Source organism: Mytilus californianus, unplaced genomic scaffold, assembly GCF_021869535.1.
Source record: "Mytilus californianus isolate M0D057914Y unplaced genomic scaffold, xbMytCali1.0.p SCAF_7, whole genome shotgun sequence".
Classification (NCBI taxonomy): Eukaryota; Metazoa; Mollusca; class Bivalvia; order Mytilida; family Mytilidae; genus Mytilus; species Mytilus californianus.
This window is the reverse complement of record NW_026262723.1, coordinates 36,674,018-36,746,106: the sequence shown is the minus strand read 5'-3', so window position 1 is coordinate 36,746,106 and position 72,089 is coordinate 36,674,018. Positions and strand designations below refer to the sequence as shown.

Here is a 72,089-nt window from a genome sequence, read left to right as displayed (position 1 = left end):
GTCATTATTTCGTACTTTAAGCCATCAAAAGTCTGAATATTTACATTTTGTCATTGTCATTGCGCAAGTCGTATGTGTCAATGTAACATTTGTGATGATTCATTATTATGAATTGTACCATTATCGGCATAACTAGACTTACTTTAATGTGTCTTTATAAATAATAATGGCGTCTGTTTAATAATATTCACAGGTTTGTATATTCAAAGTGTAAAGTCTGTCAAGGTTATTCCAGTTTTTGTCAGACGTCCTAAATCCTATTGCAGTATCGGCTTCTGAATCAGTTAAAGGATTTGCATGACAATGAATGACTTTATTTCAAGTGATGTTTTGTCTATCGTTATTAATTCTTGAAAATATAAAATAGTGGCATTTATACGATTTATACGATACGATTTATAAATACGAAACTATTGTCTGACAAAAAAAAGAAGATACTACAGAACGACTTAAACAGATTTGATTTGATTTGATTTTTGGTTTTTTAACGCCACTTTTAAGCAACGCTTTTGGGCTATTTCGTGGCGGCCAGTTTTTATTGGTGGAGGAAGCCGGAGTGCCCGGAGAAAACCACCGACCTTCGATAGGAAAACTGACAGTTCTAGTCAATTAAGACTGGAGTCGAGTGCACCTGCAGACTTAAACAGAAGTGAAATTAGTTTTAGATATAATATGCTAAACTATTGTGGACATTTCACTAAGGACGATTTAAATATATTTGGTATGAAGAATAACTTTTAGGTGCACATAAATTAAAATTGTTCTCTATTTTGTGGGCAATCCAGTAGAAAGTGGATTGTTTTAGAAAAATCTGCATTGAGCTTTGATGGTAAAATTATTAAAAGTGTCCATCAACTTTTACTAAAAGAGTCTACCAGGCAATTTCCTTTAATAAATCTAAGTAAACAGCAACCTCAATTGTTCTTTAATAGATTTGAATAGTTCAGTTTCATACGGAACACTCTATTATTAAAAAAAAACTTTATTGTTAATTTTCATTTTTTGTCGGTGATGATTCTTTGACCCCTTCTTACGGTGTGTATATATCACACTTCGTTAATTATGGCCGCCGTATATGTTGTGACGTTTAAGATTTCAATAAACGTTATCTATGTATAGCTAATGAAGAATAAAGTAAATATTTCGTTACTGCATGTTACTTAAAACCTTTACTAAATTTTCTTATAGATGCATCGATTTGGTTTGGTACAAACGGGATATCACAATTTTTTTAACGGTGTTGTTTGCGATCCAAGGTGACATATTGGTCCCTTTAATAAACTTACATATATCTAAAAAGGTTGACAATTTTACTCGGCAGTAAAATGTTTGAATATTGTCTTTATCGGTACTACGTGTTACATTGATTAACAAAACATATATATATTAAGCTATACTATAGTTATAAACACTTAAGGTCATACATCATGTCGATACTTATATTTTGGCATTGCACATGGCCATGATTTTCTCGGACTGTTTACATGTGTGACGTATTTCAACTAAATTCGTTGAATGTGTACTGATTGATATTTTAGTTTGGGGAAACACTATTTATTCATTAGATGTAATTGACTTTGAACTATATATTTCACTTACTGAGAGTTCTCTTAGATCGATACTTTGTGTATTTTGGTTTTTTTTAGTTTGTTTTTTTTTTTATGAGTCAAGCCCTTGCCAACTAATTTTACAGTTTGTGCTTATGTAATTTTGTTACACCACTGTCACAGGTTATGGTACAGGGTTTTTGAGAGCTCACCAATATGTTTAACCCAACTACATTCTTTGTCTGCCTATCCCAAGTCAGGAGCCTGTAATTCAGTGGTCGTCGTTGGTTGTTGTCTGCCATATTGGGTTTTCGTTTATTGTTTTAGCATAAATCAGGCTGTTGGTTTTCTCGTTTGATTTCTTTCGTATTTTGTCATGCTGGGGCCTTTTATAGCTAACTATATGCTATGTGTTTTGCTCACTGTTGAAGGACCTTCGATGGCCTATATTGACTATCATCGACATCCTTTGTTTTGTGAAGGATAGATGTCTCATTGACAAACATACACCGTCTCCTTATTCTATGCTAGTATGTTGTGATACTTTTTGAAGCTCAACTTTCTGTTGCTTAAAATATGCTAATTAGAGGTTTGAAAAACTATGCCAATACAGCCATATAGGTTTTTGAAGTTCTAGCAAAAGGTTTGGTGATTATTATTTTTAGTGGTTACAATGAACAAGAAATTGTCTTAAAACCTTGTCATTTTATCTCTTACCAATTTACTCCTAAAACTTATTTTGATATGGACTGGTCCTTGTTATTGAATCTTACGCAATTCGATGGGATGAAGTTATTATTCAAGTAGCTTCCCCTTTATCTGTTTACCTGTTGGAATATGTCCTTCGTGTTATAGGTTAGAACTTGATTTTTTTTTTATGTAACAATAATTATTTACAATGTATAAAGACAGAGACGGCAACTCTAGTTCTGAAGTTAAAAATTTCTGTAAGAAATTATAAAATTTCTGTTTAGTGTGCATTGAAAATAGATATGATTTGTCATCAGTTTTCTGTCCTCTTTGTATACAAAGAGTACAAGTCAAACAAATGTGTTATTGATTTTCTATATAAATCTGATAAAAAAAAATGTCCTTATACTTGATAAGTCATAATTTAACTTTCTTGAAAGTTCCTTATCTGGATAATTTAGCTTTAAAAGTATGATTAAATCCTGTATATGTAAAACAGGTTAATTTGCATTTCTTTTTACTCACAGTGTACAATAATTTAATTGACTATCAAACTGGACACTGGACACGTTGCTGGGTCTTCCAAGTGCTCCACGAAACCGCTTTCTAAATCATTAACATCAGTTTTATCAGCATTCAAAGCCGGGCTTCAAACTTATTGTGAAACTATCTACTTCGGGGGCGGCGTAAATTATAGATGTCGATACTTAAAATTTGTAATATCTGTTAGAACACGTATATACAATTTTAGTCTCTTTTCTCGTACAATATTATTCAAACATTTGACTTTTCTATCCTTTAGAGGAGTATATCCCCATTCCAACCTAAAGATAAATTGAAAGAATTGGTCCTGCTTTGTTTCACAAAAGAGACTGGTCAAGTATCTTGTCTATGGAGGGGAAATCTTATATTGTAAAAAAAAAAAAAAAAAAAAATCGCTTTGATTCAAACAAAAAATTATCGGAAACTGATATTATCAAGATGCTTGATTTCTTGATTGAAAACATATTTGTTACGTTTGGACAACTTTTTCAACAAACAATTGGCAATCCCATGGGAACCAACAGTGCTTCTCTTCTCGCAAACCTTTTCCTTTATTTATATGAGGCTGACTTCATGCAGGAGCTTCTTAGGAAGAATGAAAAGAAGCTAACATTACCCTTCCGGAGCACCTGAGATCACCCCTGGTTTTTTGTGGGGTTCGTGTTTCTCAGTCTAGTTTTTTATATGTCGTGTATTGTGTTCTGTTGTTTGTCTTTTCGTCGTTTGTCGTTTTATGACATGTCATTGTCAGTTTGTTTTCGACATATCGGGTTGAAAATCCCTTTGGAATCTTTCGCCTCTCTTTTTCATGTTTTTTTTATATCTCATGAAACAAAAGGTTTGAATGGTTCGATTTGCCAGTTCTTACTTTTTCACAAAATTGTCGCAATACAGAGAATTTTAACAATTTTTAAAAAGCCGCATTCTTTAGAAATTTGAGAAACTTCACAGACCATAACTTTCTATTCCTTGAAAAAAATATTGTCTTGAAGAGAAACATTGAAATCATTTTACGCACATCTATGCAAGGTAAAGGGCTTACATTTGTAGGTGCCTTTACGGAAAATAGCATTTTTGAGTCTTATCAAGCTATGTTCTTGGCAATTTAACCCTAACAAAAGCAGTGATTTATTCAAGTCAAAATATGACTAATCTGCCTATGTTTGAACATAAAATGTCAATTTGAATATTTTAAGGCCGAGTTCGAATATCTCATAAAATCTTGTTAGACGCTATAGTCAAACTCTTTTAAAGTGGAAAATTAGTCAAAATCCCAACCAGTGGTAACTTAGTCTCTGCTCCGCCATGATGACTTAGCGTAGCGACGACGCCACTGCTTCGTAGTTTGGGAAGTTAATCAGAAAAATCTTTTTAAATGTTAACAGCAGTGAATGAGTCTTGCAGACACTGTCATCCGGAATTAGTCTAGGGTGTCACAACCTTTTTTTAAATTGAAATTAGTCTTACGCTGTCATACTTTTTTAGTCAATGTCAAGTGAACCGATTTAGTATGGGAAATCATGATTTATTTCTTAGTTTTAATTGGCTTTGAATTAGCTTTCAGTAACTGTCAGTACTCCAATATTGGTGCTTTGTGTCTACTGTTGTTATGTTAGTTGATTTGTTTGTGCTTCGTACCGATTTTCTGAGGTAAGCCATCTGCAAATGGTTTTTACCGTTTGTTTTGTGCTGTAACACCACTGTACCAGGTTAGGGGAGGGTTGGGCGCACACAAACATGTTTAACCTCGTCAAAGTCCCAAATCGGGAGTCTATTATTCAGTGGTTGTAGTTAATTCATGTCTGCCATATATGTTTTTTGTGATTGTATTGTTTAAATTTAGCCATTAGTTTTCTCGTTTGAATTGTTTCACATTTTTCATGTCGGGGCGTTTTATAGGCCCGAGAACACAGTTATTTCGTAGTGCATTTCTTTTAGACAATAAATTCAAATTTAAAAAAATCGCACCTGCTCTATCTCAAAAAGATTTTTACAGTGTAGTGTACTACTATTGATACAAATAATATCAAAATTATAGAAACTTCTACCAGCTCTAACTCAAAATATTGACAATTCTGTGTTAAGGGGGGCTAAAATTCAGTTTTACAGCTTCAGACATTCTAATTTTTGACCTTTTTTAACTGGACCAAATCACTACTTAACATAAAGATTCAGCACCCAAATTTTTTTAACATGTAATTTCATCCCCTTACTTAATATTTCATGCATAAAATATCAAAAAATAAATTGGGAAAGTGTATAAAAAAAAATGCAAGTTATACACTGTTCACACTAGGGACTATATTCGTAGACAACAAAAACCAAAGGACGACAACTGTGTCCTTGGACCTAATAGGATAGAAAAACTTGACCAATTTTAATAAAACTTTGCATGACCTAAGCTTAGGAAATTATAAGATGGTTGGCTAAGTTTCATGGCCATAGAATATATATTATAGAAACTAGGGCCATTTTAATATTGAAAATTGGATGTTTATTTTTGACGTTTAAATCAAATATTTTCAACTATCAAGATTTTGGCCTAAAAAATTTAAATATTGCAAAAATTTGCTTTTTAAATACTCTTGAATATAATATAATAAGTATTAAAAGCAACGGAACACTCATTTGATTTATCAGATTTATTACAGTTATCAAAAAGTCAAATTTGTATAAGCCTGTGCCTGAAAATAGAGATTTTCGAATTAAGGGAAGCTTTACATAAACATGCATTTTTTTCAACCAATTTGAAGTTTTTGAAGTTTTTTAACCATACATTATTCTTTCATATATATTAAATGTACTTTAAGTGTAAAGAAAAGTTACAAAAAGCATACCACATGAGTATAAAATGGTCTTAGACTGAGAATTATTTAGAGTCGATTTAGGCCGTAGCCCATATTTACATATAAAAATGCACACAGAGGCTATAAGAAATGGAAATTTGTTATTTTTTGCTCATTTCTATGCTAAGATATCATGAAACAAGAAGTCTAATTGCAAAAGGACTCTTGAATTCAACTTTTTTTTGCAGACAGTATGGTCTGATGACCAGTTTTTCACTTTTCAATGGAAAACTTGCATGTAGTTTTAGTCCCAATTGGCATATATTTGAACCACTTACTAACCTAAAGAAGAAAATTATGGTAGCATATGAAATGAATAGGGTGTACTGATCATTGTAAAGTGTTTTTTTTTTTACAGAGTTAGTGAAATATTTGTGATGGACTAGAGATTTTATGTACAAAGCTCTTCACATTTCACATACATCAAACAGGCCGTTTAACCAGGGACATAAATACAAATATTCTGCACATTTTTTCTGTGATAATCTACTTTTCTCTAGATTCAGAGTTCACAAATGGTTAATTAAATTTGATTTAAGCATAGAAACACAAATATCAGGAACATAAAAAGCTGTCAGATAGAAATTCAGCATGGCTCTTAGGCATAAAATGGAAACTGCTTTAAAATGCTTATTTTAGCCGTATAATGCCAAAATGGGACATTTTAACAGAATTTCTGTCAAACAAAAATGTAAATCCTTTACATTCTTTGAGTTTGACAAATTGAAACCAGCAAACCATTCAGGAAAGTTGCCAAGTACAGAATCTACATTTACGGAGTTCATCTCATAGGATAGAAAGACTTGACCAATTTTAATAAAACTTTGCATGACCTAAGCTTAGGAAATTATAACATGGTTGGCTAAGTTTCATGGCCATAGAATATATATTATAGAAACTAGGGCCATTTTAATATTGAAATTTGGATGTTTATTTTTGACATTTAAATCAAATATTTTCAACTGTCAAGATTTTGGCCTAAAAAATTTAAATATTGCAAAAATTTGCTTTTTAAATACTCTTGAATATAATATAATAAGTATTAAAAGCAACGGAACACTCATTTGATTTATCAGATTTATTACAGTTATTCAAAAGTCAAATTTGTATAAGCCTGTGCCTGAAAATAGAGATTTTTCGAATTAAGGGAAGCTTTACATAAACATGCATTTTTTTCAACCAATTTGAAGTTTTTGAAGTTTTTTAACCATACATTATTCTTCCATATATATTAAATGTACTTTAAATGTAAAGAAAAGTTACAAAAAGCATACCACATGAGTATAAAATGGTCTTAGGCCATGTAAGACTGAGAATTATTTAGAGTCGATTTAGGCCGTAGCCCATATTTACATATAAAAATGCACACAGAGGCTATAAGAAATGGAAATTTGTTACTTTTTGCTCATTTCTATGCTAAGATGTCATGAAACAAGAAGTCTAATTGCAAAAGGACTCTTGAATTCAACTTTTTTTTGCAGACAGTATGGTCTGATGACCAGTTTTTCATTTTCAATGGAAAACTTGCATGTAGTTTTATTCTCAATTGGCATATATTTGAACCACAAATGGTTAATTAAATTTGATTTAAGCATAGAAACACAAATATCAGGAACATAAAAAGCTGTCAGATAGAAATTCAGCATAGTTCTTAGGCATAAAATGGAAACTGCTTTAAAATGCTTATTTTAGCCGTATGATGCCAAAATGGGACATTTTAACAGAATTTCTGTCAAACAAAGATGTAATTCCTTTACTTTTATTGAGTTTAACAAATTGAAACCAGCAAACCATTCAGGAAAGTTGCCAAAGTACAGAATCTACATTTACGGAATATATCTCTTAGGCCCGAGAACACAGATATTTCGTAGTGCATTTCTTTTAGACAATAAATTCAAATTAAAAAAATCGCACCTGCTCTATCTCAAAAAGATTTTTACAGTGTAGTGTACTACTATTGATACAAATAATATCAAAATTATAGAAACTTCTACCAGCTCTAACTCAAAATATTGACAATTCTGTGTTAAGGGGGGTTAAAATTCAGTTTTACAGCTTCAGACATTCTAATTTTTGACCTTTTTTAACTGGACCAAATCACTACTTAACATAAAGATTCAGCACCCAAATTTTTTTAACATGTAATTTCATCCCCTTACTTAATATTTCATGCATAAAATATCAAGAAATAAATTGGGAAAGTGTAGCAAACAAAAAATGCAAGTTATACACTGTTCACACTAGGGACTATATTCGTACGGTATGGGTTGTTCTCATTGTTAAATCCGTACGGTAACCTATACTTCCTGTTATCTTCGTCATTCGAACTCTGGTGGGTAGTTGTCTCGTTGGCAATCATACTACATCTCCTTATTTTTATATCGCTCAAGTGGAGATATTGGTTTTACTCATTGTTGAAGGCCGAACGGTGACTTATAGTTGCTAACATCTACGTCATCTGGTCTCTGATGGAGATATATCTCATTGGCAATCATACCATATCTTCATATCTTTATATATACCCGTTAAACTGTTAAAGAATAAGAGAGTTTGAAATTAATAAGGAAACCTAGCGCTTGTCAACTCTCTCAGGCAAATTTGACCTTAGATTGATTTGGCTATTTTAGGTCCTTTTTGGTCATATAGCTCTTCAACTGTTTCGGTTCTTAATCATCCATTGCTTTCAAATATTCCGGTTTTCAAGAGCGTTCCTGATGAAGGTAAACCCAGAAAAGCGCTAGGACGCATACAATTTTAATTGTAACGTGTTGTTTTCATATTTTTTTGGTCACTTCGCAAAGAAAATTAGGGCGTGATCAGGTGATTCTGTGAGACGGTCATATATCCACCTAACAACCATCACCAAATGTTGCCCTATTACTTATAATATTAGAGATCATACAAATCTAAATTATAAATCACGAAATGTTTATCATTTAGACATGAAAATAAGGTCAGTGTCAGTGGTATCTTGTCAAACGGAAACGTCCCACTATCAACCATACTAGTATACATGTACCAAATATCACTAATAAACATTCTTAATGCCACTTATCATAATTTACCTATTATTTATAGTAAATGAGATCCTGGCCTTATCTCTATAACTTAAAGTTGATAAATAAGCCATGAAAATGAGGTCAGTTAACCCTGCCAGACGAATGTGTATCCTTACAATAAACTATTCAACATACACGTGGCTGTGGCAGGTCATCTTGGTTACTTAAGGATTTTTTGTTACATGTACAATTTTCTCGTCCTGAGTATGTATGAACTATTTGGCACTGGACATGAAGTAAAAAAACAACAACCAGAGTCTGATAATCTTACTTTAAATGTATAACCATTGGTTTATTTTTTATTTTTTTTATTCCATGCTATTTGATTAGAATATGTTTCTAGACGTTAAGAAAAAAAATCCATTAATACATGCTCAGTGTCATTGTCCTTGGGATATGGTGACTTTTGTGTGCATCAGACGACTAATTTGTTGAATACTGATTGACGTAATCAGTTGGAAATTTTATTCACAATTTCAATTCTGTGAAGGACTCATATTTTTTAACACGATAACAGTGTTAATATCCGATTGGTAATAAGTTTTTATGACAATTCCAGATGAGACCATCCCGTGTATACCATGAATGTTTAGGTCAACGCTGCACAATGTAGCACATAAAACCTTATTACAGATAAAAAAAGTGCATTTATATTTTTTTCCTACGCTGCAAAATGAAATTGCTTTAAGGAACGGACGTCAGTTCCATCATAAGCACAGCAGGGTATAAAAAAAAACAGATGTTTTTTTTTTAATTCCATAATTGTACTTTACAATGCAAAAGCAGCATTTTAAATTATCAAAGTGATTTTGATATCACTTTCTTATTCCGGAACTTCTTTTTTTCCAATTAGATTGCGAGCTGCCTCGAGAACAAAATGCTAATGTCTTATTTAGATGAATATTTTCATTAATTATATAAATGAAATTAGTTGCAACAGCAGAACAGTTCTTACTAAGTTTTATACATATTCTTACAAAGTTTGATACATATTCTTACAAAGTTTGATACATACTCTTACTAAGTTTGATACATACTCTTACTAAGTTTGAGACATATTCCTATAAAGTTTGATACAAAATCTTGCTAAGTTTGATACATATTCTTACTAAGTTTGATACATATTCTTACTAAGTTTGATACATATTCTTACCGGGTTTGATACATATTCTTACCGGGTTTGATACATATTCTTACTGGGTTGATACATATTCTTACTGGGTTGATACATATTCTTACTGGTTTGATACATATTCTTACTGGTTTGATACATATTCTTACAAAGTTTGATACATATTCTTACCGGGTTTGATACATATTCTTACCGGGTTTGATACATATTCTTACCGGGTTTGATACATATTCTTACTGGGTTGATACATATTCTTACTGGTTTGATACATATTCTTACAAAGTTTGATACATATTCTTACCGGGTTTGATACATATTCTTACCGGGTTTGATACATATTCTTACTGGGTTGATACATATTCTTACTGGTTTGATACATATTCTTACTAAGTTTGATATACATTCTACCTAAGTTTAATACATTTTCTTACAAAGTTTGATACATATTTTACAAAGTTTATTACATATTTTTACTAAGTTTGATACATATTCTTACTAAGTTTGATACATATTCTATCTAAGTTTGATACACATTCTTACTAAGTTTGATACACATTCTTACTAAGTTTGATACATATTCTATCTAAGTTTGATACACATTCTTACTAAGTTTGATACACATTCTTACTAAGTTTGATACATATTCTTTCTTAGTTCAGTATCTCTGCTTACTAAGTTTCAAATAGACTGGCGAAATGGTTTATTAACTTAAAGGTAACAGTTACAAAATGTAAACGCTTGGTTCGAAGAGAATTTGTACAAAATGCGAACAGTTTATCAAATAAATAATCTCCCTTTGAGATATATGATTTCATCTCTTACAATTATAATTATTGATTAATTTTATACAGATTGGCAATGGAATTCTATAAGCAAAAATACTGACAAACAGTTTGACTTCCATTCAATACTTACCAAGTTTTATGAATGCTTCGACTATTCTTGGAATCTCAGGAATCGTATTTTAGTTCTGGATTTTTTTAAAGCTTTTAAGTTGACTTTTTTGTATAATCAGACATCCTGTAGACACATCTGCTATTTTATACATACAACAAAAAATGCAGCCGGTCAAGTAAAAATGGATAAAGCAAGAGCATTTTTTTCCTCAAATTCTTACAGATTGGATCAGATGGATCGCTGGATCGCTGGATCGCTTTAAATTAATGATCATACCTGAAAGTGATAAATTAAGATTTCAAAGTTCACTTCACACATCAACGTTCCGATCTATTCAAAGACTTGAGGTTGTACAAATTTTCTCACATCACTTTGACAAAAGTTTTAGGACAACGCTCTTTATATAATACTTTAACGCCATTTCATTAATCATAGTGGGGTAAAAAAATAATTGAGAACTGAAAGTGTACCCTATATACCGGGTATACTTCAGCAACCAGACATCGGGAGACTACTGTACAAGTCGGTCTGGTTTCCCCAAAAAAAACAACAATAACAACATGAAGGGCTTTCTATATGAATGAAATGTGATGTGACGTATTCGTCAATAAGACAGAAATTTTGACTTAAAAATAACCAAACTATCGGATTGAAAAAAGGCTAGATTTTGAAATAAAGTCAAATTATCAAGATGTGAAATGTTTATTTTGAGTTAAGTTCGAAATTTAATAACATTTTAAATGTCTAACTTAAGAATATGATTATGTAAGATTTCTGACATCAAATTTCACTAGGTTTCGTCTTCTTCTGGCAGTGTTTTGATTTCGTGACTGAGACAAAAACGAAGGAACCTTGAATCTTTAAACAATTCTTGTGATCGAATGTCCAGTTTACAGAAGAGCTTCACACTCTTTAGAACACAAAATTAGTCAGCAAGGGACATTCAATCCAAATTAGTGATCTTGGTCTTGCTCAAATAATATTTGGGGGATAGGGTTGCAAAAATGTTTTTCTATGGGTTGCATGGCACTAATTTAAGTATTTTAATGCCCTATGCAGAGAAGTGGTAATAAGTCCGATGTTGTCTTTTTTATTCGTGCAACATTACGAACGAGCTTATTATATGATGATCGTAATTATTTTTGAGATATACAAGTTGAAATGATCTGGCCTTGCGGTCATAAACAATTCGAGTACGAAGATCGTTCTCAGACTCAAATATCAACCAATCAAATTACAGTAACTGGATTTGGTTTTTCGAGCATCAAATTTTGTGCTCCGAGTACTGAGTAAAGTTTTATAACCGGAAGCCCTGTTGTCTTAAGTTTCAGTTTAAAGTTATGAATAAGCAGGACCAGCCTACGCGATATTTTTTATATAATATACATTTGATATACAACTCTGAGTTTGGTCCATGCAATTATATCTGTTAGATTTTCAAAACTTATTGAGGCACAGCGTGATTTAGAAGCAAAATTATGATGACAAGTTTCTATTGTTCATGACCACATAGTTACTATATAAAAATTTGAAAAAATAATTAGATAATAAAATAAGATGTCTTCTTCCCATTTTTTTTTTTTTTTTTTGTTGTTGTTTTTTTTTTTTTTGGTTTGCTATCTCATTCTCTAATATATTTTTTTTATTATCTCTGTTTATATATATCTATAAGGACTTGTTAGATTTTAACTTGGTTTAACTAACTAATACTCCACACTTTTTATTCCAATCATCGTAATTAATATGGAATAAAACATAAAGACAAGAAAAAAAATATTAGAAAAATCCACACGACGATCTGTGTGCGGAGAATGTATAATTGGCCTAGAATACAAACTTATATAGCGGCGTGGCCTGTACATTTATAGACTTTATACATGCCAAACTGTCAAACGAAGAAAAATTGGCTTATCAGTAATCTCTGTTCAGTTGCCTCATTTTTAATTTCCCTAAACGAGCCTCATTGTCACATTTTATGGCTTATCCTATTGCAGAAGGATGTCAAACAATCTTCCATTCCATTCTCGACGATCCCCAGTGATTTGTTCCAGTGGATGTGTTGCTTCCAGTCAGCCGTTGGCATCTCAAATTGGAATAGGTATTTTTTTTTAAGAACCACGCTTGCTTCATGTGGGCTGTGTAAACATACGACGTCCTAATTATTGACATGTCATGTGTACAACTGCTTGCGTAGCACTATCGGTGTTCTTCGAAAGTTTTAACTTTCATTTAAACATATTCACTGGGAAAATGTAATTGTACATTCTTTGCGTGAAAGGAACAAAGAAGTATTTATGTGATTCTTATCTCTTTTATGTACTAGATATTTGTACAGGTTGTACCCACAAAGTTGTTTACCTTGATATGAACATATAATTGAGAGGTTATCGAGGGAGATTTAATTTTTCCGCCATTTTTCGTAAAAATTTAATGCATATATAAATGGACTTGCTATGAAGCTACAACAATTTACAGCTGGGACCTGCATGGTAATCTACACCTGCAGATTTTAAACCAGCCATTACGCGTTATATATAGCTATAGACCACCGCACATCAGCGAAAGGAAACATCACACTTCGGCACAGACCATCGCACTTCAGCTTGATAATCGCACTTGAGCATGACAACCGCACTTCAACGCAACGATCGCACGTTAGCATCCCGATCGTACCTCCGAGTCATACATATATGTTACGTAACATTGAATATAAAGATGGTTAACAGTTTTGCTTTTAAATTCTTTATTATTTACCATATACTGTGTTTTACCAAATACTGTATGTTTACCATATACTCTAAGTAGAGTTGTATGATTTACCCTATACTGTATGTAGACAATCTTTTTAAGATATTTTGAAATCAGGAGGGAATGCTGCTGATGCTGCTGTTGCAGTTGCCGCAGCACTAAATGTGACAGAGCCCTGTTCAACTGGTATTGGTGGCGATGCTTTCTGTTTGTTTTACGATTCCAAATCAAAAACAGTTAAAGGACTAAATGGAAGGTTTGTTGCTAAACTACACATATGACTGCATGCCAAATTATTGCTGCTGAAAACTATAAAAAATTCTGCTTTTCTGGAGATGACGGGGTATTTATATAAAACTATTTTTAAACTGCGGCAGGGTTGGTTTGTTTCTTCAACTGTTTTGCACGTAAAAATACACATCCTTATATGGTCAGAATGAGGAATTGTAAACCGATAATATGTGTCTGTAGCGAACATATGCCTATATTCGCACCCATTTAAAATTCCTTCAAACACATGTGCAGTCTTTGGAAGGCAAAAGAGAGGCGAAACATACCAAAGGGATATTCATAGTCATAATGCAAAAACAAACAACTGATAATGCCATGACAAAATACGAAAACCCATCAAAAGACAAACAACAGTATACAAAACACAACATAGAAAACTAAAGACTGAGGAACATGAACCCAGCCAAAAACCGGTGGTGATATCAAGTGCTCAGGAAGGGTATGCAAATCTTGCTCCACAAGTAGCACCCGTCGTGTTGTTAGTGTAAGTATAAACCCGGTGATAAGTCTAATTCGGTATGTCACATTCGAGGAAAAGAGGAAGGGATTATGATTAATACGACAATTTGAAGAAAAAAAAACTTAGTAATTTGTGTAACAGATATTTCATAATAGTCAACCTACTCGTGAGCAGCAAACGGTATATGACTCTCTCCAGCATTTCGTCAGTCTTATCTGATTATTCTCTTTCAAACCATGTTATAGATTGTCCCTGACTATATAATTGCATAAATTGTTCTCGTTAGACGTTTAAAAAAATCACAATCATGCAAATTGATACAAAATTCTAGCTCAAGTAGTAACCTTTCAATTTTGATAACTGATCTGTATAACAATAATTAGTAGCTATTATACCCACCAACTTCTTTTTGATTATATATAATTGATGGAAATATATATGTCTGCATGACGTTCAACATATAGCCATTATTAAAGTAATACATACTTGCTTCATCACGATCACATAAATGAGTTAAGAAAGGTTTTGCTGGTATATCTATACCGACTAAAATCATTTGAATGACACGTGTTAACATATGGGAAAGCATGCAGTAAATCAGGTTACATCAACCATATGCATGTGTGAGAATAAATCTACATCGAAATCTGCACAGCCGCGTCAATCATAAAGTTATAATGTATGCCGTATGGATTTCGTCAAATTGTCTAACTAGCCATGATTATGATAATTGTTTTATCACAACATCTTATTGTTATATTTCATTTTACTAATTTAACCATTTTTTAAGCATTTTAGTGGAATTTGAAGTTACATGTTTTGATATGGTTTACATTTGTACAATGTAATCTACATCTGCAATATACTATCGCTTAATTATTTGCTATAATAAACAATATTGTATAAATAATCTTTATTGTCTTATAAACAAATTGAATATGTTTGTGACAAAACAAAATACAAATTACAACATATATACAACAAATCTTATAACCACCTGTTAATCGAGAGTCCCTTGTCCTCAGTTCCATTGACTGTTTTAAAAAGGAACCTAGAATTTGTACTTGTTGAAAATTTGTTGGATTGAGTATATATTGTAGTTTTTTTGTTAGTGAAACTCATAAAGTCAATATTTTAAGAAACAATTTCAGACAAGTAATTATTTCTTAAATTTTTATTTATTTCGCAATGAAAAAAGAAATGAAATTCATCATCTATATCTTTAATAGAGCAAAAATCACATAATCTGAGATTTCGCGGTACTTTTTGGTGGAAGATGACTTTGAAGTCTTTTGAAATCCTATACTGCCAGCTGTAAAATCATTGAACCATCACCAGGAGTGTTGTCGTATCCCTTTCTGTGCTTTACAATTTCATAACTTCCGTGCCATATCTTGACACCGATGTTTACACATAAAATTGAGAATGGAAATGGGGAATGTGTCAAAGTGACAACAACCAGACCATAGAGCAGACAACAGCTGAAGGCCAACAATGGGTCTTCACTGCAGCGTCCTTCAGCTGGCCCCTTAACAAATATGTATACTAGTTCAGTGATAATGGACGTCATACTAAACTTCAAATTATACATAAGAAACTAAAATTAAAAATGATACAAGACTAACAAAGGCCAGAGGCTCCTGACTTGGGACAGATGCAAAATGCGGCGGGGTTAAACATGTTTTTTGAGATCTCAACCCTCCCCTATACATCTAGCCAATGTAGAAAAACAAACGTACAACAGTACGCACAGTAAAACTCAGTTTAAGAGAAGTCCGAGTCCGATGTCAGAACAGGAAACAAAAGAAAACAAACAAAATGACAATAATACGTGAATAACAGCAGACTACTAGCAGTTACTGACATGCAAGCTCCAGACCTCAATTTAACTGATTGAAAGGTTATGTCTTCATCATATGAATATCAGGCACAATCCCTCCTGTTAGGGGTATAGTATTATACCATCATAAAATATACGAGAAGAGCATAACCCGTGTCATGCCAACAACTGGTTTTAAAATAAATATGTTTAATTCCGATGTAAAGACCCTATAAGTGAATCAATATTAAAGCCAAAATATGCAATCTTTAATGACCTGACAACAGTATCGTAACTATATTTATATCCCTTCTTAATAAGTCTGTTTAAAGGTTTTGTTAGCTTTTGAGGTGAATACTGACATTTTTGTGCTTTGTAAAGAATATTACCATAAAAGATTGGATGTGAAATACCCGAACGTATAAGAACATGATCGGTTTCAAGTTTGTAAATAGCATCTGCATCATTTTATAAAACAAATGTACAGCTAGGCTTGAAAAAACAATCAATATCGTTAGTGTTATAAATTCTCATGTTTTAATATCTACCTTTTTATTTATGTTAATTATTAGATTTCATCTCATCTTATATGTAAGTTATTTATTTATTTGTAACCGGATGTTTTTAAAGTAGTCTAAGATTTGGTAGTACGCATGCGTTAATTTAATTAATAATCCGAAAATAACTCGAATGATTCAGCGCCCTCCATCCACTGCCGTTTCTCGTTGGCATAATCGGAATAAAACAACTGGATTATTCGGGGCAATCCAAATCACGTTGGTTACGTATCTGCGCATGTGCACAAATGGGAAATTTAATGTGCATCCGAAAGTTTCAAAATAATGATAAACAGAATTTTCATTTATTCATACAATGCATTTTATGTTAATTTCAAGTATCTACGCGGAGAGTACGACTTCAACTCAATGATGCTTGACAAATATACACGGATTTAGTTGTTCCGTCTGTGTTCAGATCTTTATCGCAATCCAGTCATATTCCGGTTTTAGAAAACATGAGTTTTTTAAAACGAACGTTAGAACATTTTAGTATGTTATTGCGATAATAAAGAGTCAAGCGCACATCTAAATCTGCTGGTACTTTACACTTCAAACGATGCACCGTCAGTTGACAGAAATATCAATGTACGAACTAATGTCAGTTGACGGAATCCATATCGAAACGACGAAAGTACGTAGTTTTCATGTCAAGTCATTGTCGGAATGTCTCCAACGATGATTACCTCTATTGCCTTACGTTTCAAAGTTTTAAGTGATAAAAAACGGGATTTAAAAAATAAATAGTCCTGCTTTTTACCGAAGGTACCCCCATTACAACCCTCGAGTACGGAACTAGTAATTAGTTGCTGTCAAACGTATTATTTTTCATGAAACATTTCAGAAAATGACCGTATGACGACTGACGGAAAAGGGCATTCCTTCCCTCGTACTTTTGTGTAATTATTTTAGATGAAAAACAAATATGACTAACAGCAGCAAATAAGTGGTTCCCGATTTGGGTCAAGCACATACAGAAAATGAACGGGTTTGAAATGTTAACAAGTGCTCAAAACCCAATCCCTGACCTGAGACAAATCTGCTTTGGAGATCATTGGATATATTTAGCATTTTTATACACCCGTTTACGGGACGTATTGTGGTATACCGTTGTCCGTCCGTCTGTCCGTCCGTCGTCCACATGTCGGACAATAACTCAAAAACGCTTTAACCAATTTGCATGAAACTTTGATGAATTGTTTATATCTATTGACATGAGTTCCCTTTCATTTTTCATAAATTTAAGATTTTACGTTTCCGAGTTTTGGGGGTTTTATTCCTTAAAAAAGGGGGATTTTCCAGTTTTCGGACAATAACTCAAAAACGCTTTCACCAATTTGCAAGAAACTTTGGTGAATTGTTTATAATTAATGACATGAGCTCCCTTTCGATTTTTATAAATTTTAGATTATACGTTTCTGAGTTATGTGGTTTAATTCATTAAAAAGGGGGATTTTCCAGTTTTCGGACAATAACCCCAAAACGCTTTCACCAATTTGCAAAAAACTTTGATGAATTGTTTATATCTATTGTCATGAGCTCCTTTTCGATTTTTATAAATTTTTGATTTTACGTTTCCGAGTTATGGGATTTTATTCATTAAAAAAAGGGGGACTTTCCAGTTTTCGGACAATAACTCAATAATGCTTTCAGCAGTTTTCATGAAACTTTGGTGAATTGTTTATTTCTATTGACGTAAGCTCCCTTTCGATTTTTATAAATTATCGATTTTACTTTTCCGAGTTGTGGGATTTTATTCATAAAAAGGGGTGATTTTCCAGTTTTCAGACAATATCTTTAAAGTGCTTTGAGCAGTTTTCGTGAAACTTTGGTGACTGGTTTATATTTATTAAGAAAACCTCTGTTTAGTTTGTTTTTAAATTTCTAATATGACATTGATAAGTTCTTTGAAAAAGCGACGGGCGTATCATGCACTCATGACGCAGCTGTTTATTAGTCCCCTACCAACAAAGTTGAAGGGGACTTTAGGTTTGCACTCTGTCTGTCTGTCCGTCAGTCCGGCAAATCAGTTTTCAGCACTTTTTTCTTCATGCTTTAAGATATTGATTTGATATTTGATGTATTGTTTTATCATTACAAGTTACAGATCAAGTTCGAATTTTGTTCCGGTCTGATGATTTTGTACAGAGTTATGGTCCTTTGACTTAGAAAATTCACTCAAATAATCAGTTTTCTACACTTTTTTTAGTCATGCTTGAAGATATTGGTTTGAAAATTGATATATAGTTTTATCATGACAAGTTACAGATCAAGTTCGAATTTTGTTCCGGTCTGATGATTTTGTGCAGAGTTATGGTCCTTGGACTTAAAAAATTCACTTAAATAATCAGTTTTCAACCCTTTTTTTCGTCATGCTTGAAGATATTGACTTGATATTTGTTATATAGTTTACACCATGACAAGTTATAGATCAAGCTAGAATTTTGTTCCAATACAATGAATTTCTAACCGGTAGGGGACTATGTATTGCTACATGTATGCAATACTCACAGAATGCTTGTTCAATATATGTTTATAATGAAAAAAACAAGTAACTGTGATCAACTATAACAATTCATGATAAACTGATTGATGTTAGTGTTAAACCCTACTTTAAGCACACTTGACTAAAATAATAGTGGCCAGCTTTATTTTATATGAAGGAGTTCGGAATACCCAACGTGAACTAGCTACCTTTGACAGAAAAACTTTCAAGAGTGAAATCTAATCAATTACTGATATAATTGCTTGCATCAAGTTGACCATGCTGGGACGAATGTATGGAATTATAGAAAATTTAATTTGAATCAACAGTATTTGTAGATTTTTATGTTTAGTATAGTCAGTTTTGGTTGGGACATGAGTATTATTAAAGAATATTATTTTTGGAAGACAAAAATACATAGAAAGCAATAATGGGACAGAGCAGGCTGGGTTGGTGTTGGCTGCTTTCATGGTAATTCAAGTTACCTTTTATGCATCTTCTTTCACATCAGGGCTATCAGCTCTTTGATTTTTACATCTACCCAATATAGATACATCTGTTTGTATAAAAGTCATACGATCCTTCAAATTTAACCAAAAAAAATTAATACGTTTTATATAATAGTATGGCTAAGTTTTACTACAAAACACGTGTACATAATTTTTCTGTTTAAAGAAAATCCTTTATATTATCAAAATCTTCAGAAATGTACCGCTGTTAAATTATTGTCTTTCCCGTTTTCTAAATCGCCGACAGCTTTTTCGTACGCAAATTGACCTTAAGCTTTAATATGAAACCTAGCGCATGTACGAATGGAAAACTCGTTATGGAAGAAAACGTATACAAACGTGGAATAAACCGATTCTGAAAGGGAAAAAAGTTAAGACAAAGTTTATTTATTGATAAATTAGAACGCATGGAAAATTTAAATAAAAATCGATAAAACCGAAAGTTAATAAGCAGGAAAAGTTTTGCGATCAACAATTACCAAATGAATAATTCTTTGTCGATTATTCGCATACGTTTTAGGTTCGAAATAAGTGTTTAAAATCTGCATCGAGAACTTAGTTGTGTATAAGTCCATGCATTTATTCAATAATTCCCTTCACATTATGATAGTCAGAAACTCGTTTTATATGACTATAAAAAGCCAAGCGAGTAACAGTTGGAGAGAACAGTGTGATCGTACCGCGATGAATGATGTCTAGAAAGATGAGAGTGTTTTATTGGTGATTATAAGCTTATCGTCCATTGGCACGAATTATTAGAAAAATACAATATTTTAGAAAATGTTAAGTATTTGCTTTTTAAGCTTCTCCCATATGGTCTCGTGTGTGTAACATTTCAAACTAACAAAAAAAAAAAACTCTTAGAGGCAATAAGTTTTATTTCTGTGGTTTTGTGGTTTTTTAGTGATAAAAAAATGTAGAAAAAATAAATTAACAGACAAAATGAGACGGCTTAACATAATTCAAATATTCAAATTGTACAACTTTACCAGGAGACATACACCATTAGCTTGTTTCCTTATCAAATCTGAATCTGTTTTGTATGTCCTAATATATTTTTATTTACAAATGAATTGTTGTTGTTTACATTTAAACCTTTAACAATTCCAAATGTGTTGATGCTACCGTTGTCCGTTAATGGATCTCGTTGACTTACAATAAATCTGTGCCATACAAAAACAGTTTGGATGTTATATGGGTATTATGGACCCAACCCGTGTGTAAACAAGAGGTCTAAAAGGACCAAAAGTTGTAACTGCACATTTAATAAATGTTTATCTTTTAAAAGATTTTGGCACTTTCCCCTAGATACTACCGAATAATTTGCATGCATTATATCAAATTACACGTGTATCTGTAATCTCCAGCTGGATAAAAGGGACAATAATAATAATTTTTGTTTTTCAAATGAAATTCAGGTGATTTTTTTTATTTAAGTCCGATCACTTTTAGAAAAAAATATTAAAATTCTGGCTTTAAGTTTTTTGAAAAAGATTTGCTTTTACTTAATATTACATGTACCTTTTCGGTGAGCAAATCAGTTGTTATGCTAAACATGACTTCGTGGGAAATAATTCTGTATTCAGCACATTATCTTATGTGGCCATTTCTGATTTAAATATACTCTTACTCAACATTCCATTATCATCACTCTGTAGTCGTTATACATGTACGATTTTCAGTTCAATGTCGACCCTTTTTATATTCAGTGGACGATGTCCAAATGATTTGACAGTAGATTTACTGGAAAGACAAGGTTACACAGAGGATAATTTCTTCCCAACAAATCATGGCCATGCTGTCAGTGTACCAGGGGCTGCAGCCGCCTGGGTAGATACAGTTGAAAGATTTGGAAGTGGAAAGGTAAATGTGTTATCCTGTCTAATAATAATTTGGATAGTCATTTCACAAAATGTATGCTATGCTTTAATTTTATTTTGGTTACTTAACAATTTGACATTTTCGTGACAATTGGCTTTGTCATTGAACGGTCCAACAGTCACCGTTAGTATTACCACCCAGTAGCTTTCTCAAAGGACGGTCCAACAGTTACTGTTAGTATTACTACCTCAGTAGCTTTCTCATTGGACGGTCCAACAGTTCCCGTTAGTATCACTACCTCAGTAGCTTTCTCATTGGACGGTCCGATATTTACCGTTAAATTCACTACCCCAGTAGCCAACCGCCTTGTATTAAGTTTTGAAAAAAGTAGTCAACACTTACGTATACAACATTAAGGATATCACATTTAAAGTCGATACATCGGAATCATACCATTTTTTCAGTTGAAATGTTATTCCTAATATTATGTTTAAATAAAGTGTTCTTTTACACATTTGTAGTTTATATTTTCCGGATGCAGGCATTGTTTATGAATTTATCTACACTTGAAGAGTATTTGTTTCGCGGAATCTGTTTAAAATATTCAAAGGATATTTAACATGAAATATTATCGTTTAGTATTTTACTCGCACACAATAAAATGAACATGGTTTATAATGTATGTACGCTACTTAACTCCTGAGAAAAACCAGAAAAATTACTGTATTATCTTTAAAATCTTGTACATTATTGCAAAATCTGAAAGGTATTCATCATACCTGTTCAGGTTAGTGTGTTCACAATTTTAATACTGTGCATAGAGGACCGGCAAGTTTGTTTTTTTAATGTGTCGTAGGGATAATTATATTCGCCATTTAAAAAGGTCAACTGTACATACGCCATAATGTTTAAGGCTACAAAATAATAATAAACAATGTGTTGATGTCAAGAAATTGATTTGAGATCTATGATATTAAAGTTCATGCTGTTTAACTTATTAATAGTGTAATATGTTAGCCCAAAGCAAAGGTAACACGTTTATAGAAATAGAGTCACGTGAACTTTTACCATTTAGGTCATGGTTAGGTGTATTCGAGAGTACCCAATATCATCTGTTTTAGCATCATATTACATGGAGACATATACAATGACACATCCAGGGGTCCATCATTGACGAATCTTATTGGCAACTAGATAAGCTTCTTGTAAAAGTGTTTTAAAGTTTAATGACCATGACTACTTTATGTAAGTGATCTTGATACATAGTTGTTTAGATGCACATGTGATGTACATCAAATTGAATGTTCTTTTGGTAAACTGCTAATTGGATGCACATTTTGTATCTCAAACGGTTATTTGTGGATTTTTCTGGTTTTCTCTTTCATATGATACATATTAAATGTGTGTATACGACTATTTAGGTTGCATTGTATAAATCGATTTTTCTGGTTTTCTCTTTCATATAATACATATTAAATGTGTGTATACGACTATTTAGGTTGCATTGTATAAATCTTCAAATAAAAATACAAACTGTGATTAATACACATCCGAATTCGTTTTTTTTTTTCTTTCTGCAATTATATGACTATCAACTACCAGTAGCGATTAACTCATTGTTGGAATGGCTTGTTACATTTTATAATCTCCTGGCAACAAAATAAGGAAAAGGATTTTGTACGGCGACTTTCTGTCCGTTCGTAACACACTTGTGAACACTGTAGAGCTTGTTTTTCTCAACCGATCTTCACCATACTTGATGTATACATTCAATATAGCCATTACCCTATTGATTTTAAAGGTCAAAAGACGAGGTCACATCGCAGTTATTAGTTGCGTGGGAATGCTTTGATTCATGGTACCCTGGTGAATTGCGAGTTACTTAATGGATTTAAACAATTTTGAACCAAATTCCCGTTACTATCTAGCAATATTCAAGCAGTACCTGCGTATGGAGTTTACACCTCTCAACTCACACGTTACTAGAGAGGGGGCCTCGGTGGCCAAGTGGTCTAAGAGAAAAAGTAGTTCATCTACCATCATTCACCAAGGTTGTGAGTTCGAACCCTGCTCTTAGCGGTACGTTCGACTCCAATCTTTATTGACTAGGATTTCAGTTTTTTCGGTCGAAGGTCGAGAGTTCTCTCTTGGCACTCCGGCATTCTCCATGCCACCAATAAAAACTTACCGCTACGATATAGCCTATAATGCTGAAAGTGGTGTTAAACACCAACTATCAATCAATCATTACTAGAGAGCTTGTTCACATTACCAAGTCCTTTTGGACCAGGTTTAACTGATGACTAAAACAGGGGTTTGTTGTCTCACAATTGAGGTAAATTAAATCCCTTCGTACGTTCAACATCCAACAAGATGTACATATTGTACGTGACCAGAATACTTCTAGGGATGGATGGAAAGGGATTATTACCATGTTTTCCGTTGCTTTTCACACGCGACTTTGAACACTACGACAAAAATGCATTGTATTACTTTACATATGATTGTTTCTCTTTTGGTTGTTTTCTGTAAGTTTCTTTTTGTTTTTACGGGTATAGACAGTAGTTTTTACATATCGGAGGTGGTAACATCAAATGATAAAAGCATTAAGCACGGTCGTATTTCATTTTACAACGATAAGAACGTCTATATTGTTACTGCTGTTTATAATCATTTATTTTTCTCAGTCTTTTTTTTCATTCACTAATAATCAATTGTGCAGTTTTTATCAAAAGATGTTAAACATTCATTTCTTTCCAAACCTTCTAATGCTTTTATTACATTTGACAGTTATCAATGTCAGAAATACTAAAGCCTGCTGCTGAACTTGCTGAGGTAGGATTTCCTGTCCAACAGACAACATCTTACTTTTGGGAAAAAGGTAAAGTTATTTTGAGATTAAGAATGTTCTTTTTCTGTAAGTTTTCTGTTATTTTCAGCAGTAGTACATATTAAAAACTGTATGAAATAAATCTTAAATATTTCGTCTTGTCAAAATGGAAAAAAAAATATTCATAAACCTTAAATGTGATCTACATTGTTGTGACGGGAAAGGCGTTGATTAAACTTGTTACATGTGACGGGAATGGCGTTGATTAGACTTGTTACATGTGACTGGGAATGGCGTTGATTAAACTTGTTACAGTGTGAACAAATATAAAAGTTTGTTTATACTTTTAAAATTCTCGACATTTGAAACATTCGTTAACCTTTTCGACAAAAAAAACTGTTAACGGTGCCATCATTTATTTTGATACTGCAAAGTTATCACCTCAACAGTTGATAGTCGCAGAGATTTTCAAAGGATATACCACATTATAGTCGTCGTAAATACTTCAAAAATTTTCATGAAAGCTTACCCTTCCGGGACGACTGATATCCCCGACTTAAATATAAAAATAAACAAATGACAAATGTAAAACAATTCAAACGAGAAAACCAACGGCCTAATTTATGTACAAAATAATTAACGAAAAACTAATATTTTACACAGCAACAAATGACAACCACTGAATTACAGGCTCGACTTGGGACAGGCACATACAGAATGTGGCGGGGTTAAACTGGTTTGAAGTCACCAACCCTCCCCTAAGCTGGGACAGTGGTGTGACAGTACAACATAAGAAAAAACTTTAAAAATCAGTTGAAAAAGACTTAACTCATCAGATGGATACAAATAGAAATACATCTAACAAAAACACAGACTGGACGTGGCAGAGTACTTATACATCCCCACAACAAAAAGACACCAAGTACAGATCTGAGAGTACTCGCAGTTACTGACAGCTAGTTCAAAACCAATAACAACTAATAAAAAAAATCATGCATCTAAGACTAAACTATCAATCAGTACACATCCAACATTTAATGGAGTTAGTGTAAAGACGTCATTAACAGTCACAGAAAAACATGACCTTATGCAATGCCAAGATACAGGTATCGACAGATTGTATAGCCATGAATGTGCATATGTATATAAAAATAATATTTATTTTGATTTTAATTTACTGATGACAAAATCAATATTAATACCAATAAAAACAATATTGGAGCTTGTTTCTTGTTGCTCAGTCATAATGTGTCATGATGACTTGATCGGTCATGGCATTGTCGGTCTCTCTTCGACCTATGAGTGTCGAATGCCTTCTTTGTATCTACCGCCAATTTTGTACCTATCGCCACATGGTATTCATCATACTTATGAAGATTGCATCAACAGTAAAAGAAGAAAAAAACAATTTATAAATCTATTTCGTCCGAAGCGCTTTTCTGGATTAACCTTCACTAAAAATGTTCAAACCAAAAAAATTGATAGGAAAGGATGTAAAAATACGTAAAAACGTTAGAAGCCATATGATCAAAAGGGACCTAAACAAGAATAATTAAATTCATCTAAGGTCAACCTTGCCTGAGGGAGTTGGAACCTTAGTTCTTAATAATTTCTTAGTTTATCAACAGGAAACAAAACAGTTATTATAAATCATGCCGAAGCACTGTATAGAACGTTAGTTTAAACATCTCGTTCATAAACGGAAGACCTTGAAGGAATATTCATGATAATGACAACAATAAAATGGCTGCTTTCCTGCTTTTGATTTTCCTGACACAATAAAGCTTTCCCACGTGCTTGTTCTCTTTTTTCTGGGACTAACGTCTTATGAAATTGTATTCTTTTAGGATCACATCTGCTCACCAACAGTAAAAATAAACATGGAAAAGACATGTTAATACAAGGGAGAGCACCAATGACGGGAGAAGTGATACGTTTACCGCATTTAGCAAAAACTTTTCGGGTATTTATCATTAAAATTGACTATTTAGTAAATCTTATGTTTTTAAAATATATGTTTACCAATTTTGCATAACTTTTGTTTCAATTGTACAGCAATGTACTTGTATGTAATAACAGTTTATATGCAACCGGGCTAAGTTCGAGAACGAATACCTGCTTTTCTTTCGGATGATTCAACATCATGTTTTCACCCCGGATTATGGTGGGTCTCCTGTTACTCAATCTTTAGTTTTTTTTGTGTAGTGTTTTTTTAATAGTTGTGTTCAATGTTTCTTCAACTTAAGATATAAAATCAAAGTATGTCTGCTTAGGCTCATGAATCGAATATTGGAATTTTACAGAGAACACAATTAAGTTTCTTAACTCACGTAGTCATACACGTATGAATTGTCATGAAATACAAAATAAACATATACATTTTTTTGTTACAATGGTCTTACCAATGGGTTGAATTACAGTAGTTTTACCCCCCTTCTGCACATTTTTGTCAACATTATTGACTTGTTTTGGGTAATACGATGTCATGAACAGGTGTCAATTGGTAATGATATTTCTATACGCAGCATATGTATTTGATGTACCACAAAATCCATTTTTAGTATAAACTTTGTTTTATAAATATTTCTCTAAAAACTATCAGCAGACTATTTTGAGATGTCTTTTTACAGGAAGTAGGTACGCATGGGAAGAAAGGGTTTTATGATGGAAGAATAGGTAGTTCAATATCAAGCATCGTACAGGAACATGGCGGAGTTATGAATAAAGATGATCTGAAGAACCACGTGTCAACTTTTGAAGATCCGATAAGTGTATCTTACAAAGGATACAGGGTATGGGAAATCCCTCCTAATGGACAGGGAATGTGTGCGCTTATTGCATTAAATTTGTTAGAGAGCATTGATCTTAAGGGTAAGTTTATCTAGAGCGAAAAGGGAATAATAAAATGGATTTGGATAATTATCTTATATTCTATTTTTAAACTTATTATTTGAGTGTTGCTATATTTATTGTTTGTCGTATCTTCACATGAACCAGGGCCCAGAATTCTCGAAATCTTTTTTTCCCTGTTTGTCCTTGAAGAAAATCTGCTGGTCCTCACTATTATTTCTATTGCAAAATTCCAAAATTGTGTCGGTCCTTTGCAATTTTTTGTGGTCAAAACCTTCGGACAATCACTTTTCGAAAACTCTGGAACTTCAACCACTGTAGGCGACTGCTATCAATTTTGGTGCAAATGTTCATAGTAACATTTGCATGAAAGTCGTTTCGACCGAATAAAGTACTAAGCAGTAAATACATGCAAGACAAGTCTATGACGTCAAAAACATATCTCACAGACGCTGTCTTTCCCACTTTCTCACTGTAAATATATTGACAGTTCTGTTTAATGTCATTAACTGAATCAATGTCTGTAAAATTGACTAACATAATGAGGTTTATATTTTTTCTTTTGTATAGTTTTCTTATGATGATAATATGAAGCTTACGTTAAGAAAAGACTACCTTAGCTGTATTTACAAAACCTTTCGGACTATTTATCTTCAATGCTCTTCAACTTCGTACTTTATTTTGCCTTTTCAATTTTTTTATTCGAGCGTCACTGATTAGTCTTGTGTGGACGAATCGCGCGTCTGGCTGACAAAATTGTAATCCTGGTATCTATGATGAGTTTATTTTAACCCACCAACAAACTACATCAACAATTCGATTCGAATAAAATCCGATTTTGATCAAGTTAAAAATATGGCTGCAATGGTGGCAAGTTGAATCACTTTAGAAAATTCCATGTCTATCTTCTCTGGATATACTTAAACTGGTTGTAAAAAGACTTTGTATTAACATTTCACAGCGGTATAACATGTTACTTTAATTATTCTTCCCTTAGTTTATTTATTTTGTATTTACATTGTATCATAGATAAAATTTATTTGTTCAGGGTATGTTCACTGGTGTTAATATGTCTTTTGATTGAGTTAAGCCATTTCAATTGATATGTTATGGTGTGTCTTTCTATGTTGTGATGTTACACTATTGTTTCAGATAAGGGTGAAGGTTTGGTACCATTAAAACGTTTAAACCCGCTGTAATTGTTTGCACCTGTCCTAAGTCAGGAATCTGATGTTCAGTAGCTGTCGTTTGTTGATGTGGTTCATAAGTGTTTCTCGTTTCTCGTTTTTTATATAGATTAGACCGTTGGTTTTCCCGTTTGAATGGTTTTACACTAGTAATTTTTGGGGCCCTTTATACCTTGCTGTTCGGTGTGAGCCAAGGCTCCGTGTTGAAGACCGTACTTTGACCTATAATGGTTTACTTTTATAAATTTTGACTTGGATGGAGAGTTGTCTCATTGGCACTCATACCACATCTTCTTATATCTATTTGTAGAAACAAAGCTTAGATACGAATGGTCTTCATTTGCTTTTAATCGTCGCCACAGGACATTTTTTATTCTGATTGCCTTTTCAAAGGTTTTCTCAACTGAGAAGCAAACAGTTTTGAAACTTAAGGATGTAGTCAGGTCAGGTTTAGGGATTTTTGTCAGATGTTCAGACTCCTTTGGTTTTTTCCTACGATACAGGGTAAAATATTTTGCCCCATATCACCCACTTTTCTTTTCATAGATGACTTCATAGCTCACAAAAACTTAATTACCAAAATTACAGCAGATTCTAGATTTCTTTTCTTAAGATTTGAGACCCAAATTTTGCCAATGCTAAATATAAGGTAAAAGTCTGAGTCATCCTTTTCCCGCCATTTTTTAAAAATCAAATATCTCAAAAAGGAGTTCCATAACCTATCAATATGTTTAGCTTATTTTGTTCCTTTTCTAATGCTCTTCTGACTTATAGTATCAATTCTAAATTCTAGATTTTTTTTTAATTTCACCTAACTACATCCTTAAAGGGACTAACGAAAACAAAACCATCTTCAGAAGTTTTTTCCTTCGCGAGCAATTAAAGTGTAAACTTTCCAGGGGTGCTTTTCATGCTTTTAGAGCCTCTGGAAAAGCTAATAATAACACCAAATTAGATAAATTATACAAAAAAAGTCTTATTTTTACAATTCATTTTACACATTCACTCAAAGGGTACAAGTCAAATCGGCACCTGGTTAATTCAGCACCTATAGATAAGGTCAAATCGGCACCTGGTCAAATCCGCATCCAGTAAAATCGGCACCTATTTAAAGTTATTTCGGCATTTGGTTAGTGAATTTGGCATCAAATATATTTTTTACCTTTTTTTTCCTTTTTATTTGGGGTATGGGGAGAATAGTTTTTCGGTCTTTTTATATATTTTTTTTTTTTGCATAACGTACAATTGCAGAGGTTAATAAAACAAGATACATTTCCTACATCGTTAAAAAAGTCAGCGCATGTAATTAAGCAGTTAGAATACACAATAAAAAATAATCAGTTATTTCCTGTTTGAAGTTTTCTCATATTTTATTAATTAAGTTTAATTGGGTATCATTTAAAAAAAATATGGTATTAATTATAAATAATAACCCGCTTGTTGTTTTAAACATTTTCATGTAGTTTTTCATGTTTTATAATTTAAATGACTTAAATTAAACAAAGAAGCCATTACCCAAGCTATTGTTTAATCACCATAATTTTATGAGGATAAAACAGATTTAATCATTGTAATTTAAATTGTTTTTCTGCATTTCCTGTCTACTTATATAAAATTAATGACGCTGCATGGCACCAATTTTGTATGTTTACTAGCAATGTACAGTTGTCATGAAATGGAAGTTCCTTGATAATATGCGTTCCAGTAGGAACAGATAGTATGGCATTTTTTATAACAAAGTTTCCATTGGAACTTCTGTTATGCGTCTCAAATATACGTTGACACCTTCAGCGAAAATATCTTAAAAAATATGCAAAAAAAAACCGGATTCTTCAAAAGTTTACTTGCAAAGCATAATAATAATCATGGGTGTCGAAATAACTACCTTGGGTGTCGAATTAACCAGATCCCTATTTGCCTAGGTGCCAAATTGACTATACTGGGTGCCAGTTTAACCAGGTGCCGAAGTGACTAGAATTCTCATTCAAATTAGCGAGATACCATGCGCATTACGACGTCATTGTGGCGTCAGAATATCAGAATGTTAGAATATCATCTTAATTTATTAAACTTTGCCCCACTCTATGCTACATGTATGTATTGCTAATCATGGATAGTTATGTTGACTTTCATCTATTAGTAATACATAAATCACTCAACTATCCGAAAAAAAACATGCTTTGAGCGGGATTCCATTACAAAAAGGTAATTGAATATACAACACAATTTACGAAGATCGTCAGTGTGAAAATTTCATAATTAAATAAAGATTTTGAAGAAATACAATGTGGAAATTTTAATGATTTTCTTGGTCAGAATTTTGTGTAGTAATGTTTAAAATTGACTTAAATAATTATTACTGAAATGCTAGATTTTTTACTTTTTGTGTTTTAATATTATTCAGAGATGGGAGTGAACTCTACTCAATATTTACATCATGTGATTGAAGCTATTAAATTGGGATTTGCTGACACAACATGGTACTGTGCTGATGCAAGTGTGGTTGACGTCCCAATCTCACAATTATTAAGTAAAGAATATGCTGAACAAAGAAGATCTCTAATAAATCCAAACAGGTTTATATTTTTCAATATCTTATAGCCCCAAAAATTATTTCAGGTATATATAATTAAACTTCAGATATATTTAGTTTGAAATAATGTTATCATTATCCATATGGTCAATTTTCCATAATTACCGTCCGTTTCTGGTTTTACGACGAGGAAACGCCAACAATATCGGACGGTGCTTTTGACGCATGTACATTGTACGTGTATACAATGTTATGTGTTTAAAATTGTTGATTAATTTCAATGTGGATGTGTTATGCAATATATATATTGTCCAATGTGCATAGGTATAACGTATGTCTTTAATATTCTTTTAAACAAATTTTGAAAAAAACCCATTTTTTTTTTTAGTATTAAGTGATTTCTTCCTTGTCAGATGATATCAAGCTTAAGTATTGTGTATAAATTTACCAAAAGAAAATTCCAGCTTAATGCGCTAATAATAACAGTCCATATTTTCCGTTTTAATAGACATATAAATTTTCGTAATACAAAATGTTATAACTGATACTAATTTTCGGACAAAAGTGTTCCTTTCAACTTTGAAATCATCAATTTTCCTTTTTGTGGTGATGGGTTTTTTTTCCCGCCTCCTGTCGTGGGAACATTTTACAACTTAAAGATGTGTTATGAATTCTAATGAAACTATATTGCATGGTTTGCTGGAATACATTCTTGTGAAGCTGATTTTAATTCAACCTTGCATTAACACAAAGAGTTACTTTTAGGAGATACAGACGCCGCAGACTTTTGAATAGCTTCAAAATATTTTACAGCAGCGAATCTGTAATGTTTCTCGTAAAAATTAATCTTTGATCATTTATGATGCAGTAAAAATAGACCACGAAACAGTTTAGAAAAGTACACGCGGACTATTTCATTTTTCTTAACTATAATTTTCTTTCAATTTGAATCACATCAAAGGTAGTTTTATATAATTTTAAGGTAAATTGTCTCTGAATCAAGTAAATAATTGTTGTAACTTAAGGACAAACTGTCCCTTATCATATTTTTTTTTACGAAATAATGAAGTCTAATAAAATTATACCTAGGGGCAGAACACTTGAAATAAGACTTCTGTGATCTTGACTCTATAATAGATCAATCATGATCATAGTTCATTTAAAGTGTAATGTTTAAAGTGGAAGCCGAAGGGATATGAAATGAATGAACTAACCACGTGTACTAGTCGAAATGAACTTAACTGGGTTGGATAATTAATTCGTTGATTTACCAAACAACACCAACAGGCAATATCGAAACGATTAACATGACATAGGTGATATAAAATGAATATGAAGTGAAACTGAATTAAAAAAAAAAGGTTTGAAAACATTAAGAGACAATAGTGAACACATTTATATTGGTGGCGATATTAAATCGGATGAAAAATCGTACCTTGTAAACGTAGATTTAGTTCTATATATCTAGATCTGACGAGAACATGAAGTTTGACAAATAATCTCCGGTTATTGGCTGGAAGTGTAGAGACATGTTTTTTTTTTGTCATGACAGAATAATACACAATTCAAAGAAACAAAATGTGTTAACTGTGTAATAACAGGAGCTTCGAGGTGCTGATTTCATCGGTCAAGTTGAGGACGTTTAATTTGATGCATGCGTCGTGTGAATGGATATAGGGATTCCATCCATGACTCAAAATCAATACATGCAGAGCAAAAACACAAAAAGCAAAGTTACAGCGCTTTCTTTGCTGTTCTTCATCTCAAAGTCACAATGAGGCATTCAACACGGAACATAACTCTCACTTCACTGCAAGTTTAAGACGGCCCTTAGCAACGACTTGATCGGAATTATTTGCAATTTGACCATCACACCACAACTGAATTTAAAAACAAAGCGATGGAGTAATATCATTAAAGTAAATCTGGCAAAGAAATCAAACAATTTTTGTCATAATTTAGCCCGACAATCACACTTAAGCGTGCAAAAACAGTACAAACATTAAGAAAACCACGGGGCACATCGAGATATATGTTAGATAACTTTGCAGGAAATAACGTATTTATAGATTAAATAATTCGGGTAGATTACTGTTTTAAATTTAGGCATCAGTGGTTTACCAATAGTCAATTCCGTAAATCAATTATGAAGATATACACCAAGGGAACAAAACAAAACTGAGGGATTCGCATGAACTCCAAAAGGAGCGAGACAGGGTGCATAGACAGGTTAAGCGTCTCCTTCTATGCGAAACCAAAGTCAGTCAAAATATCACAATAGGGAAAAGGAAACAATTGGAATAGTTACACATCAGACGGTTAAACTGGTACCCAAAGATATAAAACATCAGACGACTAAACTGGTACCCAAAGATATAACACATCGAAATCATGTCACCAGAGAATTGAGACACAGACGCATCGTATCAGTCAACCAATTCGTGATGTAGCATATGCGTACAAATATGAGGGACATTCAAACTCATAGATCGAAAACAAACTGACAACGCCATGGCCAAAATAAAAAGACAAACAGACAAATAATAGTACAGATGACACAACATAGAAAACTAAAGTCTAAGCAACACGAACCCCACCAAAAACTGGGGGTGATCTCAGGTGCTTTAGGAATGCACAATTAATACCCATTGGAGTACCGACGACATACTGTTGAAAATCAATACACAAACTCAACTGATTTATTGTCGATCAAAACGTCCAGCAATTTCGTCTCATTTTAAAAAAAAAATTTAAAGCGCTCAATAAGCCTCACGTTAGATTTTTAAAATTAACTGTCTCTAGAGTAGAAATAACGTAACACACTCGATAGTCTATATATAACCATGTTAAAACAATTTAAAGTGAATTAAATTTGAAATGCATTTTCTTTTTATTTTCATGTTCTTGACAAAACATATATGTTCCCTGATTCGCTTGCAATTCTAGGATTGTTGTTTATGAAAAAAAAGTGAATACCTATTTCCATACACACCACACACACACCACATCTCGTTATCGTTGGTCTATGACAACTAACATACACGATAGAATATCATATACGAATGAAAAGATGTGTTTACCCTTGGTTTGATTTTATTTTTGGATTTATTACTCTTCCTGTTTTGAAACTGCTGTATTTTCTAGCACCATTAACGATAAATACATTTTCAAAGTGAGCATATACGCATCTAAATGGTCTTTTTTAAATGAGTATTGTCTAGGTTTGGCTTTACTTTTGGTCCTTTTTCATTGTATCAGCTCTCTGACGTTTATATTAGGTTTTGGGCTTTGAAATTGAACAATGATAACGCTATCATGAAAATTTTCCGAATAATAAATCTATTTACATGGCTAATAATAGTTTCCTTTTTGCTTAAAAACTGTTAATGATGCATATTTAAAAGATTTATTGAGATGTATTTTCTCTTATTTTTTTTCTATGAAAATAATTATAATTTTTCATATTTTTTTTTTAGTTCAAAAATGTGTATTAAATCAATAATATCTCTGAAATATGAATTCTCGATCTGAAAGAAAAATGTTTTTGAAGAACACTAATTATTTTTTTTAGATTAGTAAAAATCCATTGTTAGAAAAAAAACATTCGTTTCCTCTATGTTAAAGTATTTACTGTGTGATGACGTAAGCTTGAATGCTTTTGGCGCAATTTATAGTTATAGATAAAAGTAATCTTTTGTAACAAGGTTTTTTTTCTTAAGAAATTCATTTTTCTGAGACATTCTAAACTATAACAGTACATGATGTCAATCATGTTATTGACAACGAAAATTATCAGTTCGTGAATGTTTGTCTGACATCATTTTTGTCGAGCCTTCGACTTTAGTCGAAAAAGCGAGACATAGCGATCCTACATTCCGTCGTCGTCGTCGTCGTCGTCGTCGTCGTCGTCGTCGTTGTCGTCGGCGGCGTCCACAAATATTCACTCTGTGGTTAAAGTTTTTGAAATTTTAATAACTTTCTTAAACTATCCTGGATTTCTACCAAACTTGGACAGAAGCTTGTTTATAATCATAAGATAGTATCCAGAAGTAAATTTTGTAAAAATAAAATTCCATTTTTTCCGTATTTTACTTATAAATGGACTTAGTTTTTCTGCTGGGAAATATTACATTCACTCTGTGGTTAAAGTTTTTAAAATTTTAATAACTTTCTTAAACTATTTTGGATTTGTACCAAACTTGGACAGAAGCTTGTTTATGATCAAATGCTAGTATCTAGAAGGAAATTTTGTTTTTTTCCAGTTAACATTACATTCAGTCTACAGTTAAAGTTAAAAGATAGTATCAAGAGGAATATTTTTATTGATTTCCTTCCTCATTTTTGTTGAGCCTGCGATTAACAGAAAAAGTAGGCGAGACACTGGGTTCCGCGGAACCCTTACGAATTTTTTTTGTTTAATACCCCCACTTAGTATTTATTTGTACAAAGTTGCTTTATTGAACCAACTGGGAGAACATTTGTAGCCATAAAAAGGTCTAAATGATAACTGTATATCCGAAGTGATAATTACTTCATTGTGTGTCCAAAACCCCCATCTTAATACATTTTATTCAATTTTTAGTATTTATCCCCGAATGAAATCAATATTACTTCTTAACCGTTTGTACCACCCGATTGTTTGACACCAAAAATTTAGTTCAAATCCAAAGTTTTTGGCTATTCAACAGCTATTCAGGTTGTATTTAGTCATTGATTAATTATATGAAAACATTGTGTTTTAGCCTACGTTATTGATTTTTATTCCTTATATTTGAATCTGTTATGTATGGGGGAAAGTGAAACTGATTACACCATTGCTTGAAATCCTTTTAACCAGTAGATGATTGTCTAGTTCCGTAGCAGAGAGGATTCAACTCTGTCTGATAACAGGCGATCGTGATCGTTGTTCAATTCGCACAAGGAAATTCGGAGTTATATTATCTATCTTTTGTATAAATTGACTTCATTTGACGTACTTAAAATTGAAAATTCAGTGTTCCTAATCCTTTCTCCTGTATTTCGCTTAAAGTCAACCCACTCTGTTGTTGTATGATTAAACCATTCCAAATGATTTCGCAGGTTCATCTCTGATGGAAACTTAAGCTTCAAACCAGTCTTTTTTCTTTTCTATCAAATATTTGTAGGGGTGCAATGTATATAGGAGTTTCACTTTAACAATTGCGCATTTGTTTACCACCAAACTTCCAAAATATAATAGTTTTTATCAAAAGATAAGTTTCAAATGACGGTCTGTTAAAAATACAATTAGTATAAACAGACTATACAACCACAACAGTTACTTCGAAGGAACACAAACTTGTAATTCATTTTGCATTTCATTTTGACACAAATTCCTTAAAACATATTTTGACTTTATCTTTTATTTCATTAGAATTTCATAATTTTGTGTTAAGTTGTTCGGTATGTTACACGATATTACAAAACTTATCATGTGCCCTTAAGGATCATTTCTATGCAAATAAATGTATGATGATATTCTAATGGTCACGAGTTATTCAATACAAAACTCTTTTTTTTTTAAAAAGGTTATGTAATTTCTTTCGGATATTAAACTATTCAAATCTAATAATAAATGAGACTTTAGTCTGCGTCATCTTACACAATTTTGTCATGTTTATAGTAATATAATTATTCCAGGAATTTTGCTTTTAATCAATTTATATTTGTTTAGTCATTTTTCAAATGAATCATTAAAGGCCATTGACAAGTTCTAATTATTTTTTACTATAAACTGATTATAAAATGAAGGTCTTAACTGATGGCCTTCGGCATACACTAGCATTTTTTATAAGTAATAATGTAACATTTCCCCTAACTTCTATAGTACTTCTGACAATCAGCTTTCTTTGGCATAACTTTTCATAGTTTTAGGTCCTCAATGCTCTTCAACTTCGTTCTTTTTTGCCTTTTTAACTTTTTTGATTAGAACATCACTGATGAGTCTTTTATACAAAATTTAAGCCTGGTATCTATAATGAGTTTCTGGTTGAGAGTTGTCTCATTGGCAATCATACCAAATCCTCTTATTTTTATAATTCTTTATAACCACTGGGTGGATGCCACTGCTGGTGAATGTCTCACCCCGGATGGTATCACCAGCCTAGAAGGCAGCACTTTTGTGTTGACGTGAATAATCATTGACATGGTCATAATTATTTAAAAATTAACTGTTTACAAAACTGTGAATTATTTCCAAAAACCAAGGATTTCTACCCCTGATATAGATTACCTAAGCTGCTCAACATCGTTCTTTATTTGGCCTTTTTTCTTTTTTTATTCGAGCGTCATTAATGGGTCCTATTTAAACGAAATGCTCGTCTGGTGTACACATATTTAAGCCTGGTATCTATCCAACCATTTCACAATAGGTGATAAGACATAAGAGTTTATTAACAGACCACCGATTATTCTGGTGTCTATATATCTAATTCAGACATTGCCAGAAGCAGACCAAATTGCTCTTATTTGATTATAGTTTGGAAAACAATTAAAAGTTATTGCTTAATGAGAAAGGTTATAACCCATAAGATTAATCAATTTGAACACCATCATCTCACCATCAAAAAATTGTAAAATTAAGTCCTTAACTATACTAGACGTGGCTGATTGTTAATACAATACGAACGTCCAAGGACCTTCCTTATTGTGCTGGAGAATGTTTCTTCCCGGAGTGTATCACCTTATTTTGAGTAGCTGAAAAGGAACACTACACCATACAGAATGTAAAAAGTGATAAGTAATATACATTTAATTTATACCCATATATATAACAGTCATGAGATTGCTATATATTTGCCCGACAAACATTAAATTGTATACAATAATCAAATTGAACATATATACCTAGAAAAAAATGTCATCTCCAAACGTAACTGAAAATTTACGTATTATCAATTTCAAGCACACTGAATACTAGACTATGTAACCATAAAAGTGGAAGAGGCAATCTTGAATCAACTGATTACGATATATGGATGTTGATATTGGGACAAGGCATATTTGATGAACTAACCTAGCGTTCTTCGAAGAGTTGAAATGCTAATGTATGTCTCAAACCAGGCTGCAATAGAAGGGAATTCTATAGTTTCTGTCATCCAAAACTCGGGGGGGGGGGGGGGGGGGATAACTCCTGAAATTAAACAAAACCGATTATTTAAGAGGATATATTTCAGTATATCTTAATTTGTTTAAACAATTTTTTTTCTCCATAGATAAAGTACTTATAATTTTAACTGAGTAATTCTTGTTCATGTCGTATGAACATAAAAGTTACTTTTATAGGGTAATATGCACATATCACAGACTTTTAAATCATTACTAAAATTGTTTTCTGTAGTTATGAGCATATTGTCTGTTAGTAAGATGTTCCTAGTAAGATACTCATGTTATTAGTTTTCTACTAAAACCGGTTGTAATTGGTAAATAGACCTAAAACATTGACTGATATATATATATATATATATATATATATATATATGAGAATTCATTTATTTACTAGCCTCTCAAAAATACTCGCCAATTTTAATAAAATTATATGATAAGACTTCATAAACCCTGTCAAGAGTTATGTAACTAAATTTTATAGTGACGGTATTCAACCAGCAGCAGTGGCTTCATAAGCTTACCTCTAGTAGATGCGAGTATAATTTGACGATGCATTCCAAATTATATGCTGTTTTTTTTTATCTCCTTGATCATGTAAGTGATTATCTTATTGGTAGCTGGACAGTGCAGGTTTTTATTGTTTGTTTTACTTTTACGACACACAATTTAGATAGGGAAAAGGGAAAGTGGGAGATTTGTGTGCACGTGAAGCATGATAACCCCACCACATTTAGTGATTGTGATAAGTCAGATTGAATGAACTAAGCATTTGTTGGTTTTTGACATTGTTTGTTAATTTTCAATGGATTTACCTTCATTAAGAACAATGGTCATTGTGACATTAGAATATTAAAAAACGACAAAATCTCAACCATTTTCTTTTATTATTTATAAATTAACGTTTGAATATCTTCTTTATCCATGGTGTACGGATTTTCTTTTATGTAAAGATTTAAAAATCTTGATTGAATATTCAAAAATTTGTTTATTTCTTTTGTGTTCAACCTTTTATTAGCATTGTTTAAATGCATTACCATAGACATTTGATAGAGTGTAATACGCACGAAGAAAATATTGAGAAAATTATTTTAAGCTTTTTAGCATATAAGATCTTTTTTCTTATAAAATTTAATGCCTTTAATGATCATTGTGACACTAGAAGAAAGAAAATAAAAGTTTTAATTCTATTCTGTCATCAATCGGTTGCAGAAATGTTACTACATAAAATCACCTTTCTATAGAGCGTATGTCTTCTTTATGATGTATTAATAGAGACGTCGTCTGATCAAGGTCATTGCATTATTTCAGCAGGTGCAGTTAAGTTGTTTTTGTTTATTTAGTATTTAGAAAACAATATCATTGGCATTGACTTTTAGATAATTATTAATCTGTCCTTTGAAACATTGTAACAATTAATTATGACAAGTTTTCTTTTTTTCTCATATTTTTATGATAACAAATTTTAGACTTTTTTTATTTCAAAAATGACACTGCTGTTAGTGCAACTTTTGTCCTGCTTTTGTTGCTTTTGTTGAATTTTCATATTTGAGTTTTGACTTAATTTGTTCTTTCACTAAGTAAAATCAAGTTGAAACCTTAAACCCCCCTCCATTTAAAGATTAAGGAAAATTTCAGAGCTACGTGATAATTATTTTGTTATCGTAATAAACTAATTTCAGTAGCATTTGAACACTTTTTAATTTGTTTATGTTTTGGATTTGTGGCTGATTTAAAAAAAAGGAAACTGACTTCTGCAAAATATTTTAGCTCTGAGACTTTTTTCAGTAGTTAAACTATTTATTGGACATCAATCATTAGGCTTCACTATCTCTATTTATTTAATGCGTGGATTTTTTATTTTTATTTGATCAATGTTTCATTCAGACAATAATTATCCTATGCTACGACAACTAATGCAGACTAATAATTAGTAAGTCACGATACACATGATACATGTTTAAGATAATATACTATTAAAATATGGTGTTTATATTTTCGTATGTAGGTAGAGATTTTTTTTTAATAGACTATAAGTAGATTTATTGCTATCAAATACGCCTCTTCGAACATTTGAATTACTGAAACGCATTTTAAAAACGGTTCAAATTGGTACAGTAGCATGCATATAATAAGAATTTTCTTTCAACTTGAGACTGTGAAAGATCGAAGTTCAAATGTGCCACCTATGACCACGTTACCAGAGGAGACTTTAACATCATTCAAGACAGAGGTTATACACTTTTGGTAAAAAGTACTAAAATATCATAAAAAATAGAAATTAGTTCGAAGGAGAGAACTATAATATATTACAATCATTTGGGGTTCTTATTTGAATATATATTTGAATAATGGGAATAATCGCATTTCACATTTCGAACATAATTTGGATATTAATAAAAGGGTTTATAATACTCTCATTTCTATGATTTGAACTAATCTTCAAGTACTAGAAAATCGTTTAATGTTCGTATCGACCAACTAAGCAGCCAAAAATGTTGTAGTTGCATGACGTAAATTAAACACGGAATGTCCAAAGAATGAAATTATTAATTCTTCTACTTTAAAGTCTTTCAGTCTTTAGTTTTCTATGTTGTGTTTTGTAGACTGTTGTTTGTCTGTTGGTTGTTTTTCTTTTTTGGCCAATGGCATTGTCAGTTCGTTTTCGACTTATGAGTTTGACTATCCCTTTGGTTTCTTCCACCTCTCTTTTAAAGGCCACGCGCTCCTCTTAGCGTCAAAAAGTTGACTATCATATTGTTAATACATCTCAGATTAAGGTCTCTTCTGAACATTTAAAGTTCAGTTTACTATGTAGTGGCTAACTAAACTACTTACAATCCGTCTCATTTAGGCTACTTGTACGTGTTTTGCAACTATTTTTTCTTTACTTTTAACAAAATCACTGACTACAATTTTAGAACTTATTATTATTTTTTTTTTGTAATAGATCATCTGCAACTGATTGAATAAATTATTGTTTGGAGTGTAACAATTATTTGATGTTTAAGATGGATTACGTGTTTTAAGTGGTACTTTCGGTTCAGTCAAAAGTTATGATTCTTCAACTGCCTACTCTACACTTCTACACGCTCTTATTATACAGATTTTTTCTTATACATGTATTACTAAATGGTCATTTTTCTGGTTGCTGATTTATTTGCTCCAACTCATTTAAAACCCTTTTTAAAGAAATTTAATCAAACAGGAATTGTCTAATTATACTTCGGAAATTTACCTAAAGGAATTGACTATATATAAATATAACCAAAATAATAATAATTGTTGAAACAAAATTTAATATGTGTGGCTAATCAGCTATGAACACGTATGATCCTACATCATGTGGTTACTAAATATATGTTCGCATTGCGCAAAACCATGCTTTTCTCAAACTGTTTTGATGTCTTTATACTAAATCAATTGGACGTGTTCTAATTACAATTTAAGTCTTTTAAGTCTAGGAAAACATGATTCACATCTTTTTTTAGAATTGAACTAGCTTTCAGTAACTACAAGTACTCGCAGATCGAAACATTCTCTTTTGGTATGGCTAGTGTGGATTTGAGCAGTCTAGCAATTTTACATCTGATTTGTATAGTTTGCTCTCGTATTGTTCTGTTAGAACTCTATCCTAGATTAGGGGAGGTCGAGCGCTAACCAACATGCTCAATCCTTCTATATTTTATATGCCTGTCCCAAGTCAGGATCCTGTGATTTATTGGTTGATGTTTGTTGATGTTTGTTGATGTCATATTTGTGCTTATGACTAATAATTTTTCAATTTTAATTGTTTCAATTTTGGGGAAATTACTGGGAATTTTTATAGCTAAGTATACGGTTTCGGTTTTGCTCATTGTTTAAGGCCGTGTAATTGTTTACATCGTTATGTGGTCTCTGTGAGGTAGTTGTCTTATTGGCAAATATAAGTGACATCGAAAAAAACAAGGTCGTAATGTTGATTCCAATAATGTTTATTCTAGGAATTTTCAATTTTGTTTTGACACTTAAGATGCCCCCTTGCATTATGTTAACGTTAGGGTACGCCATATAAGTATTCAACGCATATACTATATCGATGAGCTATATGAATACATGAAAATTATGTTGATTGCTTAAAGTATCTGTTGACCTCTATACTAGTATTTCATTCGTCTATATGTGTCCTTGGATTTTTGTGTCATTGGAGCTTATTATACATCTCAAATAAAACACAACATCCTGGACTATATATCCTCTCTATAAGATTGTTGGAACCATGCTTAGGAAAATCAAGAAAAAACAAGACAAACGGAAATATTGCCTTAAATAGTTATTCACTAGTTTTAGCATTAGATATAATTATAATAATTTAATAACATAAACGGTACCAATTTTTCTGCACCAGATGCGCATTTCGACAATCAATGTCTCTTCAGTGATGCTCGAGGCCAAAATATTTGACAATCCAAAGCTTATTAATCAGATGAAGAGCTATAAACCAAAAAGGACAAAAAAGTGTAGCCAAAGCCGGACAAGGAATCAGAGCTTTGCATGAGGGAGATACATTCCTTAATTTTAGATAATTTCCAAAATTTTGTAACAGCAAATTTGAATAACACAAAATCCGTATTTTCATGCCAGTACCGAAGTACTGGCTACTGGGCTGGTGATGCCCTCGGGGACTATCAGTCTACCAGCAGAGGCATCGACCTGTATGTCTTTTTGTAGTTTAATAAGGTCAAAAAGTTGTCTATGCGCACTTTTATAGTTTGAAGTGCTTCCGCACTTAATGCATAATGTACCTTGCTTAACGCTATTACAATATATACCCTATTTAAACTACAAAAAGAGACATTCAATTTTAATATTAATTTCGTCAGTTTGACATATCATAAAGACACCAGTCTAATTTTGAAGACTGTCTGTTGACCTCGAGGTACGTTAAGATCTACCTGTATCCCTGTTTGTAATCACATGGGTTTACGTTGTTAAGGATTCTGCTTGACCAGAACATCCATAAGGGGATAATAACTAGATAAATAAGACCAACTATTTTCAAATATTATTGTTGTTTCAAGCAAACGCTATTCAGTACTTAAAAAATCCATAAGCAAGCTGATTGACTGTTAGTACCCCAGGGTGTTACCAACCCATTAGCCAGTATTTCGGTATTGGCATAAAAATACGGATATTGTACTAATATTCAAAATTTGTTGTTTTACAACTTCAAAATCATTTTAGTTAAGTAATATATCTCCCTCATGCTTAACTCTAATCCCTTGTCCGGGTTTGGCTTCACTTTTTGTCTTTTTGTTTATTTTGCCTGCTCTTCAATGCTTGTATGTGGTTTTGGACTTTCAACATCTTTTGTCCTTGAGCATAATTGAAAAGACATTAATAGATGTGCATTCCGACAATTGGTACCGTTTATGTTATTATATGTTACAATATGAAAATAACGCTTTGCGATCGAAGCGCTAACTTGTATCTATATTCATCAGCAACGCCCACACCCCAAAATATTTGAACGGCAGGTATGTATAAATACTAGTACGTAGAAATGTTGGGAGCTTTATGACCAAAAAGTCAAATTCATGTAAGGTCAACTTTGCCTGTTGAAGTTGAATCATTAATTTCTGAAACTTTGAAGTTTAATAACATATGTAATAAATCATGTCAATGCCGAAGCACTGACTACTGACCTGAAAACAAGATCGGCGACTACCAATCTACTCGGAGCGAGTATCGACCCATTGCTAGTAAATGAAAATAACACTTTATAAATTATGTGCGCCCGAAGTGCTTTTCTGGATATACCTTTAAATTCTTTGGTATTTTGTATCATATTTTTAAAACTTTTTCATCAATAGTTTGGTAAGAAAAATATAGTAACTCCTTTGTAAAAACTCATCAAAGATACTTGTTAACTGGAACAATAAGGATTGTGGTCCTTTGAACTAGTATATGCCATGTGTTTGACACTATCAACAAACTATCTTAACATATTTCATGCCATTTTTGTGAGAGAAAAAAACTTAACTTTGTTTAGGTGGTTTGGTGCCAACGTTAAATTATCTGTTGACATTTACTTAGCATTTTGTCTGTTTTTTTTTATCCATGACCGCCACTGGAACGCTTGAACAAATTTCAAACATTCTAAACTTCTCTCTGATCTGTGTACTGTTATGTTTTGGTTTTTTTTATAAATGGTGAAATGTTATAAAAAGCTGAGTTGAATGGGTAAACAAACAAATCAAGAAAAGTCGCAGATTTAATGTATTAAAATTGACATGTATCGAGTCATGCAGAGTTTATCATTGCCATACAGCTGCATTTGTCAATTTCAATTGCACTATTTCCAAATTCTGCCAGCAGACAGACGTTATCCTTGAAATTAAGAATATTAACATATTGAATAGACAAAGGATTTAGTTTATTCTGAGGCTCTTTTTATATCGGTCATAAATACTAATGTCTGCAATATTATTAGAAAAACTGTGAACTAAGTACTTAAATTGCTTCAAGAATATGTAGACCTACTAAATGGTAATTAATCTTTTTGTGGTAAGGTTAAGTAATTATAGCTAATTTTGACATTATTCAATCTATAAAACGAGATTTATGTCAAAATGTCTATCATTGGGAATTCTTAATGATATTTCTTCGTGAAAAAACGAGTACTTATGGGAAAGGCTGACGACCTGTAAAACAAATACTGCAAATCACTATATATTATATAGGCATTAAGTCTGAATGTAAATTTTTCTTTGTATACTAATTAATATGTACGCGATTACGATGTTTGGTGTGATTCATTGGGGCTTTACTGTGCTTGCGTTTCTGTCGATAAGAATATGTTTTCGTTTTACTATCAATTCTCCTCTGAAACAACTAATCCAATTTCGACCAAGCTCTGGCTGATTGATCCTTAGGATATTTGGTATAGATATTATGTTTTTTCCCCCTGGCATTCAACCAACATGACCACAATAGAAAGAAAGAAACTGTAAGCAGAAAAGTAATCAGCAAACAAAAATCTACAATACAATAGATAGAGAGAAACTGTAAGAAGAACAAAATCAGCAAACCAAGTTCTACAAATAAGTCAACGTTACCGAAATTGTTAATCGACTACTGTATTAAATTGAATGCAAGTTTAAATCCAGAAAAGCGCTTCGGACGCATGAAAGTATTAAACGTGTTGTTTTAAATTTTTTACCACTTTTTTGCTTGAAAAATATATTGAATTAGAGAAATTGTATACAGAAAAGATAATCACGTAGATAAGTTCTACAAATAAGTCACAATTATACCAAAATTGCTTATCGATTCATTCTACCAAAACTGGAATATTTGCGCTTTGTCCTTAAAGGACGTTTTTCTTTTACCTATTTTGTTGTTTTTTTTGCCTATTTAGTTGAAAACTTTATGAAAAAATATGATCAGCAAATCCAGATATAGAAATTAGTCAACAAAACCGAAATGTCAATAAACTGCACAACTCATCAGCAAGATATTTTTTTTACCAATTTTGTGTTTTTACAAATTGTTGTATAGTGAACAGAAGTTTAGGATGTACCGCCAAAAATCCATTAAGAAGATAAGTAAAGGCAACAAACAAAACCTGAGGGACCCGCATTTCTCCAAGCATATTGAGACCTATCTTCCCGACGATACAAGCGTCTCCTGCTATACACGTATCACCCGCAATGCTAATCCACATTAAGTCATTGTATCACAATCTGGTGTAAAACACAATTCGTAAAATTACAGATTCGACGACTATTCTGGTATCTAAAGACTAATGACTGCAAAAACATGTCACCAGACACAGATGTATTGTATCGATCAACCAATGTGTGATGGTGACTGTAATGTTTATGTAGTGTCGATTTCAGTCGTTCTTTATAACTCTATTGGAGCAGTTTTTGTGCAAGGACCACATCCCTGTTTAAAGTCCGTATATTATGAACATGTACGAGCGTAACTCATCAACTAAGATTATGTTAACTCCATACGATGAATTAGAGGGTATGTTACTGCTAAGAAATGGGAGGTTGACAATTATATATTTGAAATTATCACGATTGTCATGTTCACTGGGATAAATGAAATGTGAGCACTCACTGAAATGTGTGTTCTTGAGTTGCAGGACATCATACATAGATCTGAAAGTGAAACTAAAGAACTTTGCAATAATTTTGTTTTATTTTTATGTCTTTGAGACGATTTTGTGTAAATTCTACTTCATATAAGTACAAAAACAAGTCGGCCAGTTTGGGGCTGCAATAACTACTAATGGGGATACCGACTGTCTGGTGATATCAATCGATGAAAATAAGCAAACATGCTGTCGATCATAAAGAAAAAACATTTTGATAATAATATCATCTTTTGTATATTTGATTTTGGAATCAGTGCTTAACAAAATATTTTTTTTCATGACCGAAAACAAGAAATTTGTATATACGATTCCCATTTTTTTGTAGAAAGCTCCCTTTTATTAGGCGATGTATTCGATCTTACAGTTGAGCATAAGGATTAGTAGTACATATATAATGCGTAGACAAATGAAAACTATAATAGATATAAAGAAACTAAACAGCTTAAAAGATCAGTAAACCCGGATATACAAAATCGTCAATTAGCCCCTTGTAGGAGCCTTAAATTATCATTTTCCCATGGTTTGCATATTTTTCTTGAAAACTATAATCAACGAGATAAAATCAACAAAAGGCGCACATATTAACCAATTTCAATAAAGGTGAATGTAAATATCAAAATGGTATATTTTGCCGTGTAAGGGACTCAGGCTCAATGCTGGGTATAGTTTACGTCCGGAGAATACCGAAAAGGTTAATGTCCACAGTTCCCAAATGCTTTATTGGCTTATGATAAGTTTTACGTATAAACATGAATACCATAGAAAAAATATAGTATAAAAATATCTTAATGTACCCTTGTTTCTTATAAACATATAAAAACAAACTCACCCAAGATACCAGGCATATAATTTAGCACATCAGACGTGCTTACGGTCTTCACAAGACTCATATGTAGCACTTGAACAAAAGAGTTGGTAAAAACCCTTGATCTGTGCAAAATTCCACATGAAGCGTGTGTGATATATGTGGGAAGTATGTGCATACCAAAATCAATCACACAACAATAATAACATACGAAAAACCTGATTAAAAGTAAAAGTCTGTCCCATTTTCAAGTGTCGATCCTATGTCAGGAACCTCTTTAGTTGTCATTTGTAAAATGTTATATCTTAACAGTAAAATTGAAAATGGAAACGGGGAATGTGTCAAAGAGACAACAACCCGACAATGACCAGAAAACAGCACAATGCCACCAATAGGTCTTCAACACAGCGGGAAGAGTGTTTGTCATTTGGGGAATTTGGTACACGTGAAGATAGCAGTTTTTGATAATTTTATGCTCTGAAAACTTTATGAATAATCCTATGTAGAATTTTGAAGCTAACATTTTGTATAAACGCCTACATATCTTAGAAGACCGTATGTTGACCTCGAACGGTTTTCTTCTTCTTGTGTTATCTTCGAAAACCGTATGTTGACCTCGAACGGTTTTCTTCTTCTTGTGTTTGGTTGTGGTTTCATTGCCTTTAACTCCACATGATATATATCCATACCTATTGTTTATCTTCGTGAATACAATTTTATTTATAAATGACTGTTATCCGAGTTCAATTGCTTGAGATACTGTACGATCATTTAAGAATTTCAAACCATAATATATGTGCATTAAGCTACATGCCGTAATTTTGAGTTTTTATCGGTCTTAAAATTTTAACTGACATAGTTTATTGTAATTGAATTCTAATTTGAATGTTCTGGATCAACACGAAATGGTTATATTAAGAATGAGAAATGAAGGATTTTCAAATGTTCTGTAAATGTACAAGTAGACATATATCAATTAATGAAATACTAGAAAGTTATTGAATTAATATACAGGTTAAATGTTCCTTTAAAAGTACGAAAGTTTATTTAGTATAGACGACATTTGTATTCCCAATTGGTGCAATTAATTGGGAATTATTCATTGCAATTGAGTTTCATCTGACTTAATCCAACAAGACACGAATGTTTATTAATAACTGAAACGATAAGCCTGAATCACATTAAAAAACCAATTCGGTCAATATCATTAGTTGAACTTTCCCTATGTTGAAAAATAGATAGCTAAACCACTGCCTTCATATATCTACTCACTACGGATCACGTTATTCTTGTTAGGGATTTCTAGAAAAAGAAATGTTTTCCCTTCTTGTTTCCTTTATTTCTATGATATTTTGCATCTAGATAAATTTCAAATGGGCCACGTTATTGGCATGACACATGGTGCCAGTATAAGCTACTGCCATCACATTTTTATCGGCAACCGCCGTGCGTATGGTACCTAAAATATTCTACGAGGCAAATTGAATTGCTAAAGGAAACAAGCACTAACGATTTTTCGGATTTGTTATGAAATTTTGCATTCAACTTAAGCGGAGGGATTACATTTTAAGCTCACCTGGCCCAGGTGAGTTTTTCTAATCACTTTGCGTCCGTCGTCCGTCGTCGTCGTCGTTAACTTTTCCAAAAATCTTCTCCTCTGAAACTAATGGGCCAATTTTAACCAAACTTGGCCACAATCATCATTAGGGTATCTTATTTGAAAAATGTGTTCGATGACCCCGCCCGTCAACCAAAACGGCCGACATGGCTAAAAATAGAACATAAGGGTAAAATACAAGTTGTGTCTATTATTTTGAAAACCGTTATAAATAGAGAAAATCTGACAGGAGCAGAAATGTTCAAAATGTTTAGCTCTACCAATTGTACATATACTTCAAAACTGTCAGAGGACTTCTTTTAGGAGTTATTGCCCTTAAATGACAAATTTTACCATTTTTTTCATATTTGCCTTGACCGAGTACCAGGATGTCGTACCCCAGAGTAGGTACTCTGTCGAAACTATTTCAAAATAGTATTAAACATGTAGTATATTAAATTGATATACAGGCTAAATGTTAGTGTCCTTGGATAGTCACAACGTTAGTATAGCAGACGACATTCTTATTCCCGATTGATGTAATACAATAGACTTTGACTTATTTTCTCTAGACGTTAAAAAGAAGTGTCAGTATCTTATTAACATCATATACTATCTGTTGTTGGTCCATGGTGAATAATTGCCTAATTGACAAATATTCTACATTTTCTGCCAATATTATTATAGAATCCAATGCAATATGAAAACAAATGTGATATCAGTACATTTAAAACGATTACGAAAAGTTGTGCCAAATACGATTAAGGCAATCTAATCATAGGGGTAGAAAAACCTCAGTGTTTCGAATAATACGGTTTTTGGTTTAGGGACAACACTGTGTTTGTGTCCTGCCAAAATATTGGAATAGCATTGGAATTGGATGTATTCGTTCGTTCAGAATAAACTGCTGCACAAAATGTTACAATATGATGATATTTAATAAGCTAACCGAATGTCATCACTATAAAATATTGTTGATTTGTACCTATTTTATCAATTTATGCATATGTAATGATGACTTTCAGAAGACGGCGGTAATTTACTGATATGATGAACAACCGACAGTTAATCTTTACAATAAGCACTATCAGTTTATCATTTAGAGAAGGTGCTGATATGAAATTTAAAACTCGGTTCTTGTAGCGTCTCATTCATATAGTACGAACCAGACTATCGTTTGGTCTCTTGTGGAGGGTTGTGTCATTGGCAATCATACCACATCTTCTTTTTTATATCGATTAATCACTCAACCATTAAAATGTGTTACTTCGTTCCCACACAAAATTAACTATTGCATAACACACCATTTCCCATTACACCATGAAGGTTTCGTAATTGTACCATTCCCAATCCCCACTGCACCATCCATTTTTTTTTATTCTAAATTGTACCATGCGTGTTTGACAGGACTGAGACGATGTTTTTTATTTTGCTTCGCATCACGGTGCGGAGCTATTAGTTTCAGTCGATATACACGCAATCTTGAAATAATTACTAATCACATATAGATTCTGATTGGTTGCTTTATGATGCGGCTGAGATACAGCAACAGCTATTGGCTTAAATTAGATAAAGAATTACAGATTTTTCTCGTCTCAGGATAAGACATCAAATGCCGGAAAATTAACTATGTGTATTTCAGTTCCGATCAACTGCCATTAATTCATGTTCGTTTTATTATGCATATACTGCACACTGAAATTCAATATTGAAATATCAATTAATAATACGTGTTTATTTGCTTTGTTAATCTGCAATATGCACGATTTGTTTTGCTAAACAATGTTCCTATACAATGTTTACAAAAATGCATTATCTGTATTTTATAACTTCTGCCAATCTAGGCACACCTCCAGAATACGAATTCAACAACCACATGCACACATATTACCTTAAATTAGGAAAGAGCGAAGCAGTCCACAGCTTTTTAGAAAGGTCAAACTTGTATATTTCTAGATCACTGAAAAATCTGCAAACAGGATATCCGTTTAAGGGTAAAGATACTGTATACTTCACAACTGCAGACAAAGATGGGAATGCTTGTTCATTTATCAACAGCAACTTTATGGGATTTGGAACAGGAATTGTACCTGAAGGTTGTGGATTTACACTACAGGTGAAGTATTTTTTTTTTATATTTGACCTTAATGTTTCACAGCAATTTACAGTGAAAGACATACAAGTCATATTTAAACAAAGTGGAGTTAAGTAACAACGATCATGGCCACTGCTGATTAGTGAAACTTGGTGTTTTAGAAATTTGTCTATAAGCGTCTTTTATATTTACTACATTTACGATTTGCTCCTTTTTATAAATTTTACGTGTAAATTGTATTATGATGTGATACGAATTTCTAAATATACGACTCTTTCGACCAATTATTTAAGTAAACAACAGCCTGTTCATCGTTTTTTTTCTTCATATTGTAAAAGTTGCTCATTTTCTATATGTTTGGCATATCAAAATTTGTCTAAAGCTTGTCAGCATTTATACTTATCAAAGCTAGCATACAAATTGTTTATAATATATACTATACGCAATATGTTTGCTAGCTTTGATTCACCTTTGAATGGTAAAAAAATATAGTTAATATGCCTTTACATATATTAATTCGGCAGTGACAATTAAAGCGTTATATACCAGTGTGTCATTGTTTCTATCCTTGTAAACCCAAGCATGCCCAAGAGTGACTGGGGAATATACATTTTGTCAATTTGGTCTTCGGTCTATCGTCATTAAAACCCTTGCTTAAGTGAGGTGTTAGTTTGGTTGTGCGATATGTATAATTTCGAAGCCTCGTGTCCGAATGGAGATGTTAAATCCGATGATCCGTGTAGTTTATGTGTCATACTATCTGCACATTAAAGAAACAACTCATGGAGATGTCCGTTTGTGGCATGTTTCAAGGCATAATTTCTGCCCCTATCCAACATACCAGGTTTTCCATTTCAACCCTTTCTCCCTGTCATCCATGAAATGGTTGCTACTGAACGTTAAGCAAGCAACAATCAATCAATCAATCAATCAATCAATCAATCAATCAATTCATCACTTTTTATTTTTACGCTCCGCCTACGATAGAAGAGGCATTATGTTTTCTGATTGAACAGTCTAATGTAGATTCTTTCTTTCTACTGTAAATGTTTTTGTCTCTGATTTAGAATGCAAACAATAATTGAAAATCGTTATGGTTCAATACAAAAACAGCAGTAAGTTGTATGAAAGCAAAACGTATCTTACCTTTCTATATTTTACTCACTTATGTTTTCGTTATGTCTTATAGAATAGAGGTTATGGATTTAGTTTAAATAAAGATCATCCAAATGTATTGGCACCAAACAAAAGACCATACCATACGATAATTCCTGCCATGGTGACGTATGACGAAGGAGGTAATATATTTATAGTTTGAAATAAAAGTTTTAGTTTTTTTTTACTTCACATTACAACGATCTAGTATGAGTTACTATCGGTGCTCTCACTGTCTGTATTATTCTGCTCAGCTCTTCATAAAATTGCATATCACGACGTTGTGACGTCAAATATGTTGACCTGGCCCTAATAACTTTGACCTAGACATATCATCGTCGTCATAATAAATGAACCGACGTTGATAAGTTTGACGAACTTATCATGTCATCTTCCGGTTTACTGGTGAAGATATAGCCGGGTAAAATGGCGTTCCGGCTAAATGGAAATCTAGAAGGAATATTTCGCTCCTTAAACTTTTATTTTAACAGTCCGGCAAGACCGAACAACAAACTCCAAACCAAATGTAAAGTAACATACAAACAATAACAATAAATATAAGCACAAGCAATTAAAGGATTAAGAAGATTAACATATGCCAAATAGAAATAACAATAGATTAGAAGAGTAATTAATGTCCGACACGTATAAGTAAATTATTGTCTAAACTGTTACAGAGAATAAATAATTAAATGAATAGAGTAAATGAATTTAAGTCCTTTGTCCAAGATTATGACACATAATCCGTGTAAAACACTTATGCCTAAATTTACGACAAAGTTCAGAATAATAAAATAAATGCAAAACAAGAATATACATTAAAACAATTGAATTCATAAAATGTTGTTTAAAAACTAATTTCATTGCACAGTCCAAATTGTCCGGTCATAAAACAAAGAAAAACACTTGTTTCTATCATGCAAATACACAAATTCAATCCGATAAATAGATTATCAGGTTGTTTGCATATTGATATTTTGAAATATCAGCTGCTCGACACAATATGAAGTCTTTTTGAACTCGTTCGTTGCGCTCAGTTGACAAAAAACTTCATATTGTGACTCGCAGCTGATATTTTACAATATCAGTATGCAGACAACCTGATAATCGGTACTTATTACTATCACTTGTCGTCTGCCATCCGTTTAATGATATAGAATTTGAACAGTTCTCACAGTAAAGAACTAATTTACGAATTAAAACCAACACTGATCGCTATCATGGTTTATCGAATACCCCTGTTGAGACTGAAAAAAATGTATGTTACAAGAGCAGAGATGTCATGAAAAATTTCAATTGAAATCCTAGTTCAGTAGCCACCAAACGTTGAGAAATTATTACTGGTGGTATTTAACAATTATGGTTGATGATTCAACTGCATTCAAACATTATCATTCTCGTTGAATCTAGACATGTTGTATTTTGAAATAAAAGTTCACTACAACTGTTTTCATTGTGGGCTTTACCATCATTTAAACTTTTTGGTTCTTTGAAAATAAATTTGTAGAAAATAAAATCTACTCGGAATTTAAAGAAAAAATCATTTCGTTACATGTATAAACGATTGTTTTCAAACTTTTAACTTTTGAACAACTACATAATTTTGTCATCTGTAAATTACTTTTGAACTGATGCTTTGGATATTTTTATGTAACAATTTTATATTGAATCGAGTATAACTTCAAAAAGTAGTGCTATGTTGTCTTGCTTTACCAATAACATAAACGGTACCAATTTGTCTGCACCAGATGCGCATTTCGACAATAAACTCTTCAGTGATGCTTGGGGCCAAAATATTTTACCAAACTTTTAATCATTATCAAAATTTAATTTTTCTTTGTATAGGAGATTTTGCCATGAGTTATGGCGTAATGGGTGGATATATGCAGCCACAAGGGCATGTACAAGTACTTCTTAATATGGTAGAGTTTGGAATGGACCCACAAGCCGCTTTAGATCAGCCAAGAATACTGGTTGGTGGAGGATATAAGTAAGTTCAAATCGTTTTAATTAACCAATGATACTTTAAATGGATGGATGGTTGGATGGATTATTTTTTTCGCAAAGTGGCAAATATTACATACATTTGCAGGACGATAATTTAAACAAATTTAATTTTATATGCACTGAAGTCCTCTTTGTACTGGACCCAAACTTTGATCTGGATTACTAACGTACACGTGCTTGATAACAAAGTAACAGTCAACTGGAAGACATGCTACCCTTAGAGTTCCGAGACATTATTCTGACTCGTAGCCGACTATTGTTTTTTGTTTCGTTCCTTAAATCTCGCATGCTTAAAGGAAGAACAACAAATACCATTTTTCCTGACTTTTGTTTGACCCTGCTGCGGATCGAATCCATGACCTACCGCAATCGCGTCGAGTACGCGGATGATAATTTAGACTTTCCTGAAATTTTCATTTAGTAAAGTCAAAATGTCTAATCTGACGTTTAATTTTTGTCGAGCCTGCGACTTTTGTCGCAGAAAGCTCGACATAGGTATAGTGATCCGGCGGCGGCGGCTACGGCGGCGGCGGCGTTAGCTAACTTCTTAAAAGCTTTATATTTTAGAAGGTGGAAGACCTGGATGTTTCATACTTTGTATACGGATGCCTCATGTTACGAAGTTTCCGTCAGTCACATGTCCAATGTCCTTGACCTCATTTTCATGGTTCAGTGACTACTTGAAAAAAAAGTTAACATTTTTTGTAATGTTAAATTCTCTCTTATCATAAGTAGTAGGATAACTATATTTGGTCTGTGCGTACCTTGCAAGGTCCTCATGCCCGTCAGACAGTTTTCACTTGAACTCGACCTCATTTCATGGATCAGTGAACAAGGTTAAGTTTTGGTGGTCAAGTCCATATCTCAGATACTACAAACAATAGATCTAGTATATTCGGTGTATGGAAGGACTGTAAGGTGTACATGTCCAGCTGGCAGGTGTCATCTGACCTTGACCTCATTTTCATGGTTCAGTGGTTATAGTTAAGTTTTTGTGTTTTGGTCTGTTTTTCGTATACTATATGCAATAGGTCTACTATATTTGGTGTATGGAATGATTGTAAGGTGTACATGTCCAACTGGCAGGTGTCATCTGACCTTGACCTCATTTTCATGGTTCAGTGGTTATAGTTAAGTTTTTGTGTTTTGGTCTGTTTTTCTTATACTGTATGCAATAGGTCAACTATATTTGGTGTATGGAAATATTTTATGATCTATATGTCAGTCACGCAGGTTTTATATGACCTTGACCTCATTTTCACGGTTCATTGCTCAGTGTTAAGTTTTTGTGTTTTGGTATGTTTTTCTTAAACTATTAGCAATAGGTAAACTATATTTGTTATATGGAAGAATTGTTAACTGTACATGTCTGCCTGGCACGGTTTATCTGACCTTGACCTCATTTTCATGGTTCATTGGTCAATGTTTAGTTTTCTTGGTTAATGTTAAGTTTAGGTGACAGTTGTAATAAAGCTTTATATTTAGGACTATCAACATAATATCAATGATTAGTAAAGAAGGCGAGACATTTCAGCGTGTGCACTCTTGTTTAGTTAAACAGGTGTTCGGTTTATATGGTTTACACTGGTTTAACTACATAAGAATAGCTTAGTCTTTTGATATTCGTGATGTTGTCAACACTCCGGCTTTTTAATATTAGTTTGCTTTATTATTTTTTTATCGTATTTTATCATTTTTTGGTAGATGAATTACATGGTATTTGTTAAAAAAAAATATTGATTTGATAAAAATGATTAAAACGATGTGCAAACAACGCATTTTTCGTTGTTTTATTAGCCTTCACATTGTATCAGGTTATATGATCAATTATATATATGCATTCTTTCATCACACAAAAAAATAAGGAACCATCAAATTCGAATCCTTAAAATTTAATACAAATAAGTTCAAATAAGAATAGGAATGATGAAATATCGTTAATTAGTAGTGTGCATTTGAAATTAACATATAATGTCGACCACAGTGTTTTGAAAGTGGAACACAAAAAGGGTTCTACGCATTAAATTTTACCATTGAGTGCGATCTACATTGATAGTCAATAAGCTGAAGTTCTTTTGTAGCAATATCTTACAATAGCATCTGTTGATTAATGTTAACTCAGAAAAAGAAGCTGGAAACACTAAAATGTTGATATGCACTGACCTATATCATACTGTGACGAAAAAGTGTAGTATGGTACTTGAACTAAAGTGTGTATTCTTGTGGTTGTGTTGTGTTGTTGGGTGTCTAAGTTTCACTCGTACACGGACGACAAATGCCAAGTATACTCTTTAATAGGGTTACCCTTGAAATCTACTGGTAGCGTGATTAAGGGAATCCTGGTCACATAAATAAATAAAAGGATCCTGGTGCAGTCTGAACGAAGTCTTGTAAGTGAACATAAACACGAAGTCGAATAAAAGTTCAATACTGTATTATCAAAATCACATTATACAAGTATAACAAAATATACATCTAACTTCAGGCTCAACAATACGGTTCTCCTCTCTACTCTACAAACGTAACTGTCCTCTCCTCACTAAAAATTCTCTCTCCTTTATCTCACGCTCTTTCTCTCTTTTATATGACTCCTACAAGCCCGTATACAAATATAGACTACTAGGGCAACCGGGCTCCGTGTAGTCCGTGCTCCGGAAGTCCGGGTGCTCCGGGTGCTCCGGTGATCCGGGCTCCTAGTGCTCCGTGCTCCGGAAGTCCGGGTGCTCCGGGTGCTCCGGTGATCCGGGCTCCTAGTGCTCCGTGCTCCTTACATAAATTTACTAGGGCACCATATGCAAATCATTAGGGCTCACTAGTCAAACAAAGAAATCTAAATATAACTCCTAATTAATATAATCTCTGATGATCTCTTACTGTATTAAATGGCTATGTGTGAAAATACAGATGTATGTTAACCTGATACAATCAGATAACACGCTTGACCTAACATATAAAAATGTTACATTACATATATACGTTCAAAGAAATGTAACTCTATCTTCTGAAAAAAAAAAACCTGATGACTAATTGCTTCAATATACGAATGGATGTTTACCCACTAATAATAGATATTTAAATAATTTCGGATATCATGTTCTACGTCATTTATACAAATATGTGCGATTTAAAACCTGACTCTAAAGACTCTATACCATTTCTCCTTTAGATTGTAATATGTTTGTGTATTGGTAAATAATAACTATATTTTAAAAACGACATTGTATGTAGATTCTTATCCATCATCTAAAACCTTTACAGGTTTGACAGCAATATGATATCTGCAGAAGAGGGGATTTCTAAAGAAGTTATTGCAGAGCTACGTAGTTATGGACATACCATGACTGGTCCAGTTATTGGTTATGATCGGGCATCTTTTGGTAGAGGTCAGGTTATAGCACGTGGTACTTTGCCGAACTCTGACTCTCAAAGTAAAGTGTATTGGGCTGGAACTGATCCAAGATGTGATGGAATAGCTATAGGATATTAAAGTTTTAAGGATTTTTATGTGTTTTCGTCGTTGGCGGAGGCGTCCACAAATATTCACTCTGTGGTTAAAGTTTTTTAAATTTTAATAACTTTCTTAAACTATCCTGGATTTTTAACAAAGTGGGACAGAAGCTTGTTTATGATCATAAGATAGTATCCAGAAGTAGATTTGGTAAACAAAAATCCAGTTCATTAATATTTTTTATAATTTTATAATTGCATCTTCTATTTACATGCATTTTTGTTGATGAATTAAGGGATAAATCATTAAGCAATGTAAAAATTATCTCCTTTATCATTTGTTTATTCCATAAATTTATGTTTCAACTCTTTTATAAATCTATAGATTTGATTGCATACTGTATTCATTATTTACAAGCATAACTTTTTTCATACATTTCAAGAGTTTTATTTCATTAACTGTAAATCTATGATGTGCATTCCCCTATATAGACAACAGCAAAAGTAGGCGAGACACTGGGTTCCGCGGAACCGTTACGAATTTTTTTTATATAGTTATTTTGTTAGATAGTATGTTTATTAAAAATTAGGAGATGTGGTATGATTGCCAACGAGACAATTGTCCACCACAGTTCAAATGACGTGAATGTAAGCAACTTAAGGTTATCGTACGGCCTTCAACAATGAGAAAAATCCATATCGTATTAACAGCCGAATATATTACAAATCAGACTTGAACCAACACCAATGCAACCATTCAATTACAGGCTTTTGACCTTTGGCAGGCATTTAAGAAGAATGTTCGCCATTTTTTTACTGAAATGCTGCATAAGATAGGAGAGAATGTTTTACATAACAGGGCCCTAATATGAAGGACAGGTTTGGGGTTTATATGTTGAGACAAGAGTAAGGGGTTAAAAGAGAGGCGAAAGATACCAGAGGGACATTCGAACTCATAAGTCGAAAATAAACTGACAACGCCATGGCTTAAAAAGAAAAAGACAAACAGACAAATAATAGTACAAACAACAAAACACAACATAGAAAACTAAAGACAGCAACATGAACCCCATCAAAAACTGGGGGTGATCTCAGGTGCTCGGTAAGTGTAAGCAGATCCTGATCTACATGTGGCACCATAGAAAACTAAAGACAGCAACATGAACCCCATCAAAAACTGGGGGTGATCTCAGGTGCTCGGTAAGTGTAGGCAGATCCTGCTCTACATGTGGCACCCGTCGTGTTGCTCAGGTTACTACAAACCGGGTAATAAGTCCCAATTCGGTAGGTCATATTCGGGAAAAGGGATCCATTTTCATCATTATTATAACTATCCCTAAGTATGTCTACGGGGCGAAAGAAATGAGCTGAAAATGAACTCGGATTACACTGTTAGGAGACATGTTTTTGTTCTGCCAGTCCGCCTAATATCAACGCTTAAACTTTAATGACTTCAGCAATACATTTTGAAAAATGTCTTATTGCATCGGTAGTAAAGCCTGTGTGTTTTAAGCTAAACAATATTTAAAATAATTGAAGGTTCATGATATGATTGCATAGGTAAAAACCAACTTCATAAAGATCATCTTAGTCATAGGTATAAACCAACTTCATAAAGATCATCTCAGTCATAGGTATAAACCAACTTCATAGAGATCATCTCAGTCCAAACCAAATTTTATAGATAGTCAAAGGTTTGTAATTAGGCTACAAACGTCGTTAGATTTAAGTTTGAAATAGAGCAAGTTAGTTAGTAAAATGATAGTCTGTCTTGAATAATCCGAGAACCAACAACAGTCAGTTTATGTTGGATTTGTCATCCATGCAATGTTAAAGTGGAAATACAATAAACGTTAAAAGTGAAGGAAAAAGTTTCTTAGTTTGAGAAAGTAATGTTTCCGAGTTGCATCATGGAAGATTATCAAAATAACTTGAGTGTAATGGAGAGGGAAAAATAAATTTTAGAATTATATATTAGCATAATCTCAGTTGAATATCATGAATCGTCGTAGCACCGTCTGTTTTTATGCATTTAAAAATTAAAGTAATTCATGTACTACAAGCTGCTGTTTTTACAGTCAGGCTTCTTTGACCTTCACATGAACACGCAAAATATACATGTATTTTTTAATAATTCTTAGGTAACTCATTGTTTACGACAGATTTTTATTGATATTACATGCTGGTCAATGTTCATGTAATGATAATGAAACGTTCGATGTGTAAGTCATCATTCGTTGGGTAAAATGTTACATACGAACCATGAATACAAGGATAAGAATACAGTTTCTTTAACTAAAGTGCTGTCCTTTATTGTTATATATAAAAGGAAGATGTGGTATTATTGCCAATGAGACGACAACTCTCCACAATAGAACAAATGACACAGAAATGAACAACTATAGGTCACCGTACGGCCTTCAACAATGAGCAAAGCCCATGCCACATAGTCAGCTATAAAATGCCCCGAAATGACAAATGTAAAACAATTTAAACGAGAAAACTAACGGCCTAATTTATGTACAAAATAATGAACAAAAACAAATATGTAACAAAATAACAAACGACAACCACTGAATTACAGGTTCCTGACTTGGGACAGGCACATACAGAATATGGCGGGGTTAAACTAGTTTGAAGGCGCCAACTCTCCCCCTAACCTGGGACAGTGGTGTAACAGAACAGCATAAGAACAAACTATAAAAATCAGTTGAAAAAGGCTCAACTCATCAGATGGATACAAATAGAAATACATCTAACAAAAACACAAAGTGGACGTGGACGGGTACTTGTTCATCCCAACAACAGAAAGACACTTAGTCTTTGTTTGTACGTTTACTTTTTCAGAGTGTTGCGTACCCTTCCGAAGCACCTGAAATCACCCCAGTTTTTGATGAGGTTCGTGTTGCTCAGACTTTAGTTTTTCATGTCGTATTTTGTAATTTTGTTTGTCTGTTTGTCTGTTTGTCTGCTGGTCTTTTTCTTTTTTATCCATGGCGTTGGCAGTCTATTTTCAACTAATGTTTGAATGTTCCTTTTGTATCTTTCGCCTCTCTTTTGCAATAAGTGGTTTGTGTCCAATTTTTTCAGCCCTTTTGTTATCCTTTTTAAATATTAAGGAAAAGGGATCTACTAAAATATAAACAATTGGAATTATGAGTAGGTTCATTACAAATGAAATGTCTATTTTATTAATTCGGATAAATATTAATAAAAGTCATTTCAAAATCTAATCCTTCAAAAATCTTAACGCTCATATCATGATAATAGCCATAGCCATGCCCAAATTAACCTCACAGACATGATTGACGAATCCATATTTTATGTGTCTGTCCTTCGCCAGATGTAAGACAAAAACAATACTACATTCAATTATGACTAGGTGTATTTAATAAATGGTGATGATGATTGATTGGTGTTTAACGTACGATGCCAACTACTACATGCATATCAAGACAAGAACTTGTTTATGTTATATGAATTTGAGCATTGTTTGTTTACTAGACCGACACGCTGTGCCTGATTTTTGACGTTCTAGTTAACAAATAAAAGTCAGCAGAAAGACATGACACCGTAACCTGACACAATTCTGACTCTAAGCAAACTTGTCTTAGATCTTACATTGTACTTCTAAATGCCGCGCGGTTGGCGGAGATCCTACAAAAAAATGCAAGTCATTGATATGACCAGTTAGAGGGTCGATCCCAAGACCTCCCTGTTCTGTTTGTTTAATTCAGGCCGTTGATTGTCTATTTTTATTATTTTGTTATCTCAGGGCCTTTTTGGCTAAAGACTTTAAAACGAACGTTTTTTTTTTACATTCTTGTCCTTTTGTCCTATTTGGACAATTATCTCATTGGCAATAATACCACATATCCCTTTTTTATAAATAATATTGATTTTAAAAGATGTCAAATTTCAACAGAAAGAAGTGTACATCAGTCAAACTACTTCGACCATGGATTTATACAAAATAAAAGTGTCAAGTCGTAGAATGCGAGACATAGAAATAACTATTTGGCGGCGCTGGCGACCGCGTGCAATATTTGTATAAAAGCGTTATATTTCAGAAGGTAAAAAACATGGATGCTTCATACCTTGCATGCAGGTTCCCTGTGTTACGAACTTTCAGTCTGTCATATGTTCATTGTCCTTGACCTCGTTTTCATGATTAGTTTTTTGTCTTTTGAAATACTCACTTATTATGAGTAATAGGATAACTATATTTGGTATACGGGACCATGCAAGCTCTCATTTCATGCATCAGTGATCAAGATTCAGTGTTTTTGTGGTCAAGTTCGTACCTCAGACACTATAAAGTAAAGGTGAACTATATTTGGTGTATGGGATGATTGTAAAGTGTACATGTAGGTCTTGCAGGGTTCATCTAACCTATACCTCAATTTCATGGTTCATTGGTCAGTGTCAATTATTTATGGTAATGTCTGTTTCTCAGATACAATAAGCGATAGGTCAACTATACTTGGTCTATGGAATGATTGCATTGTGTATTGTTGTCTGGAAGGGTTCATTTGACCTAATTTTTGGATGTTCAGTTCTCGTAATTGGGTCAGTTTCTGAGACACTATAAGCAATTGGCTTACTATATTTGGTGTATGGTATGGTTTTAAGGTGTATATGTCTGTCTAGTAGGGTTCATTTGATCTCGATCTGACTTACATTGATCATTGATAATATAAAGTTAATGTGGTACTTGTAGTAAAAACTTTCAATATGAATTCAATCATGATATGTAAAGCAGGCGAGATATTTCAGCGTGTTCGCTCTTGTAATACTTTACACAAAGAAAATAAGAACACAACAACCCAACAAAAAGAAGAATAGACACAAAAGATGTGGAAGATACCAAGGGGACATTCGAAAGTCGTAAGTCGAAGAAAATGACAAAGCGATGGCAAAAAACGAAAATAACAAAACACAAGAGTCTATATCGACTTGAATCTAAAACTTGTCCAGTTGGGAATAAATTTTACATCAACAACAAATTCCCTTGATAAAAAAACAAACATTAAGTTTTGACTGCATTCATCGACATGAATATGAACATATGGTTGTTTAATAATTTGGTTTCTTTGTCGAGATTTTTTTCTCAAAATATGGATATGGTGCCTTGTACAAATATTTTTGCTGTTATTTTGCAGTTCTACCACCAAATGGATGCTATAGCTTGTGTACTGAATGTTCATGAAGGTAACACTAGCCGTCTAGCTACTGGTATGGCACATTACTTAGAAATTTAAAACATTCAAATTGAAAAAAAATCAAAACTTGATAAATTTATGTGATCAATGTTAACCCGATGCACACGTAGTTTTTGTATCATTTATATATTGTTTTCAAGATTATAATTTAGTTTAAAAGCATAATTCAGATGTGGTTCTTCTCGGTATAACCATTACAATTCATTCCTAAAAGAATTAATCGTTATCTATATAAATATTAGAAGATGAGGGAGACCAAATGACATAGAAGTTAACAACTATGGGTTACCGTACGCCTTTCAACAATGGGCAAAACACATACCGCATAGTCAGCTATAAAAGGCCCCGAAATGACAAATATTAAACTATTCAAACGAGAAAACTAACGACCTGATTTATGTATAAAATAATGAACGAAAAACAAATATGATATTCAGCAACAAACGACAACAGCTGAACTACAGTCTTCTTTGAATTAGGACAGACACACATAGAATGTGGCGGGAATAAAATAATTTGCTGGCGCCCAATCTGGGTCAGTGGTTTAACAGTACAACCTAAGAACAAACTATAAAAATCTGCTGAAAAGGGCTTAACTTATCAGATCGATATAGAAAAACATTTAACAAAAACACAGACCGGACATGCATCTATTCAAATATCAGTGCATTGTCGTATTTTGCTTGGGCCTAGTAAATAGCTGCAACGAGGTTTCTGAATCACTGCATAATAAATATGATTATTCGATGAATTGCACTGAATGACTAACAATAATGTCCCGTGTCAACTTATATACATTGTATGTGATCAGACGATAGTGGCCATTTCTTGTCTTATAATCTACAGTATAAAAATAATCGGAAACTCTTATTTCCACTAGAAAAGGAGGACATGTCGGGTAGGATTTTGAAACCAACCATGCAGCATATAACTAACAAACATATACGAAAGGTAGGGAAATTATTATATACTGAATTGAAAGCATTTACCTCTTCCCTGCTATTTATATCATTTCATTATGTAAATAACGAAAACAAGTTCTTTTAATGCTACACATTGTTTAATTTGCGTATATAACAGTGGGTAATGGAAATTTCATGTATTTCTTCAAAATATCCTTCTCTTATTAGAATCACTTTTTGAACGGTTTTGTTTTGCGGTAATAGTGTGATGGTTTTTTAAACCTTGACTGATTATGCCCAGATCGGCGACACTCTTTAAGCCGTCTGAGACCATAGCAAACTTTGGCACAGCTTTTGGGAGGTCCTTTGCAAGATAGGATACCTACAGCATCTGTAATACATTCGTAAAAGAATAACTGTAAAATAATGTTAAATAAAAAAAAAGAGTGTGTGTGAGTGTGTTATACTATGATATGTTATGATTTTTTTTGTAACAGGCAGGTTTCAATTGATATTTGTCATATAAACTGGCAATTTAATCGGTACTGTATCATTAAATGTCAAATGTTTGTATTTACCATGTTTATGGATAAGTAACGGTATTAATGCGCATGTTTTAAGTATCGAGTTTTACTACATTGCGAATCAAGTCTTGTTTAATATTGAAACTGAATAATTTCTAAAAAGAAAAAGAAAATTGTCTAATTCTGCAGTTTTGATTTTAAAGATATGGATTCATATTTCATTTAGTATCATGATTTAAATTAAAAAGGAGACAAAATTCCAGTGTCGTTTTAAGTTCTCGTGTTATTTACAAATATTCAATTATGCAACATGAAGTTGCCAAAGATTGATATAAAAATTTCAATACGCAGATACCCGTTTGTTGCAGAGGAAAGAACTCGCTTACCCAGTACGTTTTCTCTATTTATAATAAGTTTTACCTTTTGCACCATTGGCTGAAAAGAAATTAAATTAAAATTGATATAAAATGTGCAATTACTTCAATTTTATAAATGAATTAAACGATTCAATCCGTTAAATTAAGCCTTCGTAAAATAATTTTGCCATCTATAATTGAGATAAAAAAAATCATAACGAAGTGTAATGGCAAAAACATCAATTTTGAGGTCCGTGTTTGCCGACCTGTCGAGAAAAATCAAATGTTTTGGAGGATAAAAACCAGACAATTATTATCCAAAGCTTCATGCTAGAAACTAGATTCATTTATTCATATTTGCATGGAATATAAAAATATGATTTCGATTTCATTGCGCGTTTGAAAAGCCGTTGGGACGCCAAAACATTAACCATGAAGCCGATTTAAAATCCAAAGATCTAATGCACAACCTCGACTTTGTTTGAGTTTTTTTGAAGATTTTAATACGTTCTCCAATATAACTGTTATTTCTATCAAAATAAAAGTCGCAAAAAGGAATTGATAGTTAATTAAAAGCATTTTAACTGATTTGATTATTTGAACCACAGGTAATACAAATGATAAAAGTATACAAACCTCTAGCTACGCCTAAAGCGCTATTTGCATCATTGGCCTCGAAACAAGCATCGCAAAACCCGCCACTTTCAACTACATCTTCAATTAACAAATACAAATATGTCAAACAGCTGTTAAAAATTAGAATAACTCCATCGCATTTTAACTGAGAGTTTTTCAGTTATTGAAATAAGTTTTTAAGTAGGAAGATATAGATTAAGGGTCGTAACTCCTAAATATTATTGATTTAAGGTCGTTCGCGTCAACGTGTCCATAAATATAATATAGGCTTCTATTTAACACAAATTTTTTTATTATCTCCGTGTCAAACAACTAACAGACTAAAACAAAGATTACTGATTCAAAGAGTTATTGTAAAGATATACTTGTTTGTTGTACTAATATGAAGCAGAAGTCATACATATGTTTTTCGAAGACAAAATGAAAAACAATCATCATGTAAAGTTTGTTTTTTCAATTCGCTTTCAGATAACAATGATGATGTTCTGTCACAGAATCACATTTCAATTAGTGCTTACATCTCATACATCCGAGGGAACTTGAAATTAAGTATACAACACGTAAGTAGGATATCTGCTTCATGTCTTGATTTTCTTTTAATATTAACACAGATAAACGACTTCAAACTAGAATCAATTTTCAACTTTCCAATTATCAACCTTCCATTTCTCAGAAGTAAAATACACTCCATCGTGCTTAGTTAATACATTTCGCTCGTACAAGTTCAGGCACACTATACAACTTTCATTAGGGGTGAGCTCCTCACATTTAAACTGCATCAACAGAGTTCTAAGGAAGAACGACTGAAATCGACACTACATAATTTTCATGGTAACCATGCATTACGAGTTGGTTGACCGATGTCTCAACTCACTCTGATCTGTAATTTACTGATTATGCGAGATTTTGACTGAATGTGGATTCGCATGGCGGTTGATGCATGAATAGTAGAAGACACTTATCCTGTCAGCGCATCCGGTCTCGAGCCTTTTGGAGTTCACGTTATTCAGTCAGATTTTGTTTGTTACCTGATTTGTCTCTTCATAATCGATTTACAAGATTTGAACATCGTAAAAAATGTTCGCCTTTATGCCATCTTAAATAGCGAGACAATAGTATGCAGATCATAAAATGTGTAACGTGTATGAAGTTTTATTTACATCTGTTCAAATAAAAAGGTAGGGCTGAATTTATTTGACACTAGGGCCATTTCTAAAAAGCCTCCCAATATTTACTAACATTGGCAGTATCGTAGTAAAAATAAGAGATGTATTATGATTGCGGATGAGACAACAATTCATAGATCAATGGACAACGATGTGAGCAATGACAGGTCCCTGTTCGGCCTTCAATATTTAAAAAGAAAACCAATACAGTATAGTAAGCTATAAAAAAATAAGGCTAACCCGGAAAAATGAGGTAACAACACAACATAGGTACAAACTATAAAAATCATAGTTTAATATCGTGCACATACAGATTTTAAAATCAATTTGACGTTTTTCCAAACATTTGATTTACAGATAATTGACTTTAGATAGCTTTAATTTGCAATTTTGATAAATACGGAAAAATAGTAGTTATCAGGAAAAAAATCAGAAATGAGAATAACACTATTGATTTTGTAGCGCGTTTCTGGAATTATCTTAATCAGGAACTATGAAATCAAAAGCTAAGGATGTATCAGACATAAACATATGAAGAGCTATATGACTAAAAAGGACATTGAGACTAAGACAAATTCATCTAAGCCTGACATGTCTGAGGCAGTTTTCAAGGATGTATTTTAAACCAAAACAAAATTTCATTTAGATGAAATTCTGTAAATTGTCTATCAGATACAGATCATATCATCCTGATTAAAGATGTCCTATGATGGAAATGTGCAATGACATGAAATTATTGTCTTCAATCTGAAATTAGCTTTCTGTTGCACCTTATTGTCAACAGCAATAGTTTGATCAGACAAATGCATTGATTTTTACAAAAATACGTAAAATCGAAATTATTTGTTGCAGAAAACAATCAAAACTCTTTCACATTCAGTTTTGTTAACCCTGTGAGTGAAACAAATATGTACAGTAGAAAACTGGCTCTATGTTTTTCGTCTAAGTTCAAGCTGTCCGTATCATTTTAATATCAATTATTTTAGATAACTAGACTGAAAGTAAAATACTCACCTCTAAAGATAAATGTGAACACATCGGGGCTTACAATCTTCACTGTCAAGCAATTAGAGAAACTTCCTTCCGGTGTAGTCCATCTGCAAAAACATGCATATAATGCATAAGTTATTTATTTCATTACATGTATGTACAAATTTAACCGTTTCAGTTACACCTACAAGTATAAGACTAAAGTTTTGTTCATACATATTTAACCATAACTCAAAGTTGTGTATTTTGAACAAAGTGATGATTTACACAATAAAATACTAGTAATACATGAAATCAAAAATTTTAAAATGAAAACAACACATTATAAATTCCATGCGTCCGATGCACTTTACTGGATTTACCTTCAGTAGGAACGATCAAAGCTGAATGCTTGAAAGCAAAGTATGTATAAGAACCGAAACAGTTGAAGAGCTATATGACCAAGTAGGACCTAAAAAATAGCCAAATCCATCTAAGGTCAACTTAGCCTGAGGGAGTTGAAACTTTAGTTTCTTTATAATTTCAAAATTTATATACGGACAATTTTGTTATAAATCATGTCAGTACACACTACTACTAAGCTCATGATACCCTCAGAGAATGACAGTTCACCAGCAGAGATATCGATCCAGTGTTGTCAACAAGATAAACAACAAAGTAAATGGTTTTGATTGTAAATTTTTCACAATCTGTTTTTCTTTAACCCTTTATAGTTTCCTGTACGGTTCGGGGATCTGTAGTTATTCCTGTCTTTGCCCTTTGGTCTTTGGTTGAAATTTGTTTCATTGGAAGTTATTAAACATCCAAAGAATTTTATATTCATTGGTGAGTCAAATGATTCTATGTGCCATAAATAGTGTTTAATCAAGTTGGGGAATAATAGCTGACCATTCTGCTAAAACAGCTTTTCCTGCAGATTAGAACAAAAACAAGGTGGAACATTTTTAGAGGTCAAAATGTATTTCCACTTCGTCAATATCATGGTGAAAGTCACTCCGGTATTAATGAATGTCACAAATAACACATTCTATTAGGAAAAATAATGTCGTGACAACCACTATGATATATGATAAACAGGTGAGGATCTTAACAGGTTTTTCTTAAATATCTAACCAGTCATGATATTTTTTAGAAAGTGGGACATGTAGAAAGTATGTGGTTTAGTAGACAGAAATTGTCACTGCTATTGAGGTACATGTATGTAAGATGTAGAGGTGCAATTGTGAACTGAATTAACAGTACGAAAAAATCTTTTAAAAAGTTACTTTAACCCCAAACAAGTCGTAACGATTTCAAATTTAGACTTTTCATATGATGTTAAGATCAAATCGGCCTTTAAAGACTAAATATTCGTGAAGTATTGATATTAAAATGAACATTATACCACCGGCAACAGTAGCAAACCTTATTTTTGGTTCATTAAAAGCAACAAAAGTTAACAGATGTTCAAATCTCATAAATCGATTATGGAGACAAATCTGAATATCAAACAAACACTCAAGGAATTGCATGAACGTGAACACTCATAAATTGGACTGAAACACGATATAGGGTCCGTTAATCTCTAAACCGCTGAAGTTAACCAAAATTGTGGTCCGTCAATCTTTAGACAACTTATTACTCTAGCCTTCGGTAAGGTCTATTAATCTGTAGACAACAGGCTTTTTTTTCAATAAGTGTTTATATATCATATATGTCAGTGATCTTGATATTATCGATACTACATATTTTTTTCTCAATATTGACACAAATGGACGACTTCAGCCCAAAATCTATGACAAACGTTTTGATTTCAACTTTCCAATTGTCAACTTCCTATCTTTCAGAAGTAGCATACTCTCTGCTCAGTCATATAGCGACTTTATTTAAACAAGCATAAGGTTTGTTAATCACTAGACAACTTACTTTAACCATATATAAGGTCCGTTAATCTTTAAACATGTCAGACCAACAGGGACGGAATCAACTGTCACAGCAGCCTCTGTCCTATTACGTTTACTAAATGTAATAGATGCACTTGAAATGATGTCTTGCTGATCCTCCAAAATAAACATTTTACCAATCCATTCACATGGGAAGTTACACAATGCAGATCCTAAAATAGAAATGTGCACAGTTAATTGCCAGAAAAGAGGGAAGAAAGATACCAGAGGGACAGTCAAACTCATAGATCGAAAACAAACTGACAACGCCATGGCCAAAAATAAAAAGACAAATAGAAAAATAATAGTACAGATGACACAACATAGAAAACTAAAGACTAAGCAACACGATCCCACCAAAAATTGGGGGTGATCTCAGATGCTCCGGAAGGGTAAGCAGATCCTGCTCCACATATGGCACCCGTCGTGTTGCTTATGTTATTACAAATCCGAAAAATATGCAAAATTTTATACATTGAAATCGACACCCTGTCCTTGTTAGCAAACTGTAATGTATATAATTCTCGGCTTAAATGGAAATGGAAACACTGTCTAAATTTAGGACAGACTCCAATCTCTGACAATGAAAAACTAATGGGTGAAGGATGGCATAGTAAACTTGAGTTGTTAAGTATTTTTATTTTGTAACCTCTTATTGTGCAGTCACGTTTTACCATAACTGTATGATGCACTTTCAAAGTCGAAATATATTATCTGATCCCGAACATTGCTTTCTGTTCGTACCAGGCACGGTGATAAATATATTATCTGATCCCGAACATTACTTTCTGTTCGTACCAGGCAGGGTGATACAATTTGTTCTACCGATGAGTTGGTTCCCTTTGTCATGTTTATATTAAATACAAAGTAGAGTTTAAAGACAATTATTACCACATGCTACAATTTTTATTACATTTTTGTTTGGAAAAGGGAGAGAGGAGTTCACAGCCAACCAGTGATACGCATATCGTATTATTCGTATACAGTTGAAATTTTAAAATCATTGTAATAGAACCTTTAAGTCATAAGCAATAGAAGATATGTAATAATAACTTGCCTGGAACTACCAAAACAGCTATAAGCAGAAGTATATTCACGACTGTCGTCATTGCTACAACCATGTTTCTTCTAATCAGATGCCTGTATTGTACGTGTATTTGTAGTCAACATGATAGAGGTTTCAATGTTTTATAGTTAGTTAACATGTTGTCCTCAACATTATTAAACTCAATGAAATAATTAGCATAAAGGCAATGAAAGGTTACTTATAAAGCAATCAGAAAAGTTTTTACATCAAATTGGTTTTCCTTCTTCCTTTTTTTTATTTGCATCTACAATGTACACTATGGCATTTGTTGGTTTCTTTTGCTTTATAATTTATGTTACCAAAGAAAAATATTAAGAGAGGTAAACCCTTTTGGAACCTTTAAACATATATTTATTCGTTTGTAACAGTCTGTGTTTACCATTTGTTCTTTTAAACCTTGGTAAAATGCAAAATGTACAAGTTATTTTCGGCAAAAATCCCCAATATCCTGCTGCTTGCAATTGTTTTTTAAAAGATGAATTAATTCAATAGACTATTTTCATATCCTCAATGCTCTTCAGCCTCGTACTTTATTTGTTTCTTTTTAACTCTTTTGATTTGAGTGTCACTGATGAGTCTTTAACAGACGAAACGCATGTCTTCCGTACAAAATTCTAATCCTAGTATATATGATGAGTTTATTTCAAGATGTGTTCGAAATTCATAATTGTGTATGTAATTTTAGGCTTGTTATTATTTTGTGTACGATTTATTAGTAAACTAATGTATGTATGAAAGAAAACAAAATTTAAAAGGTACAGTTGAAAATGTTTCATACATGCTCAGGATGAGAATAAATAAAAAGATATATACAATAGTTAGGTCCTGAAATATGGGTTGACCGGGAAGAAGGGCGGGAAATATCGACAGCTACTGGAAAAGAAGATAAATCAAGAAATGTACAGAAATTTAGCCTTAAAACAAGCCACATACGGATCCATCAAAGAATTGTTGCAAGAATTCTCAATATGCAGAGAGCCTGGAACTCTCTACAGGAGTCATCGGATGTAACGTCTCCATTATAATCAGACGTGGCTGCTTATCTAAACATCCTGCACAACCAAAAGGACACCGCACTTTGGCTAGGGTTTTACTGTCGGTCGCAAAAAGACCAAAAGTGACCATATTTCTACATGTTCTATTCCCCAGTTACCCTTGGGGAGAAATGGAAAAAAAAACTAAGATACCAATCCTCAGCTAAAAATGACCTCAGATGGCTTTTGGTTATTTTACAAAGATCAGTTTTTGGTTATAAACACAAATGTAGCTCTTTAAGTATTTTACAGCCTTGGTTTTCACTAATTGGATTGATGGTTCGTAATGAAAGGAAATCGTGAAAGACGCTTCCACTAAAATTAACTTTATGGCTTTTAATTCTCATAATAACACCATATGGATAGTTTGATGTATATCTGAAATTCACAACAAGTATTAACATATATGGTGATACATTTAAAGATAATATATCGCTGGTGTTGATTAGAAAAGTAGCCCTGAATTTCAGCTTTCGCCAATGGGAAAATACATGCCGGGCGCATAATATACCAGTAGCCCTACGCATGATATAGAATGGCTTCACATATACATTACAATGCATCTTTTTTTTAATGTTTCCAGTCTTAATTGAACCTCTTAATGATCTTATTCATCACTTGACAAGTTAAATCAAGTTAAAGCGCTTGTAAAAATTAATAAATGAAAACGAAACTTAGAATGCAAAACACATCTCAAAATTCATAGAACTCTTGTTAATGCAGACTTAGGGTCACAGGACATTTTCAGAACTGTAAAGGACCCTCATTGATGCTTATGGTTGTTCAACAGTTATATAGAAGTGGTACAAAAATGTATAAATTAGTGTACGGGAAGACAATAATTCAATATTAGTACATTTATGAAGAATTTGATAGTATAACGGATTTTCTTTTACAAGAAAGTTTGCGTACACTTGTTTTATAGTTAAACTTAGCGATTCAAGTATATAAAACATATTCAAATTGTTTTTTTGTTTTTTTAAACATTCAAGTTTCATATGATTTTAACGGTATCAATTTTACTGCGCCAATAAGCTTAAAACTATTACTTTCATTTGTTAGTTTGTTTCAA

The 72,089-nt window shown here is 32.7% G+C and overlaps 1 protein-coding gene across 1 annotated transcript; it reads left to right on the top strand.

Moving 5' to 3' along the window:
- Positions 1 to 12,682: 12,682 nt before the first annotated feature.
- On the top strand, positions 12,683 to 57,231 carry LOC127708386 (glutathione hydrolase-like YwrD proenzyme). The gene is made up of 11 exons (XM_052213256.1): positions 12,683 to 12,812; positions 13,565 to 13,718; positions 21,293 to 21,446; positions 24,195 to 24,285; positions 26,082 to 26,197; positions 26,865 to 27,105; positions 30,676 to 30,847; positions 50,431 to 50,590; positions 51,759 to 51,867; positions 53,570 to 53,714; positions 56,990 to 57,231. Exons 1-11 carry the CDS (start codon positions 12,713 to 12,715, stop codon positions 57,216 to 57,218), a joined length of 1,671 nt encoding a protein of 556 aa, XP_052069216.1. The 5' UTR covers positions 12,683 to 12,712; the 3' UTR covers positions 57,219 to 57,231.
- Positions 57,232 to 72,089: the final 14,858 nt, after the last annotated feature.

What these genes read in the sequence shown, in the direction of transcription:
- LOC127708386 (XM_052213256.1), top strand. Translation starts at nt 12,713, where the DNA reads ATGTCAAACAATCTTCCATTCCATTCTCGACGATCCCCAGTGATTTGT. An exon ending in GGTGACGTATGACGAAGGAG is followed by an intron (nt 51,868 to 53,569) that starts GTAATATATTTA and finishes TTCTTTGTATAG; the next exon opens with GAGATTTTGCCATGAGTTAT. An exon ending in CTGGTTGGTGGAGGATATAA is followed by an intron (nt 53,715 to 56,989) that starts GTAAGTTCAAAT and finishes AAACCTTTACAG; the next exon opens with GTTTGACAGCAATATGATAT.